We start from the raw sequence: 72089 nt of genomic DNA on the forward strand, positions 1-72089 counted from the left end.
CTCTCCAACTCTGCAACCATGACACCTTGCAACTTACTCCTGGTTCAAGTCTCCTTCATTCATATGCTTGGACTCACATGCCTTGTTATGCCACTCGTAAAACACAACCTCATTTGCATTGCTAAAGTAGAATTTAGCTACATTTAGTGCCCTTAAACTAGGGCCTCTACCCTATGTGTCCTCTCTTGTCATCATAATCCAAGTTAGACAACAAACATCACCTCTAAAAAAACCTCTTAAACACAATTAGCACAAAATGCTTAATGCTCGTGTTTCTTAGGACACAATGTAGAAGCCATTTTACACAATGGTCAAAAAGAGTCATCAAACAAAAGGGCATTCAAGTATACACACAACAGGATGATAGTCACCACATGAGGGTAGCAACTATGGTACTTGTACGAAAATGTGAGATGTGGCAGCTAGCTTGACTAATGAATTAAATAAAAGGAATGTGTTTGGACCTAATGGAAAGGTCTTTGGAAGTATTGCCTCTCCAACTCTGCAACCATGACACCTTGCAACTTACTCCTGGTTCAAGTCTCCTTCATTCATATGCTTGGACTCACATGCCTTGTTATGCAACTCGTAAAACGCAACCTCATTTGTATTGCTAAAGTAGAATTTAGCTACATTTAGTGCCCTTAAACTAGGGCCTCTACCCTATGTGTCCTCTCTTGTCATCATAAGCCAAGTTAGACAACAAACATCACCTCTAAAAAAACCTCTTAAACACAATTAGCACAAAATGCTTAATGCTCGTGTTTCTAAGGACACAATGTAGAAGCCATTATACACAATGGTCGAAAAGAGTCATCAAACAAAAGGGAATTCAAGTATACACACAACAGGATGATAGTCACCACATGAGGGTAGCAGCTATGGTACTTGTACGAAAATTTCTTTCAACCATTAGGCTGAAAGTACTTAAAAGCTTGTAGATACTTTGAACCTACGATCATTCAATTCGATCAATGCTTCTAACAAATCGCCTTGAAGCAAACATAGAGATGGATTAACGACTTGTTGGTTAGGACTTAATTTCATACCTAACATGGACCTAGCATAACATTGATGTTGACCATAATACCTTTGAAGAATGACAATGGACTTGTGATGTCCTTGTACCATATATTTAATGTTTACAACTTTCCTTCTGAGCTTTGCTATGAGGCACCACTCCACTCTGCCACCACACACACCAGGGCACTCAAAGGGATGGTGTGATCGTACTCCATGCATACTTGGCAGCAAGATTCAAATAGTTGGGGACAACACACAGAAACGGAGCTTGTACCCTTGGTCCAAGACAGATGGTTATAACCACAATGCATGTCTCCACCAGACCAGTATCCATACAATCACCGATGAAACCACCACCACCTGCAAATGCTTTGAACTGACGATCATTGTCACAAACAAAACAAGACTATAAAATTATGCTGTTCCCTTGGAAGGTTTAAGATTGATACGTGAGCATTTCCTTACAAGCAGACTTGCGCATACAATTTGTAATATCTACAGGAACATTTCCTTCTTCGAAACAGATTCAGACACTCACTTAACCTTCAAAAAGGCATGTCAATAAATAAGCTAACTCAAAAACTGAACAATCCCAATCAGGAGAGCATAATAATGCTTATGCAAATGTGATTACCTCTTTTGACAAACCTCAATTCATCAACTTATCGACATCTCATCAAAGTGTTTTTAATCAGTACAGCAGTGAGCTATGATATCCCAAAGATGTCATACCAACCCCCCTCCCCAAATCAGTGTCTGTTCGACGTTGTTAGAGAAAGAAAGAGGGTATCATAAGACCTTACCATCACTCTTATGTATGTAGCTCTTCAATGGCACAAGCCCCCCTTAGCATTTGTTTCCTGTTGCGATTTTGCCTTCAAATGAAGCCAAACATGACGGACTCCCACACAAATGGACCTTGCACAAAGTTAACACTAGGAGGGCCCTTCATCAATAACCCTACACACACACACACTGCTGCAATGGTAAGCATTGACAACACGAAGGGACGGAATGTAGATCCTGCATTTAAACCACGAACTCTGAGAGGAAGGTTTTGGGTTAGTAGCATTTCTCTGCCCTTGCAAGTACAGTGCTGTATTTGCTTGGCCAAGGGCACCTTTCTTGGTGAAGATGGGAAGTTTGACTTGATGTCCTCACCACCAATACTGAGGGCCAAATGTGGGGCCTTTGCATCACTTCCCTTTCTCTCCGCAGCACCCCTGATATCAAGCTTTTGCAGCTTGCTTTGCACCAGTTTCACAGACGCATGATTGCCAGCAGCCAACGCGTACATCAAAGGAGTTTGACCAACCGAATCCTTTGCACTCGTCCATGTCATCGCCCATAACTGCATAACCCCAGAGACAAATCAGCATTAATAGGACCAACAGAAAGGTGGAAACCTGCAGACGCTGGTTAATACGCACCTCTTCTGGAGCATTTGTCAATGCATCCACGACACCATCAGCAGCACGCATGCTAGCAGCAACATGAAGAGGTGTAAGCCCATCATAACTGGGTGTATCAGGCCTGAATATACATCCCTGCTTCAGGTCCGACGAAGCAGCAGCAACAGGAGTAGTATACCCCAGCAAGGACTCCACCATAGCCCTCGAGTTACTTCTAACAGCAACATGTAATAGGTTGGCTTCTGATAAAATCTCAAGAGCCCTTGAATATACATGCTCTGTAGAGTTACCACCTGTACTGAACAGCAGGTCCAAAACCCTCCTTACTACAGCACAACAGCTATGCTCTACGGAGAACCGCAGCAACCATCTGTATCTTGCAGGTGAGAATTCTTGTATCCCTGAATCTATGTAATGTACCTTCCACTGAATTCTTTGTAGAAGCCAACCCAGCTCATATAAAAAATGGGTGATGTCTGCTTCTATTTTGCTCGGCCTCGTTGTTTCCAAGGGTCTGTTATTCACACGACTTCTTACGAATTCCTTCTCTAACAAGCTTACTTCTTCACAAATAGGCCTGTCTGCTATGACAATGGGAAAAGTATTTCCCTTAAGCCGGTGTCCCTCCACCTATTTATTTGAAAAAAAAAAACAGGTAAATCTCTTAAAACAGCTAAAATTAAGCAAGAAACAGTTACATTGTTAATGAATGAATGCACGCACACACATGCACGCACACAATTTACATATATGCATACATACATTTCAATAACATGCACAAATATGCACACATGCACGTGCACGTGTGCGTGGATGTGTGTATGTGTACATGCATATTTATAACATGTGTGCATGCATGCACAACAATCAAATCCACTTGCCTCGATAAAACTATGCCCCATATTATTGAAAGGTCCCACACAAAAGGTGGCAGCTTGTTCTTGCTGTGTATCAAGCCCTGCAAGAGGCATCCCTCTTTCCTCGTCTCTATCCCTTTTTCTCTCCCGAAAACTGGTGGACAATGCTAATTCCTTGTCTATACACTTCCCTTCATATGCACATACGACTCTGAAAAATCCAAGCACAATAAAAAGAGATATAAGAAGTGTTCATAGAACACAAGAAACAGCACAATTGAAGAAACTTGAAGCCACCTTCCTTACTTTGTGCCAGGAACCTTCAGGTTGTGACCTTTTAGGATAAGATCTGCGTTTTCTCCCACCACTATGGCAAATGGTTGAACTAAAACCAAATTTGGTGTCTGCAGTGGTTTGGGATTCACGTTCGGGTACACCTTTCCTGGTTTGACATGCAAAACATTTCACTTAAACACCCAGAAAGTACACTGCACTCATAAGAAGACTAACCTACCTTCAATAATGAAAGCACTGGCCTCCCCTAAATGCACAAGCATCCGCCCTTTACGCCAAAAACCTCCATCTGGGCTCTGCACCAGCTTGTACAAGCTCCCCTCAATATTTCTACATAACTGCAAACTGGTATCAAGTTAAGATGACATTGATTCACATATTAGAGACTACGGTACACTCAACATGGAAGTGATCCAATTTGGGTACATAAGAAACATTAACTTGTGAAGCATCGGCAACAATGGATCATGTACCTTCTCCCAGGCATGGACTGGCATCCGTAGAAAAACTGAAAGTATGATACAGCCGGGTCTGATGTAGCCCTCCATTTCAGAAGGCAGATGGTCCAACCATTCGAGCATCTGGAGAACAAGAAAAAACAACCGTGTTCAAAGGACAGAAGTGCATCTCATGCCCCTTCGGGGCAATGGCCACTTGAGCAAGGGCACCTGTCAACTCTAAAAGTGCCATCTGAACTTCAATCCTTTTGAAGCATCAAAAGAATTACCTGTTTTCGCAGTGAAGAAGGCAAATCTGAAGGGCCCCTGTCAAAGATCTTAAACCAGAGCTGAAATGTATGTTCCTGTATATCAAAGACATCCATCAAATATCAATAGGAACACAAAAATCCAGCACAAAAATGCTCTTGAATTAAAGAATAGGATACCTGTTTGTCAAGGTCAGAATCTGAAGAGTGATCTGACCCCAAGACTGTTGTCTTGAGTTGTTCCGGGGATGGACTTTGGTTATCTGGACGGACACACATAGCACCTTTAGCCTGTATTTCTCCAGCTGTTTGAAATTTTCTGCCAGACACCATCAATGATGCGCTGTGATAGTTTTTGTTTTGATCATTCAAGTGCCTTTTATCGAGCTGGATATGGCTCTCATTCATACCTCCTCTTTGAGCATAATCAATGTGAATCCGTTCATCCATGGACTCTCCATTAGAGTCATTTGATTTATCACTGCACATAGGGGACATGATGGGCTCTCTAGCCAGCCTCGGGTGCTCAGTTGCGCTTGCAACGGCAAGAGAACCCAGTTGCTCCCCAGTAGAGTGCCTGGAGTAAGCATCCTGTTTTGCACCAGCAGGTGTGCCTAATGAATTCATGAAAGACTCTGGTTGCTTTCCCATTTCTTGTATAGAAACAGGCCCACCATGGCCCATATTCCCGTTATTTTTCTGCTGTAATTGTGACAGAGATGATAGCAGTGCATTGGACAAAGCTGAAATTGGAGTGTCGGCAGGCAATCCTACGACTGGTAAGTTACAAGCAAGTGCGGGGTTAGAAAGCAGTAAATTGCTCAGAAGTTGTGACTTGGCGATCACATTCACGAGATCATTGGGTGGTGCACCTCCCACTACCCTAGATTTGCTTTCTGCATCTCCGACAGCTGCTCTTGCATTCAAAAGGGTCTGTAGGAGAGCATCTCCCCCGTTCAGCACCCGAAGCAGCCTTTCCAGCTCATCCTTTCCTGCCAAAAAAAAGATCATGTTGAAAGCCCGTTTGATCAAGGGACAAAGGCTCAAGTGACTGAAATTTAGAGATGCACTACGGCAACTTGTGATGGTGCCAACAGGCAATGACCTACAAGAATGACAGGCTTGGAAGAACACCAGCAATGCATAAAATGGAGATGGACTGCCAGATGGCAGATTCTGGCATGGGGAGAACGTGTGCAGTTTTGGGGCCTGTTTGGAGGGCTTTGGACAGCCCTAGAGCAGCCTCAGCCAGGTGCCCAGAGGCCAGGCCATGGACCGGGTATGTTGTCACATGAATGCTAACAGCACAAGACTTAATAAGATTTATATTAATGCTAAACTAATGATGATTGATGCTAATCAAACAAATCTTGCACTTTGCAAGCACAAAGTAGACAAGACATGTGAACCTCATCTACTGTATATTCCAAAGATGAATATGTATCGCCTCTCTTTACAATCCAACAGCTCTACATACTTTTGCTCATAGAGCACCATATCTGCCCGCACATCTACAAACTGCTGATGGCTGCTTCCGTACTATGTCGTCTCTGTCTGTACGGGCCTGAACTTATTACTTGTACCTGCACGTAGCTGCTCCAAACAGCTGTTCAACCATGTCCTATTGTGCTAATGTTGTACCTGCCATACTGCCTTTGCCTACGAGTACTTGGCTATGCTACTCTGTACCTTCTGTACTGCACCTGCAAGTCTGTGGACCTGCTGAACTTATTTGGGATCATTCGTGTGCTACGGTACCAATATATGTACCAGCTGACCCTTCTATTAATTGCATATGGTCTTTGGAATGTTGTACGTGGAAGGCAGTATTTTTGGATTAAAGGCTTGATTCTTAGGGAAGAGCAATACCCATGTCAGGTAGATGTTTTTATATGGTTTTATGGGGCATTGGATTATACCCAATTGTATTTGATTCATGTTATTGGCATATATACTTAGATAATCCAGTTTGTCCGAATCCCGGAAACCTCCAAAGCTTGCAATGAAAATAAAGATACCTTTCGACGGGGGTTGGCCCATCCCGACCCTAGTGTGGTGTCCATTGTGCAAGTTTATATTTTCAACTTCATATGGATATGGCCAATGGCTATGTTATTTATGAGCATGATGCAACTGACATGGTGTAACCACCTGTATTTTAAAATGTAATATTTAATTACATTAATACTCCAGCCTTTTAAAACCCCCGTCGGAGTTACATTGGTATCGAAGCCTATCTTCCATCCAAATGGTTTAGAAGACCAACCAGTTTGGGGTAAAAGTTGGCTATTAGTGTAGTTAAGCTGCATTAAGGCCAACCATCAAAGTTTTGGATCAGTTATGCTTCAAGAGTAAGAGACTATCTTGGTATGGACAAACCATGTACAAGGAAGTTGTCAAAAGTTGATATATCACACATTGGAGCAATGTCTTGTTTGCTTTTGCCTAGGAGACATGTTCACCACACGGAAGGCAACTCTGACTCTATTTCAGAAGCTAAGTATTGCAATCAGATTTTATTATAAATTTTGCAAAGTTCATCTACTTGCTTCATTTTATCGGAAATTGTGTCTTTGAACATCTAACCCCTGTATGCTGTTTGACTTGAGATTGTTTCATGGAAACACTGCTAAAGGCTGAGAAGCTTGATATATATGATACCAAGGATTATGGACAATGATTATGGAGCAAATTTTGCCCAAGGATCTATATATATGACAATTATCATTGGAATTCTCAAGCTCTATGGCTTTATGGATATATAACTTGTCGGATTTCTCATCAAGAAGTTTCCATGGACATTATGTCGGATATTACTTGCGAACCCAAGCATGGAGTTACATATCTCAGCTTATTTGAAAGATGTATGTTTGGGAATATGGATTTATGGCTCCCTTTACTAGGATAAGTATGTTTATGGCTCCCTTTATTGGGAAATGCATTGGATTTATGGAATACATGATATCTCATGGATTGAGGATTTTCTACGGACGGTTTTACACATCTTCCCATATGGAGTAACAGTTGCGCATGCAGCACCCACTTGAAAGATAGTGGATAACATTGTAGAGTCAACACCCACTTGAAAGATGGGATAGTGTCATAGACTCGGCACCCACTTGAGAGATAGAGGGAAGTAGTGTTGTGTCACTAGCCTGAACATTTTTCAATATGAAAGGGGTCTAATGGACTCCATGACGTCTAAATATTTGGAAAGTACAAGCTGGGAATGGGGAATTATCCTAGAATACAAAGGATCATACTCCTAAAATCTAGGAGGGTTACTATTTTTGGCCTGACTTTGATGGAAATTCCGTTCACGTCCTTACGTCTAGAATTGAGCAAATGGGGAGACATGCCTAAGCACATTTCATAGAAGATCTACCAATTAGGATATTTTTAAAGGTAAAGATTATGGGAGAACCCATTTCTTAGATTGGGACATGTGGCAAGAAAGTGGATCAAGGTGAGACAAGTGGCCTCACACTTGTCAGAACGTGGATCAAAGTAGGACAAGTGGCCTCACACTTGTCACAAGTCTTTTGTGGAACCATGGGCCCTCCGGAAGTTACATATCGAGGGAATGCATTCGGCACCCACTTGAAAGACAGTAGTACGTACCCACTTGAAAGAAATTCGGGTAGTGTTGAGGTCTTTGATTCTACATTGGTCAAATCTGGCCTTTGTCATTCTGATATATGGAATATACATATATATGGTTGTTAACCGGTTCTGGACAACTCTTTTCAAAAGATAGGGGAGATGTCACCAGTCTCGTGCCATAGGCCCTTTGCAATTTGCATACAAGCTTTGGGAATGGAGGATAGTCAAATACAAGTTGTGATGGGCACTTGCAGTGTCCATGGGACAAGACTATGGACAAGTGAAAAGCTTTGTCTGCGTGGAAACACACCCCCGTGGGCCCCTGTGGACATTCGAGGCATTAAGCATGTGAACAAAGGCTTATGGACAGGTGTATTTGTTGGGCATTCACACTTTCATAATATGGGTAGTCAGTTTTAAAAAGAGGATTACTTGGGTGCCATGTAAATAAAGCATTTCACACATATTGGGCTGGTTTTTAACAAAAGGGAGGCCAAGACATGTTTATTGGTAAGAAATGGTCGTGAGATTATAGGACGATATATTTTGAGCATCTTTTTGGTATATGCCCACGTGTGGGTGCTGGCTCTTCAGTGCATCCACGTAACCCTTCTACGTGGGGGTTTATCAAGAGATTCTCTAAGGTTGGAACACCTTTGTAAAGATGGCCAACTACTTTGACACTCTCTCTTTCTCTCTCGTTTGTACACCCAATCGTCTCTCTTTACAGTCCGACACCTCTCCGTACTTTTTCTCGAGCCTTGCACAGCACCATATCTGCCCATACATCTACAAACTGCTCCATACTATGATGCCATATCTCTCTGTACAGGCCTCTGCACATACCTGCTCCAAACAGCTGTACAGCCATGTACTATTTGTCTTCAATTGTGCTGCAGTTGTACCCACCATACTGCCTTTGCCCATGAGTACTTGGTTACAGCATCTGCAAGTGTGTGGACGTACCTGCTGAATCTATTTGCGATTGTTCATGTGCAGCTGTACAAATATATGTACCTACCGACCCTTCTATTAATTGCATGGTCTTTGAAATGTTGTACATGGAAGGCAGTGTTTTTGGATTAAAGGCTTGATTCTTGGGGAAGATCAACACCCATGTCAGGTAGATGTTTTTATATGGTTTTATGGGGCATTGGATTATTACCCATTTGTATGTACCTCAATAATCCGGTTTGCCCAAACCTAGGATACCCCCAAAGCTTGAAATGGAAATAAAGATTTATGTTAGTTTTGAGCATGGTCTAATTAAAATGGTGTACACACCTGTGCTTTAAAATGTATTGTTTAATTACATTAATAGTCATAGCGTATAGTGTCCTTTCACATTTGATATCCAAGGGGAAAAACCACATGGGAAAAGTGCCCTTGGTTAAGCCCTGTTCACACATAGCACTACCATAAATGAGCATATGCCTACAAATCCCCCCTGTAGTGGAAGTGTGAACCTGTACAAGGTAGCAGATCACTCGTTGTATGAGAGTAAGCCCAAAGCTTTGTGGAAAGCTTCAAACTTTTCTCGAAGTAAAGCCTTTGTGAATAGATCTGCAACATTATCCTGTGTAGGGTAGTAAGATAAACTGATCTCCCCTGCATGTAGCCTCTCTCTCTGACATAGTGATAATGAATCTCAATGTACTTGGTACGTGCATGAAATACTGGATTTCATGCCACGGCCATAGCACTCTGGCTATCAGTGAGAATGGTGGTGGGTGTCTGCTGACACTCACGAAGATCAACCAATAGTCTCCTCAACCATACACAATCTACTGTAGCTGTGAAGACTGCCCTGTACTCAAGCTCACAAGTAGATGTGGCAACAGTGGGTTGCTTTTTACTCAACCAAGATATGCATGAACTGCCAAGAAAAAAACAATTCCCACTGGTGGATTGCCTGGTGTCATAATCACCAGCCCAATCTGAATCACTGTATACATAAAGCTGCAAGCTGTCCCCCCGGGATAGAACAAACCAAGATCCAGGGTACCCTTAAGATAACGAAAAATGCGTTTGACTACTTGCCAATGCTTTGTGCCTGGGCTGTGCATGAATTTGCTCAACAAAGACACCCCAAAAGATATGTCTGGCCTCGTGTTACACAAGTAAATGAGGCATCCCACTGCCTGGCTGTAAATGCCGGCCTCAAAAGGCTCTCCAATATCATGCATAGTAAGCCGTACACCTGGTTCTACCGGAGTAGAAATGGGCTTACATTCAACCATGTGAAACCTTTTTAGCAAACTTTTTATGTACTTAGTTTGTTGCTTAACAATGCCATCATCTGTATGCATAAACTGTATTCCGAGATAGTAGTGTAAAGTCCCCAAATCTCACATATCATATTCAGCTTTCAAATCAGTTTTGAAATCTGAAATTTGTGCTTTGCTAGTACCTGTAATGAGCATGTCATCTACATACAAGATGACTATGAGAATATCGGCATCGGTTTTCTTCACATACAATGTGCATTCAGCTGGACTATTCACATAACCTTGGCTGGTTAGATGAGCATGTATCTTATCATACCAAGCTCTTGGAGCTTGCTTTAACCCATACAATGCTTTGTGTAACCTGCATACTTTATGTTCCTCACCAAGAACTACAAAACCAATGGGCTGATTTACATATACTTCCTCCTGTAAATCCCCATTTAAGAATGCAGTTTTGATATCCAATTGATGCACTATCCATCCTTTATGTGCAGCCAATGCAATCACTGATCTTATTGTGGTCATTCTCGAAGTAGGAGCAAAAGTTTCTTCATAATCTATTCCCTTTTTCTGGGAGTAGCCTTTAGCCACAAGTCTGGCTTTGTACCTGTCAATAGTACCATCAGACTTTCTTTTGACTTTGTACACCCACTTTGTTCCAATGACATGCTTGCCTTTAGGTAATTCCACAAGATCCCATGTATTGTTCTTCATGATAGAGAAATTTCAGCTTGCATAGCTTGCAACCAATGCTCATTCTCATGTGCTTCTTCATAAGAAGAAGACTCTTCTGAATCAAAGAGGCCACCCATTGCTAATGCAGACTCCCCACAATGTATATTCAAGGCATGGCTGGAACTAGCCCTTGTTCTACCTGTGAGTGGAGCTGCAAGTTTGCTTTCTTGCAAAGTTTTCAGCAACCATCTTGGCACTGACTTGGCTGTGTCTATGGCTGTTCGCTCTTCCCTGACAAGATCTTCCACTTCTTCCATAGAAGGGGGCTGAATGGCTGGCTGTTCCACATGTTCTACATGAGGATTTTCTTGTGTAGGGGCTGGCTGATCTGAATCCCCCCTAATTGCAATGGGTAAAAGTCCTTTAAACATGTCCTGTATGCATGTATCATTGCTTTTATACAAGCTGTACATGGGCTGTTCTGAATTTTCAGCAAATACCACATCTCTACTTACAAACATCCTTCGTGTAGTTGGATTATAAAGACGGTAACCTTTGCTCTCATTGCTGTAGCCCACAAAAATGCATTTCATTGCTTTGTCATCTAGCTTTGTTCGGAGTTGTTCTGGCACATGTGCATATGCCAAACACCCAAATGTACGCATATAGTCCACTGTTGGCTTTCGGCTATACCAAGCCTCAAATGGTGTTATGGTTTTTAACGCTTTTGTTGGACACCTGTTCAACACATGAGTTGCACACATTATAGCTTCCATCCAAAATTTGTGAGGCAACTTTTGTGCTTTCACCATGCATCTTGCCATCTCCATGAGAGATCTATTTTTCCTTTCAACTACACCATTCTACTGCGGTGTATAAGGCACAGTACATTGGTGTTTGATGCCCTTTTGAAGCATATAATCCTTGAATGCATTTGAGATGTATTCTCCACCTCTATCGGAGCGGAGTGTTTGGACTTTACATCCACACATATTTTCAACCATTGCTACAAAGTGTCGAAAGCATGTAAACACATCTACTTTCGCTTTCAAGGGGTAAGCCCAAGCAAACCTGGAGTAGTCATCGATGAATGTGACGAAGTAAAGATGCCCCCCTATGGATGGTGTGTCCGCATTGGACCACATACATCACTATGTATGAGCTGTAATTTACTTTCAGCTCTAACAGAGCTATCTTTGGGGAATGGTTTTCGTTGCATCTTTCCCAAAATACACCCCTCACATACATGTCTTGGTGGAGACTCAAGAGGCGGCATATTATCAACCATATGATGCTTCTGCAAAAGCATCAAACTCTGAAAATTTACATGCCCAAAACGAGCATGCCATAGCTCTGCATCATGCATAGCAGGAGTGTGGGCAGCCACTGTATTTGCATCATAAGTACGCTTGTCATAGCTGTCCAACTTATACAAGCCTTTGTATCGTGTTCCAGAAGTGACTATTTCATAACCCTTTGATGGGTCTTTTACCAAGCACTTCCCATCTTCAAATTCAACCTTTAAACCTTGGTCGTTTATGGCTGAGACGGAGAGCAGATTTTTCTTTATCTCTCGAACATACAATACATTTTTCATACAAATATTGGCACCATTGGCTGCAATAAGTATGACATTACTGGATATGTGGTATGATCTGCACATGATACAGTGCGGCCATTTGAAGCATAAACCAAGTGCTGAAATACATCTTTGCATGAAGTGATGTGGCTCGAAGCACCACTATCAAAATACCATGATGCATTCTATCTGTCAGATGCAATGCAAGACATATCAGTGAGACTGAAGTACTTGGTGTGTCACTAGTGCATGTGACCAAAAAAGTGTACTCTTCTTAGATTACATTAGCTGATTGCTGTGCTTTGTCATCAGAAGAGTCTGCTATTGCATTGCCTGCTTCTTTCCTTTTCTCTTTTGCAATCCGCTTCCTACATTCACTGATGTAGTGTCCAGGCTTATGGCAGTAGTGACATTTGCCCTTCTTTTTGGGCTTGTTTGCATCCCCTTTGTCAGACTTTTCACTACCAGAAGAGGGCTGTCCATGACCAGCCTTGCTAGACTGTTGTCCCCCATGCTTAAAGCTCTTTGCTTTACCCTTATCCTTGGCTGTAAATGCCTTGTCTCCACCACGGTTGCTCGATAAGTTTGCTCTTGTTTGCAAGAGTAAACCCACCAGCTCTTCAAAAGTGACGGGATCACCACCTCCTCTCATCAAGAGGTTGAGAGAGGTGTGAAAGCCCAAGTAGGAAGGTGGTAAAGAATGAAGAGTGTTGGTGACCATCTGTCTATCTGGGATAACCTCATCAATGTTGAGCAATTGTTCCTGCAAATCTTTCACTTTGGTGAGATGATCTGCCATGGAGTCACCCTCATCCATAGAAAGAAGATCCAATTGTCTCTTCAAGTAGGCAACTCTTGCCTCGTTGCATACCTGATACATTGCTTCCAATGTGTCCCATGCAAGCGTCGATGTCTTGCAAGAACGAATGTGCGGAATAATAGTCCTTTTCACTGAAAGGACTATCAATGACATGGCCTGTGCATCTCTAGAGTCCCATCTCTTCTGCTCTTGTGTGGGAGCAAGTTCTACATCAGGAGCTCTTTGAGCACCTCCCCTTTGAGGCGTGGCTGGCTGTATGGTAAGTGGGCGTGTGTCATCACCACACACGATGCCCCAAAGCCCTTTGGCTACCAGCAAATTACGGATCATGAAACTTCAGAGGGAGTAGTTAGATCCATCCAACTTGTCCTCCTGGGTGAGCACACCAAATATATATGTAGCATTCTGTGCCATGTCAACAAAATATACCTGCAAGCAAACCAAGCACCAATGTGCACTGCCAGGCAACCAAATGTCCTGTGCAAATGTATGCCTGCAAACCAAAGCAAGTGTAAACCTGCACCAAATTATCCAATTACACACAATGTGTATACATACGCGACAAATCACAGCTGTAATGCCCAATAACATGCTCCAATCAGAAAAGCCCCAATTTTTATGCACTCCAATTGCTCCAATGTGCATTTAATTGGCCAATTTTCACAAAAGCCCCAATTTTTTACAACTGAAATAGGCTCAATTTGCTGATTTTGACCTCAATGTTGAAAACCCCCAAATTCCAAACCAAACAAAGTGAATGGCACCACCTGCAATTTTTCTGGCAGAGGGCATGAATTTTGTTTGAATCTGACCTGCCTTGAAATGGCTGCAAAATTTGTATTTGTATTTGAATAACAATGTGTACAAAGAATACCTTTGGGCATGAGGACGCAGGCGTGCAAAGGCGCAAGTGTTAGGCGGGGAGCACACAAGCGCATATGTTGACGGGCCAACAGCGAGGCGCACGCGTTAGGCGGGGAGCACACATGCGCATATGTTGACGGGCCAATAGGGAGGTGCAGCCGTTGGAGGGAGCCGCCGGAGCTGTAGAGTCAACGAGGAGGAGCACACGGGGTCCTCGTACGTGGTAGAGCAGACGGTCCAGGCGGAGGCGGTAGGCGCAGGGCGAGCACGGAGGTCGCAGGCAAGCCGCCGGGAGGCTGGAACGGGCTTGAGTCGTCGGCCTGGGCACGGCGCGGCTATTGCCGGCCGGAACGGGCTTGAGTCGTCGACCTGGGCACGTGCGGAGCTCAGAGCAACGACGGAGACGGACTTGAGTCGTCGGCCTGGGCACGGCACGGCTATTGCCGGCCGGAACGGAGCAGCGACGGAGGCGGAGGCGCTCTTGGGCGGCGGCGGTTCTGGGCGCACTAGCGCCACCGCGACTGGAGAGGGAGGTGCCGCCCACGGGCTGAGCGGCGACGGTGGGCTCCCCACTAGTGCCGCCGGCTTCTGGTGGCCGGAAGGAGCAGCGACGGAACCGTCAGACGAAAGCGCCGACGACAGAATTTCGCAGGGAACTCTACAAGCGGTGGTGCAGGTTTTCTTCCAGGGGCAGAATTCCAGGGCCAGCTCCCTGCTCTGATACCAATTGTTGGTGTTGGACTCACACACAAACCTGCACATTAGGGTTAGGTACAGGGTAGAGAAGCTCACACACAGAAATAAGAGAGAGAGAGAGAGAGAGAGAGAGAGAGAGAGAGAGAGAGAGCCAAAAGTGTGGTATCCACAAAATGCAAGTCAACCCTTACATGTGTGCCACATCCATATAATATAGAAGTATAAAATATTATATGTAGAGTGTCCTTTCACATTTGATATCCAAGGGAAAAAACCACATGGGAAAAAGTGCCCTTGGTTAAGCCCTGTTCACACATAGCAGTACCATAAGTGAGCATATGCCTACAATCCCATACTTAACTTCCGCAATATGGGAAGACTATTGCCCTTGCTGCCTTTATCAAGGTGTTGCATCAAGGAAAAGCACTCAATGACTGGACATCCACACATAGCTAGACACTAACAATTTTCTACGCATAGAAAAGATAAAAGATCTTTTGGAGCATTCTTTCCAGAATAGATGTTGGGTTGTAGCATACATGCCATCCAGAACACCAAAGAAAGGAATATAAGAGCATACACATATTAAAAAGCCTATGCCATATTGACTATAAAAGTATACCAACAACTCCCAAAGCATGTTTCAAAGAAACATGAACCATCCCAATGTGGCACTGCTGCTCTTGGAACATCATCAAATATCTCAATAGCCTATGCTATACCGACTAAAAAAGTGCAACAACAGCTTCCAAAGCACATTCTGAATAGGAAATCCAAGCCACTATCATCACTTGAGCTCCTTGCAGCATAGTAACACGAAATGGCCATTTCCAGCCAAAAATGCAAGAACACCATTTCTCGAGTCGGCGTTTTTCTGTTTATTATATCCCAATCCTATCAAAATTTCCCCGGCAAGTTTTTCCTTCCAAGTCTTGATTTTTTCCAATTTTCCTCGCCATCTCCTCCAGATTTTGATCCATCCCGTGTTTCTCCTCTATTCTCTGGACTTTTTCCCTCATTTCTATTTAATTTTACAAAGTTTACCATTCAAAGATAATATATAAAGTTAAAGACTTGCCATTTCCTAGTTTTAGGCCAAATCTGTTGGATAGACATCAACCGATTTCCATTTCATGCAACTATGCCTTGCAAGCAAAGCCAACTCCCCTTGAGAGGGGTGAGCCCTTTAATGAATGTTTAGGCAGTGGGTTGCCCATCCCCATGGCATGATCGCTCTTGGCACAACGACATGGAAAATCCACCAAGGACAATCTAAGAATACTGCATGAGCCCTTCATATTGTGGCCATGCAATTGAAAGAATTGTCATGCCAAGGACCATGAAAGAGGCAGACACTTGTAATTAGGTGAAGCATGTCCAGTTCGTTAGGTCAAAAGAAGAAAAAAAAAGTGCAACAGAGAGAATACACCAAGAATAGGTATTGCAAACCCACCTTGGAGTTGTTCTAATGGATTGATGATCCTTGACAGAGAATTTTGATCTGCCAAGAGACATGCTAAAGCTGCAGCTGCATCTGGCTGAGTTTTCCTTCTACGCCGGTTATGACCTGCCAACCGTCTTCGACAGCTTCTTCGATCATCATCAAATTCTTGTAACAAGTGAAATCTGCAAAAGGTAGTTGATTTAAAAACAAAATGTCTTTTTTGAGTCTCTGTGTGCGTGCGTGCGTGCGTGCGTGCGTGATTTGAAGCATGTGAAAGAACTTATAACTGTTCGCCTTATTGTTGCCTCAAATGCTACCTGCTACACTGCTGACAAAACCGTTGCATTATCCGGGACACTGGAGCTTTTGAAGCTTTTGCATGGAACTCACAAACTTTATGCCGTCTGTGATAATCTTTCGCGTTCTGCAAGTCTGCTGTGCAGTTGTCAACCTGACACCGTGGCTGCTGAGTTTCTGGTGGAGAATGCCGGCTTCTTTTCACATTCTGGGAAAGTTCATCCATCCCCCACGAGTGACCATTCCCACCAAGCTTTAAAGCCAAGAGACCATCATCATCGTCTGTTGCCGATCTGTTATTATTGAGCCCAAGTTCGAGCAAAGTAGGTTCATCGAGTGCCCGGTTCACTTCAGATTTGTCCAAAGGAGATGAAGATTTATACTTGGAGCCTTGTGCCTGTTGTGGGCAACCTCCTCCATGTGGATTGTTTCCATTCGCTGTCTGTTGTGCTGTAAACAAGAAGCTGTCCCACTCCCACGAATCCTTCCAATTCCTCGAGCCAGAAGCATCCACATTTCCCACATCTAGTTGTGAGAGATTTTCCCGTGTCAACGGCAATTGATGAGGAATTGTTGACTCATCTGCTAAAGGAAAACTTGGCCTGCCAGCTAGATGTGACTGGGGCGTGCCTGGGGGCAAATTGCTGAGACTTTGACCTGGGAAAAACTCATGTTGAATGGGCCAAAACTGCATGATTGGACCATCCTCACTTCTATACTGTAGCCCTTGTACTTTCTCCATTGGATCTCCTCAGCATCTGCTAATGTGACTGCAGAACACAGCATATAAAATCATTTATAACACAACTTGAGGGAGCGTCCCAACAGGCAGCAGCTGCTGCAACAGGCTGTAAATTGTTTAACACTCCTGAACGCTTAAGAATACCTTTAAAAGTTGCAAGCGCTATGGCCTAAATACTGTATGGCAATCTCAGGTAACTGCCAGTCTCTTATGCGATGAACTGATCTGGAACCCTGGAAAGAAGTAACCCCCTAATCAGTGCTGCGGCTGTGCACTCTGCAAAAACAGGAATCTGAGAGTTACAATACAACGAGCCATGGACATAATGCCTACATAGTTGCGTATGTCATTAGAGGTAGTAGGAACAAATAAAAGAGCCCAAAATAAAACCGCCCCCCCCCCCCCCCAAAAAAAAACACTAATAATTAGTGGGCATCCAAATGTTATGGTCCATAAAGTGAGATGTAAGATGAACTCACCCTGCAAAATGGGGGCCATGAAGAGACCTCCGGGGGAGACCCAGCTATGGCTGATGGTAGAGAAAGGTCATGCAGGAGGTTAAGGGAGGCATTAGGAAAGGCAAAGAGGGTGAAGTTGCACACGTGAGGGTGGATCAGAGAAAAGGTAAATTTAGCGGGCTGAGGTGGGTGGGATGGAGGTGAAAGGGGGCTTCTGATAATCTGGAAAAACGGGGGATTTGGGCCGGGAAGGGGGGGGGGGGGGGGGTAAAGCTTTGTGGGTAGTTCTGGAATTGGGCACTTATGAGGAAAAACACAGAGGCACCAACAAGCAAGGGAGGGAGAGGGAAGCGGGGAAGAGAGAGAGAGAAAGAGAAAGAGAGAGAGAGAGAGAGAGAGAGAGAGAGAGGACAAAAGGATTCTCCTCGTAGTGCAGGACCCAGGTGAAAAAAAAAGGGCGTGGGGGAGGGGGGGGGGGGGGGAGGGAGATTATTAGATGCAGCTTTCAGGCAGAGAGAGAGAGAGAGCGAGAGAGAGAGAGAGAGAGAGAGAGGGTACTCTATTGTTGTAAATGGGCCAGACAAATTGTACGACAAAGAGAGAGAGCACGTGGACCCTATGGGCAGGTAGGGTGTCCATCTCTGTGCAGAAAGAAAGCAAGAGAGAGACTCGGTCTGTGTGTGTGTGTGTGTGTGTGTGTGTGAGAGAGAGAGAGAGAGAGAGAGAGAGAAGCACTACTACCTCTGCGATCATGATGGAAAATGCGCCTGCTTGCACGCCATAGCCGATGCCACCCAGATCTTCTGTCCTGTCTCTCCCCACCGCGTACATCGATATTTGATTCTTGCTTTTCTATAGCTCGTTGCAGTACTCCTTCTCAATTGCTGCTGCATCTTTTTTCACCTTTACCATGGGGCAGTACGTACCACTACCAGATGCTTCAATACCTGTGCCCTACAAGGGACTGCAGCTGCACCAACGACAATTCAAAGCAAGCTCACGACCTCTTGCTGTGGGTGAAAAACCGTGCGAAGAAAGATCAAAGAAGGGTTGGAGTTGCCGTCCAGCTTTTGCCCACCTGTGTGCATCAATCAGTCATGCAAGCTGGACACTGCCTGCGTGAATCAATCAAGCATAAAAGGCAACAATTTTGCCCTACGCCTTGAGTGCATCTAGTCAAACTCTACAGTATCATCCTCCAATGAAAGCTTGACATGTCATGTCCATGTCCATGTGTGTATATGTGTATGTCTACATATGTGTGTGTGTGAGATTTGAATCTGCAGCAATTGGATGACTCCCCATGATGCCCCATTTTGGTTTGCACATCCACACATAGCCCCAAGCCCTTAGCACACTTTTTGACCTATCCCTCCACACAACGTCATGCCCTACCTACCTCTCCACAACACAACGTTATGCCTCATAAATCCTTCCTTTTTTCTCATTCTTTACAAACCCCCTCTTTGTAGTGTCCACTATATCCTCCCTTCAATGTTCACACATGCCAATAGCGCACTCCTCGTCGTGCACATCGCATACTCTATATCCCCCCTTCAATGTTCACACATGCCAATAGCACACTCCTCGTGCACATCGCATACTCCTCACGCTTGGGGAGTTGGATGATCAAGATTGTCAGCTATGATGTAATGGGGACCAACGAAGAGCTAGATGGCCTAGATTGCATGGCTATGAATGAAACCCTCATTGATATTTGACCTTCAGTTTATTTTAGAAGAATGAGTTTTATTCTAGAAGGATAAGTTTTTCGTGTACAATAGTTTCAATCCCAATCTATGGTATTAATAGCTTTTCGGTGGTAAAAACTAGTTAACTTCATGGATTGTTTGAGCATTTAGCAAAATTATTAGTTATAAGGCCCTTTACTGACTACTAACAGTGTATAATTTCGTGGCCACCCAAAGCTCATGGTGGATAGGTATTGACCAATGGTTTGTCAAATGGATTCATAAAACCTAAGCTATATACATCATGAAATTCTAAAGCAAACATGTCATTATAAGTACATGGGCCAAATCCATCCTCACTACTTAAAACTTAGTCTTAAGCCACATGTCAAACCTCTTGTTCGTGAAAAATCAAGATTCAATGTTAGGTTAGTAGCAAATTTTGAGAATTAACATTTAAAAATAAAAGACAGGGTTTACAAAATTACACAATTTAGGGGTATAAATGTTTTTGACCACCAACGAAAAAAAAATATCTTTCTCATCTAAAGTTAAACGGGTGTAAAATGTTTTTAACTTGTATATATTATATTTGCATGTTTTTTCAATTTTACGTTCTAAGACTTAAGTATCAATGCAAGAGAGGAAGGCCCGTGGGTGGTTATTGGGCCATGTCTATAAAATTAATGGCATGGCCGCTTGGTCAGTGATGAGGATATTTCTTCTCTCTCTCTCTCTCTCTCTCTCTCTCTCTCTCTCTCTCTCTCTCTCTCTCTCTCTCTCTCTCTCTTGAATGTTTCAATTTGCAGAAGGTTTTTGAAGACATAATTTTGTAGTTGAAGGGTTTACTTCTTCTAATATGGAAATAAATTTTAATTTTTTCATTTATGCAAAAGGTTGAAATATATTTGTTGTGTGGTCAAACCCAAACTCTTAAAGTCAAGTTCACTTTCTAGCGTCTAAAGTCTATCGAATCAAGGGTTACACCTTTCTCCCATGGATGGACTAGGTCGAAAATTGACACCCAAAACTTGAGTTGATTGCCTTATGTGTTCAATTTGCAACTCTGTGGCTCAAATATATAGATCAAAAGCCACTCCTTTTATTGAGGTGATGCCATTTCAAAATTGGGTGTCATTTTCACATCTAACAAAGCTCTCAAAGTCGATGGGGTCCTTCCTCGCTATAAACCATTAAAAGTAACATTTTTCTAAGATGTTCATAGTGATTCTCCAATAGCATGTAGGGGCCATTCCTCTTGGGTGTCTATCTCACAATAACTCTTAAGGACCTGAGGTTGCTTATTTCCCACATGCCCTTGAAATGCATGTATGTGGTAGGTGAGTTGGCATTCAAAATAACCAGGTTCATGGATCCCTTTTTTTGTTCACTATCATATAATTAACAAGGTTCATGAACTCTATTGAGCAAATTGTCTAAAGCCCCAAAGATAATCATTATATAAATCAATTTCTTGTTTCAATAACGGTGGAGTATTACTCTTTTGCCCTGTGGATGCAAGTTCAAGTCAACTTAACCCCCCCATTCACACATAAGGTGTGGGATTAAAATAATGAAACAAACCCTTCTTGTTTTTTTTATTTAAAAAAATCTTGTTTCGATAAGTATTTAAATTAATTACACACTTTGATATTGTTCTTTTCACTCATGTCATGTGGAACACATGACCGAAGCAGATCCCTTCAAATGGATGATAGCGAAAATAGCCTAATGATAGCGAAAATAGCCTAATGATAAAGCATTACTCCTCTACCTTGTGGACACGAGTTCAAGCCAACTCCTCCCCCCACCTCTCACACCTTAAAGCATCAGATTAAAGTGTTGAAACAAACCCCTCTCACAAAATTTCTTTTTAAAAAAATATTGTTTCAATAAGCATTTAATTGCACAATTTGGTATTAACTCCCCTTTTTCGTCATTCCATGTGGCAAAAGTAGATCCCTTAAAATGGATGACTAACCACCCCACTAGGATTGATTTATTACAAGTGTTTTACCCAGTTTGATATATTTTACATGTAAAATTCCAAAAAATATGTTAAATGGTGTTCCAAATGTTTAAATCTAAATTTTGAGAGACCCCCCCCCCCCCCCCCCCCGCAACCTCCACCCCATTTCATTGCAAACTTTAGTTGCTCTCCACTTTTGTTAGCATAAATGCACAATTCCTTAGCAAAAAATAACTATCCCTTCTTTCCCAAATTTGCTTATGCTAGATGGCTAGCTCTTAGTAGAGGGAGTAGAGGGCACCTAGCAAGGTAGGGGTGACAGAAAGTTGGAGGCAACACCAACACGACAAAAGGCTAGTAACTTTAATAGCCACCATGCTAGAGGAAGTGGTGATGGAAATTATGGGCCATGAGATAGAGGTAAGTAGTGGAAGCATAGGCATAAGAGGGAAAGAAGAGGGAAAGGCAATGGTTATAGTACATGTGGTGAGAGCAAAGAGGGAGGAGACAAGGGTGGCAACACAAGCAATGGGACACAAAGGCCGACACACACCGTCCCCCCACCCTCAGCATGCACAAAGCCTATTAAGTTGGAGGTCAATCTTGATAAAGACAATTAATCTTTTGTTGTCGACTTTGATTATTGTTGTTATATTGTACTAGTGTTGGTTTCAAACCCAAGACCCATAAGAGCTACTACTTACTAAGTGTACATGATTACTGTTGTTATACTGTACTAGTGTTGGTTTCAAACCCAAGACCCATAAGAGCTACTACTTACTAAGTGTACATGAGCTATTAGTGTTTGGTTAGTGGGTAGTCTTAGTTCATTGTTGTAGTAGTTACTTAGTCATAGTCTTCATTCATAATAGTTAAGTTTTTAAGTTACTTAGTCATAGTCTTTGTTCATAGTAGTTAAGTTTTTTAAGTTACTTAGTCATAGTCTTTGTTCATATTAGTTAAGTTTTAAGTTTTTAAGTTTTTACATATGGCATTCACATATGAAGTAGGTGCAAAGGTTTCTTCATAGTCAATCCCTTGCTTTTGGGAATACCCCTTTGTGAGTAGCGTTGCCTTGTAGCAATTAATGCTACCATTTAATTTACATTTAAGCTTGTAAACCCACTTAGGGCCTATGGCACACTTGCTTAACGGGCAAGTCACATAACTCCCAAGTGCCATTTTTATGAATAGAATTTATTTTCAATTACACGGCATCCATCCAATTCTTATTTTTTGAAGAAACAAGCTCCTCATTGCATGCTGCACCTTTGTGAGTAATCAATAAAATAGCCCTGTGCATAGTGAGTAGTTGATCTTATTCTACCAAAAAGAGGAGCAGGGATGACTTCAAACCTTTCTCTCAAAAGAGCTTTTGTAAGTAAATCTGCTACATTATCCTATGTAGACATATACACCATGTCGATCTCTCGAGTATAAAGCCTTTCTCTCATGTGATGATAATGCATCTCAATGTCCTTGGTACGAGCACGTGAAAAATTGGATTCCTATCATGTAGCCTGTAATGGCATGTGAGAGCTCGATCGGATGCGGAGCCCAAATGCCGGGATGCAGACGATGAGTGCATTTGAGATCTAGGGGTGACGGTACCTCAATCAGAGCACTGGCTAGCTATAGAGCTAGGCAACCGAGTGACTGGAGAATTGGATGGCCACGCTAATGTGGACGGTAAGCCACATATTAGTGGGAGGTGTGTGTAACCACACCAATCTTATCCTCTAATGTTGACTGGTGACTAGAGCTCCATGCCCTTCTCGGCTATGGCAATGTCACATTAGTATTAAAGCTGGCATTGTTCTCTCTTTCGCTCCTGTATACCCGTGGTGCTCTCTCTGTTGTTCTTTCTTTGCGTGTGAAACGGCCCCCGAAAAGATAAAGTTTCTAACCTTTGATTTCGAATGGTTCTCCCTCTCTCATTTTTCTATGTAGAAATAATTTATGTGTGTTTTGAGAAGACTAGTGGCATCACTTGTCTCCGACGAGCAAGAGTATTCTTGCATGCATAAAAACACAGACTCGTCCTCATGGGAAGAGGAGAGAAAGACCTTATATTTGAAGCCCATTTGGGCCTCATGGTCCTCGACTTAACAACCTATATATATGTGAACACACCATGCTTGGCATATATATCCACGTATGAGCTCCTCAAGCACTTACTTTTCTTTGAATAAAGCACCAAACTTGGCATACATATACATCTAACATTCTAACCCAGTGTAGCGGTGACAATCTTAACACACGTGAGCAAACCATTAAAACAATCTTCAAGCAACTGGATTATCTCTCCTTGGAAGCCTATGCTCCTCGCCTCCATATGTTCAAAAAATATATATAAGATAATAACATTAGCTATTGCAAGATATAATTTTTAAAGCTGAAACCTTACAAAACTCATTCCGTGGATCAATATCTGAGATGAATAGTGTTTGAACAAGCTTGTATACAGCAAATCAAAAAATTATGTAATATCCCATGCTCATGCACAGAAAATCTAACTTATTAGGCTTTTCATAATACGATACTACACTTCACCAATCATTTACGCAAGATTTTGAGCTCTCTCTCTCTCTCTCTCTCTCTCTCTCTCTCTCTCTCTCTCTCTCTCTCTCTCTCTCTCTCTCTGGACGTTAAGTATTTCAAACCTAGCAAGAAAAATTAATAATGCTGCTATAAATGAAAGCAAGTCAAAAGCAAAACATTTGCTTATCCATGTGTTATAAAAATAAAGATGAACTCACCGTGCCCCTACAGCTATCTCAAGGATTTGAACCACCCCCCTTGAGCAATAGATGGGACACTCCATACTTGTGGATCTGCATGCTGGCTTTACCTCAATGTCAACCATTTATTCCACACAATGTAACTATATTTATTCCACACAATGTAACTATATTTATATATATCAATTCAATATTACAGCTAATGGTAGCACCAGTGTGGGAGATAAATTGAGGAATTTTGCCATCTAACTCCTATTTAACTTCATGTCTTTGCATCATAATAAAATAATTATCATTCTAAAAAAAGAAACATCAATCAACTTCAAAGCATGCACACTTACTGAAAGACAACATAGATTTCACACGTCACAACTTTGTAAACATTCTAAAAGAAACATCAATCAACTTAAAAGTATGCACACTTACTAAAAGACAACATAGATTGCACATGTCACAACTTTACAAACATTCTCCTTCTAAAGGCTTACTTGATTAATACAAAGATGTCTATGAATGTAGTCTCTGGCATTTCTAGGCTGTTGTATCAAGAAACATCAATCAACTTAAAAGCATGCACACTTACTTAAAAATAACATAGACTGCACATGTCATAACTTTGCAAACATTCTCTTTCCAAATGCTTACTTGATTGATACAAAGATGCCTATGAATGTAGTCTTTGGCATTTCTCGGCTGCTGTATCAATAGCTCATTCTCTACCTTCTGGGCATAGATTAGATTTACATTCTTCTGGATGCCATTTGCAATACCTCTTTGTAGACAACATTGGCTGTGTAGAACAAAATCTTTTACACACACTTTCACTGCATCTGATGATCTAACACGTGACATAGCAACATACAATTGTCCATGTGTGAATACTTGTGTGGCCAAATAAAGTCCCAACACACTCAATGTTTATCCTTAGGACTTATTTATTGACATACCAAAAGCTAGTCTCATAGAAAATTGTCTCTTGTGTCAAAAGACAATTGAAGCATAGATAGTATGAATGTTATCCTAGAAATAAAGACCATGTCTCCAATTTTTATACTCGTAATAATTTATCCTTCTATCACCTTTGAGTAAAATTTCTTACATATCAGTCCGATACCATTACAAAGTCCCCGTGCCAAGGGTCCAAATTGCGGAGTAGCATGATAGGAGCATTCATCTTTAGAAGCAAGTGATGAGAGGAGGGTAACCACTACCTAAGTTCAAACTATTCAAGTACTCAACTTCATACAATATTTTGTCATTCTTAGAAGAAATAATCAAATCTACACTATGTATTCTCTTTCAAGACCAGGTAATGCACTCAAGGCTAGTTCATTGATCTCATGGACCTCTTGATTTCGTGGTACAAGAATAGTGTAGCTTTGAAGAAACATGCATAATTCTCCACTCTTTGAAGATCTTTGTACACCCATTCTACCAAACTCAGCAAAGTTTCCATGGATCAACATTGGTGGTAGAATTACCACTCCACCTTGATTGTCTCGATGTTCTATAGAGTCATCCCCAATTTGTAAAGTCCATTTGACAAATTCTAGTTATGTGAAATCATAACCACTCTGAATAACCCACATGTTTTAGGTAAGCTTTAAAACATTCACATATCTCAAATATATGACCGGCACAACGTTGCATCAATAATACCCTCACGTGATCCCTTTGCCAAAACAGTTAATATTTACCTAAAGCCACCACCAGAGAGCATGATTTTCCCACCAAACACTATATCACTTTGCATGATTTCTTTTAATGTCTTATTCAATGTTTTATATGCATACCTATACATTATTGGAGTTTCATCCCAAATGACCAATCTTACAAGCTTCAACACCTCGGCCAATGGGCTATTACCTTTAATACTACATATGCTAAAAGCATTCAGAACCAATGGGATTTTGAAACATGAGTGTGCAGTGCATCCATTTGAAAGTAACAATGTAGCTATTCTAAAAGATGCACATGCCAAAGCAACTTGATTCTCTCCACATAATCGAGATAGGAAGGCATTATAAAGATATATTTTGCCTGATCCACCTGGCCCATCAAGGAAAAAAACACCACCATTGTTCAAATTAACGGCCTCAAGGATGGTATCAAATGCTCTTGATTGAGAACTATTAAGACTCATTTCCATGAAAAGAGCCAAATCAGCCTGTTGAACAGAATAAAACATTATATCTTCCATCAACAAACCATTGTTTACAGCAACACTTGATCTATCAAGAAGAGTCAACACTTCAAAATCATGTAGACATTTTCCATATTGTTGTAAGAGGTCTTGCATGTGTAATAGAGCTTAATTCTTAGCTATAGAATGACAAACACCAACGTCACTACACCTTCTCTACAAGCCATGAAAAAAAAATCATATGAAAGTTTGATAGAGAATTTGTTCCAAAGCTATTCGGGAGATATAGGCTCACAAAATACCAGAATAATGACAAAAAGTTAATGCAAATAGAATCCTATTTTCTGAAACAGAGCTTCTTGAAGACACATATACCACTCCTCATCACTCTCTAAAATTCCTCTAGCTTCACATGTAGCCTTAAAATAGGAATACAAATGTCCGTTCACTGTTCGGACTTCCTCAAGAGATTTACAGCCTTTACACACTATGAGTAACATGCGTAGATAGTATTGCTCACCTATACTCGGGCTAACAATATACATATGTCCAATCGTATTTGCCTTTTTTCTTTTAGTTCATGATCAAAGAGTTGTATTCCACACCCACTTGCAAGGGAAATCAACATATAGCAAGCTATTTGCATTGGCATGCAATTGATTAGCTCTGAACCATTCAGTGAGAGTAGTTCTTTGGTTTCTGTCACAACTAATTACATCACGCAAATCATCATGATCATTGAATATAACATGGTTTTGCATCGGAAGATGAACATGCAACCTTTGTATATCTGGCTTTTCATCATGCAAATCATATTGGTATAAGTGCCAACTTGCCTCTAACGCAAACACGTATTGTGCATCCAGATATTGACTTGCCTCTAACGCAAACACGTACTATGCATCCAGATATTGACTAGCCTCATCAATAACTCATGTGTATCTTGCAACTCTATAGTAGCTCTATCATGTCCTTTAATGCATACTTATACAAATATTTTTTTGTTGTAATGGTAGAGCATACTTCTATATTAATATGGGCTTTGTATCTCATAGAGAGAAAAGGGTTATATGAAACAACCCATTAACTACTATCCACCCTATGATCCTTTACTTGGATGAAACTACCATTGTCTCACCGCATGTATGTTGGTGGGGATACCCATTGTCATCAACAATAGTAGTCTCATAAAACTTTTAAGGATAACGATGTTTGCAACTCCCATTAACCATGTAAGGAGAGTGCAACTCCCATTAACGATGTTTGCAACTCCCATTAACCATGTAAGGAGAGTACATATTTAGTTCCCTGCATGGTCCATGGACATTACAATGACTAATTATGTTGTGCAGCTCAAGAAACATCACCTTATCTGGAAGTTCAGCACATACCAACTTATCATAGTGAGCAATCTCAGTAGGTTTACATCCACTTTTCAATATCAATAATATATGTGCATGTGACAAACCTCTTTTTTTGAAATTCAATAAACAGAAACAAATCCCACTACACTTCCTGTTAGATCTCCGTAGCGCCGCTCTACGGGTGCTACTACAGGAGGGGACCGCCTCTGGCTCACCACCCAGCCCGCAGAGAAAGAATGAGGATTGCCCCTCATCCCCTAGGCTATATAGTGTGTGGCCTGCCGTCCACACTAGCCTGGCCGCCCATGACTCCGCATGGGCGTCCTCTCGCATTGAACCCCAGATGGCCACGTCCTCGGTGCTCCGACCGAGGTGTTGATGCTAAAGCCCGTCTGGCCATCCGGTCTGCTGTCGTCGGTCACACAGGCGTTACAGCCTACGTGACATTACTCCCCCCTTAAGAAGAGTTCGTCCTCGAAAACAAACTAGGGAAACCTCTTGGAAATTGCACTATAGTGTTTCCAAGTAGCTGCCTCCTCATCCCTGTCTGTCCATTTAACAAGTACCTCCTGGTACACTTTATGTCGGGTTTGTCTGTCATGATACCCTAGAATCTTTTCAAGTTCATGTGGTATCTTTGGTGGCTATATCAAGTCCACCAAAATCTCTGAAAAAACTGCGTTCTCTAACCCGTGAACTGATTTCTTCAGTTTACTGACATGGAAGACAGGATGGACTTGAGAAATCTCCAATAACTCAAGTTTATATGCTACGTCCCCGATCTTCTTAAGGATTTTAAAAGGACCACAATATCTCGGAGAAAGTTTATCACACTTTCCTGTTTTCATGGTTTCTGATTGCGCAGGAACCTTGAGGAATACAAAGTCACCTTCTGCAAAGGTCACCTTTCTACGTCCTTTATCCGCATAAGTTTTAGCGCGATCCTGAGCGCTACGAATGCTCTCACATGCGGCTATGAGCATATCATTCATATCTTCAAGGAAATCCTTGACAAATTGAATCTTCTCCTTTTCTAGGCCTACAGCCATCGGAGATCTCAGCTGGAATCCATACATTAACATGAATGGTGTAAATCTAGTCGCTGAGTGTTTGGAGCTATTATAGGCAAACTCCAATAAGGGCAAGTACTCTTCCCAATTAGATTGCTTCTTACTAACATAAGAACGCAACGTATCCTCTAGAATTTGGTTAACTCTTTCAGTTTGACCATCAGACTCTGGATGATCTGCCGTACTCATACTCAGAGTAGTATCCAACTTTTTGAAGACTTCCCTCCAAAAATGATTGTTGAACTTTCTATCTCTATCTGACACTATATCTGTGGGCAGGCCATATAGCTTGTAGAGATGTTCAATAAAGAGTTTTGCCAACTCTGGTGTTTTAACAGTTTTCTTCGTGGCGATAAACTTTGCCATTTTAGTTAACCTGTCCACTACCACCCACACCGAGTCATTCCCTCGACTCGTCTTGGGTAAACCGGTAATGAAATCCATGGAAATGCTTTCCCATTTCCCCTGAGGAATCTCCAGCGGATGGAGTAGTCCTCCAACCTTAAGACGTTCGTGTTTATTGACCTGGCACTTATTGCATTTCAGCACATAAGTATGGACGTCCTTAAACAAACTAGGCCAATAAAACTGTCTTTTTACTAGTGCATAGGTCTTCTGAATCCCAGGATGACCCGCACTTGGACTATCATGACTTTCTTTAAGAATTTGGGCGCCCGAAAGTCACCAATAGTTGGTACACATACTCTACCCTTGTAGAGTAAGTACTCGTCGTCGTCAATGGAGTAATTAGTATATTTCTCTCCCCGACAAAGTTTATCACTCCCCTTTGAAGCCGTGGCAGTCAAAGGTGATGAAGGGCCTACGTCATAGCACTCCAGCTCCAAACTATACCTAGAAGACACGGCTAGTCTCTCCGGACTAACTCTCGCTTCCCTTCCCGTTGCACCTTCGGCCAGTCTCTCTGTACTAGCAATCCGTGCCAAACAACGAGGGAGGTGGTCACGTCTATGAAGAAGTGCGTACGCGTATAGCGCACCAGACCTCTCTAAAAGATGAATTGACAAGCTCCAAAGCAAAAAACATAGAAATTGCTTACCTGCAATGGAGAGCTTAGGTGTGTGCAAGGGAGAGAAAAAGGAGAATAGAGAGAAAATAGAGGAAACCCTTCCTTCCAGCTATGGCCAACTTCTTCTGTACACGACTTCTTGCTGTGTAGAAGATGATGAAGACCTTTGGGACAAGGTTATCCCCCCAATTTTGATTGAGAGCCAATCATTAAACAGTTGGGTCCGCTTCGCACGCCACTCGTCGCTCGCGATCCCGACACCAAGCTCTGATACCAATGTTAGATCTCCGTAGCGCAGCTATACAGGTGCTACTACAGGAGGGGACGGCCTCTGGCTCACCACCCAGCCGCCGCAGAGGAAGAATGAGGATTTCCCCTCATCCCCTAGGCTATATAGTGTGTGGCGTGCCGTCCACACTAGACTCCGCATGGGCGTCCTCTTCCACTGAACCCCGGATGGCCACGTCCTCGGCGCTCCGGTCGAGGCATTGACGCTAAAGCCTCGTCTGGCCATCCGGTCTGCCGCCGTCGGTCACAGACGTTACAGTCTACATGACACTTCCAAATAATGCTTTTTTCACCAATAAGTGCATCATATCCTTATGCTTCTCATAGAAGACCTGTGCCGTCATGTCAAGTTGATCTTGGGAAACCTAACTCGACAGTAAAGCATTGCTTATTTCATCCCACTTAGGATCACAAAAGTAAAGGTAATAAAGAGGTCAGGTTTACCTATCTTCCTAACAATTTCCATTAAATCATGATACAAGGCCTCCCAATATATGTAGATGGTAGAACTATCATGCATCCAACAATGCCCCCCTAGACTTTATTGACCCCATCGCTTATATTAACCATATCTGTAAGCCTTTGGTATACTTCAGCATGCAATGCTTTCTGGTTATTACATATCCATACTAACCTTGATTCTTCCATGCTGCAATATGCATCAATAATATACTGTTGCAAAAGCGTAGAAGGCAAGCATTTGTATCTTCTCTTATTTGTAATCTATATGCATAATATTGCAATTGAGTTACATTCTTTGTCTCCTCATTTGAACCTTGTCTATTCCTACAATGGAGTGGAATTCCAACATGCTAACCATCCTCTCCTCAAGGAAATAGAAGAGCATATAATAGAGGCATATATGAACGATGCAAGTTAAATATTCTTTTTATAGCACTTGTGCAAGACATTATTTGAATATCTCTATGACCTATATGAAAATCATCCCCTTGACCCAGCATGATAGCAGCTACCTCACTACCCATAGGAACCAAGTATTACCTTGAGGTTGATCGAGCTTCACTGATGACTATTCTCAAATCTACATGTAGGCTCGTTTGTAACGTTTCTCTCATTGTACGAAATGCATCGGCATATGGATTGTGTTCATACATCATTGTTTGTAACCTTTCAAGCACGTTGTGATTTAAAGAAGGCATCCCATGAAGTCTATTTTCCAATTCATGCTCTATATCATACATATATAATTGGGAAAATTGAGGAGCCACATCTCGTGTTTCATTAGGTATTATAGAACCAACACGATGATATGTAGTACCATGGATTTAAAAATTAAATACACCTCCCCCCTACTATGAACTAATTATCCAAGTGAGCATCCAGTGAAATGAATGCTAAGGCATTGTTATAAGATCATATATTCTTCCGGTATCCCTTACTTGCATTATCATTACCAAGTAAGAGATCGACTGATGTAGGAGGAGGATTTTCCAAAGGTAGTAAAGATATATTCCCACTTGCACAACAGTGTTTGCCCACATATTGTTAGAGCTTTCTTGACACCTTACATTTCCAAATTAGTGCACCACAAAAATGGCACTTATAAGCACAGGGTCCCTAAAGAGTGAAGAGTACAATCTTCGAAATATAACACCATGGTTGCTAGGTGCTTAACATTCTGAGGAGATGAAAACACACGCCTTATAGAATGAGATTCGGATTTAATACCTTTCACATCGCCAACGTAATAGAAAATAGGTTGAAAATTATCAACACCACCAATCTCAACTATAAGTAGCTTATTTAAATCAAAAGAAACAAGGCCTTCTGCCATATCTCTATGTGCCTAAATATTTTGATGTTCATTGATAGGTTCTTAAAGGACCATAGCAATAGAAGTTGATCTATTACCCAAATCTAAGTAAATTTTAGCATAGAATTCTCTATGTTCCTCCTCATCTTCAACTCTTCCAAATGTTTCAATTTCATTTACATTAAAAGTACTCCATTAAATTAGCATCAATTTGTTTTCGAATGCAAGCCCTTGTTTGCGAACAATTACCACAAGATGCACATGTTGCATCTAAAATTTAAAGCCGACAAACTTGGTTCAAACTTAGGTATATACAACTCCTAACCATCTTCAACCTCCTTCAAAAAAAAACAAAAAACCAAATACCTATTTTCTTTTTACAAAAATTCTTAACTTCAAATGGACAACAAAATATTATCTTATTACATTTATTCTACTTTAAGTGCCATTATGCTCACGTATAATCTTAGCCGCGTTATCACACATATGACCCTACTCTCATGTATATGCATGTATGTGTTTTCATGCATGTATGTGTGTATGATCATATGTGTGTGTGTGTGTGCGCGTTTGTGACCTGTAAAAGGGAGGGCAAGGGGGACATGAGTGGGGTAAAGTTTCCCCCCTCTCATGCCCCCCTTGCCCTCCCTTGCACACTGCTCTATGGCCTGCCGGCAAGGGAGGGCAAGGGGGGCATGAGTGGGGCAAAGTTCCCCCCCTCATACCCCCCTTGCCGACGTCTGGCAAAGGGGGAAAAGCTTCCCTCCTTGCCCCCCCTTACGGGCCAAGCCACAGAGCTGAGCACATGCTGGTCTGCGCGGCCAGCTCGTCGCAAGGGAGGGCAAGGGGGGCATAAGTTATGCCCCCCATTGCCCTCCCTTGTTGGCTAGCGTGTACAAAAGCATGAATGGGCTAAATCTTATAGCTGAGTAAACAACTCATGACTCTTTATTGTAGATGGTGTGAGAATGAACTTAACCATCTTGGTTAGTCTATCCACTACTACCCCCAAATAGAATCATGTCCTTGATTTGTTCTGGGTAGTCCCATAATAAAATCCATGGAAATACTTTGTGACTTGGATTTTGGTATCTCAAGTGGATGAAGTAAGCCACCTTGCCTAAGGTGTTCAGCCTTATTCACTTAACATTGGCTACACTTTTAACATTATCTTCAATATAGGCCCTCATTTATGGCCAATTAAAGTTTTCCTTAACTAATGCAAAGGTTTTTTAAGTTCTTGGGTGCCTTGCAATGGGAATATCATAACATTCGAAAAGTATCCTCTTCCTAATTTCATCAATGTCCGGCACACAAACTTTGTTACTTCTTATTAGGACCCCATTCTGAATGGAATACTATTGGACTATCTTCTCTTTACTCCTCTGGGATTCCGGACTTCCTAGATCTCTTGAGCTACCGCCAGTCTAAACTAGTTGCTAGATCCTTCCAAAGAAGTGATCTCCTTGGCAAAGCTCTTGAAGAGAGATAGAGATCGATTGAGAGCATCAACTTCAGGTATCCTACTAAGTGCATCTGCAACCCGGTTTCTAGAGCCCTTTTAGTATCGATGGCTGTGAACTTTAAATGATGATGGCTAGAGAATAACTTTTAAAACAAGTGTTCTCCTCATCTTTAATAACGAGAATTAAACTAGTTCTTAATAAAAAGATTCTTTTTTGTTTATATGCTTTCATCAAAGGCTTTCATCAAAGTATAATCTAAATAAACAACATATATAAATGTAGTTCTCATTTAAACTCATTAAGTTAAATTAAATTTAGGTACATTAAATTTAGGCTTTTATAAATTTATGTGTGAAAGCTAAAAAGATAATAATACTACAATTGCTATATCATCAATGAAGTGAAAAAACGTGTTTTTTTGCTTAAAAACTGGAAGCTAGTGCATATTGCTTGTTGCTCATGGAGTAGAAGGGAGTATTGTTTGTAGAATGGCACACAAAGCTTCTATCTCATGGACTGTAGGAGTTGACACCATATCTCGTTTTGTGCATCTACAGGATGGAAATTTGTTGTTGAGTGTATATTTCTTGCACAGCCTTTTACCATATAACTATAAGCTTATTACTTTGCATGCTATACTGCAGTATGGTGAAGTGAAATCTAAGGTAGAAATACCAATCACATAGAGATGTTGATGGTCATTTGCACTTCTTGGTCGATTCATCTTTGTCAATGGAGTATCGTATTGCCCATTGTCAAGAAGCTTATTATGTAGCAAATAGTGAGGATAAAAGTGTTAAAAAAAATAGTAATAGAAATTGCTCTAAAGGTAAGGGTAGTGATTCTATTGAGTTTATAGACTTGGAGAGTACTCTATTAGGTGCAAAAGATGAAGAACCTTTGGGCAAAATTTTGGACAAGATTGAAATCTCAAAAAATGAATCAATAGGCATGGACAACACCATTCAGAATGATGTTGATAATGAAGAGGACAATGCTACTGGCTCTGTTAATCATATAGTTCCTTGGCTGCTTTAGAATGCTAGGGGTAATCAAATTAAAAAACTCTTAGCAAAATCATCAAGACTAGTGGTGGCTATAACAGAGATACCATGGGCATATGACGATAATGTTGTTTTTGAGCTTCCACCAACATTTAGAAAGGGATCTAGTATGGATGGGATGCAACAGACATATGATGGTCATATGTGGTCAAGGCCAAGGAAATCTAATAAGTCATCACCGTGTGATGTTAAGCTTAGTAATTGTCTTGGTTCTCTCCAATGTCAAAGATACTCTTGCATCTATTATAAGAATAATCAACGATTTAACGAGATAGGTTCTTCCATGGTTTTTTGGAGAACAGAGTACCCAAAGGACTATTAGCTGAAGAAGAAAGGGCACAAATCACATGTCAATATTGCAAAAACATTGTTCGTTGTGTGTATACATGTCTCTGTTCAGTCTATTACATCATTCTTAAAGATAACTGTATGACACAACTAAGGTGATACACCAAGGTGAGCACAGTCATGATACACCAAGGTGAGCACAGTCATCCATTTGAGCTAGTATTACAAGACCTTTTCTCTAAGTACAAGATTTTAACAAATTTTATAAATTACTTTAAATAAGTTAACTACAAGTTAATACATCAACCTTAGAAAAAGAATTAAACGAAAAAATATTTATGAACACAAGACAAAAGCATTGGGTCCAATCTACCCCCCCATATGTAAGACCCGCGGTCTCACATATGAGTATTTCAATGATTTATTAAGGTATGAAGTAATTTGATACAATCATACATCTTCTTATCAGAGGAGAAAAGAGAACATAGAAAGAAAAGAGAGCTTCATCCAAGGAACCCGCAATTCTTACAAACCATGTTTAATCTCTCTCTCTCTCTCTCTCTCTCTCTCTCTCTCACACACACACACACACACACACTCATGAAATAATTAAACCATATAAGGAAAACAATAAGAGAATTAATACTCCTTATAAATGTTTGCCTGTCTCAGCCTATCTTGACTCCTTGTATAAAAGTATAGGCCTGCAACTTGCAGCCACTATCTCTCTGGTTTCATCAGAATATAGTTGAGTTGGTACTTAAAATTACAGAAATAGGCCTGGTCTACAACTCTACGCAAACCGTTTTGCTAAATTCAACCGTATGCAAAAACCAACCTACTTTTTGGGGACCTTTATCATAAATATGCTATTTTTATCATAAATTTATTTTCTTTATATTTCTCTAATTGTTTAGAGATATTCATGTACTCTCATCTCTAACTATAATTTTTATTGAATAAATATAATTAAATTCTCAAGAAAGTTCACTCACATAACAGCTAGGAACCTCAAGGGCTACTATTGAGAGACTAAGGAGGCTCATGGATACATTTTTGAACTACAGTAGTGGGCCTAGAAAAATACAGATACTTGTGGCTCAACAACTGCTTATGGACTCTTTAACATTTAATCATAACAAAACAGTGGGGGAATCAGAGCTTAATAACTTTTTAGAAGAGTTGATACCTCTTGTTCAAAATCAAACGTTTGCTTTTTATAGTCCATTGTCTAGAGTAAATTATATAATCCATAATAAAATTTAACACTTTAATTTTCTATGTAGGTTTAGGAGCATTGTTGCCTATGAGAAGAAGAAGAACACTTTGGTCATTGGGGATGGTTTTGATAACATTTTGTAATCAAGAAAAGATGTATGTTTCCTTTTTTCCATGGTAGTCGATTCCCAGGTCAAGGAAAAGCCTCCAACAATATCCACCAAAGGAAGAGGTTCAGGGGTTGATAAATAGGCTAAAGTGTCCTTCCTACATAGAGAGCAGGTCCCCAGGAGAAGTTGCACCCTATTTTTGGTCAGCAACAAGGAGTACAATGGAAAACAAATATTTCAATGGATGTGGTTTTGCAATCGTGATGTTTAGCACACATGGGGTGTGGATAAGCAAGTGAAGATTGTACCTCAATTACCTAGGATATGGCCAATTTCCAAGGGGACAACATGTTAGCTGTGCTGAAGTGAAATTACTTCAAGAGGCTGGTTTTACTTTGTGTATGGCTTGTCAATTGCCATTGTTTCAAAGATTTGATCCAAATCGTGGAGTTTTGGGCATGGATGGAATTACCCCTCCATCTAGTAAGTGGAGCAAAAAGTGGTGACATGGAACATCAAAAGAGGCAGAGAAAAAGATAGTCAGAGAAAAAGATAGTCAGAGCCCTTGAATTGAATGCGGTACTAATAGAAGAGACATGTGTTACGCCAAATGAGAATGTCAAATTTCATCTTCTCACTGAAGGGTACTATGAAGTTCATATCAAAGCAAAGCCTTACTACACTTGCCTTGATTTCCAAAAGAGAGAAGAGAAATAAGAAACCTTTTCTGGCGTGTAAACATATGTATTTCATCTATTTGCATGTTCTTGGACTACATCAACACCAACACATGAGTATGCATCAGCCAACACTACAAGGACGGGATATTCATTTTTTTTTTGGACAACATCATCTAATGAAGCCAGCTGAATCATAGGATGCAGACAACCTCAACATTTTGAGTAGCTTTTTAATAACTGAAGGATATTCAATATTTTGATTCTCGTTTGTAATTTGATGATATGTATCTCTTTTTATTCTAGTTGTTACTTTTTAATGTAGAGCCTTCATAGGAGATGATATCAATGTTTTTTTGCTATAAAGGGAATTCAATGTAGGCCTGCATTGGGATTTGATGAAACGTATCTCTCTTTGGTTCAATTGCTACTTCTAAATGTAGAGAATGGCATTTTAGCACAGCTTTCATTTATTCAAGGGTGTTCTGTCATGTCTGGTTACTAATTTTTAATGTAGAGAGGGTGAATATTTTTGTGAATAAAAGTTATTTTTAAGTTTAATATTCTGCTTAGTCTCTGAGAATATTTATGAGACAATTTTTCTCTCTCCACTAATATGCTTGTTATTTTGTTCTCTCTCTACTTTTATTCTCCTAGGTACACATCCTCTCTCTCTATATGTCTTTCTAGTTATCTCTCTACTTGGTACACATCCCCTTTCTATATGTTTATCACTACCACTAATGAAAGGAGGGAGCTTTGTTTGCAATAACATCATGTGTGCAAAAGCTCTATTTTTTGGTGTGTTTGTTCAAAAAGCTCTAAATAAAAAGGTCCTTATATTATAATCCTCACCAAACATATTAACATAAATAAATCTCTTTATCTATTAACTACAAACAAACACATATATAGAGAGAGAAAGGGCGACAATAAAACCAACCTCAAGTTGAAGACATAATGATATTCAAAACCACCAACTTTCCTGGCTATATCGACCTTCTGCCTTGCCTTTACATAATCACACACATAAACCAAAACAACAAAAAACTTATGGTCTCTCTCTTTCTCTTTCTCTTTCTCTTTCTCTCCCTCTCTCTCTATTTCTCTCTCACGCTGTCCCAACTACTTTTCACACCAAACACGCACAAAAGGCAAGAGTAACTATTTGTGTATTCCATGTGTGCATGTGTGTGTGTGTGTGTGTGTGTGTGTGTGTGTGTGTGTGTGTGAGAGAGAGAGAGAGAGAGAGAGAGAGAGAGAGAGAGAGAGAGTAAGAAAAACATTAGAATTACAAACTATTCAAATACTTAAAAGAAATCTTCTAGAAATGGTCACAAAAGAAAGTCACACCCATATTTAATTCATAATGAATTTATGATTCGGAATACAATTAATAACTTTATCAAATACTAGTCGTACTTCATCTTTGTCACTAAAGACCCTATAGTCTATTTCATAAAACTCTATCAAGCCTAGAATTTCTTTAATATACATGAGAGCTGTATTTTCATCTAATTTTTATGGATATAAACGTATAATAATTCTAAAAATATCATCCCATCCAGCAGCTTCAACCCACCATGGCTCAACCCATCCCCCCACCAAAAAAATGATGCTCGAACTCTGTAGCTAAATTCACCATTTCCTCAAAGGAAAGAGTGCTCCTCATGTGCTAAAAAAATGCGAGTCACATCTTCCATTTGTCAATCATACATACATACATATATAGTAAGATGTATGACACAAGTATGTAGATGTATAACATATATAGTAAGATGTATGACATAGGTATGTAGATGTATAACATATATGTGGGTGTGATATGTAAATAAGCACATGTAGTTACAAAAAAAACATGAAAATTATTAAGCAATGTATACATAAAGAACATGTATATTTAAAAGAAGATCCTTCTCTATAGTAAAATTTTAAATTTTTTCTTGCTAATTAACCACATAGATATAAGTATATGAATGAAAAATGTTGTATACATTTTTCATCTCTCTGTCTCTCTCACCCTCTCTTTGTCACACACACACACAAATACATCTTTGTCTTCTCTCTCTCTCTCTCTCTCTCTCTCTCTCTCTCTCTCTCTCTATATATATATATATATATATATATATATATATATGTATATTGGTATGTGGGTATATTTACATATACCTATATGTGTGTGTGTGTGTGTGTGTGTGTAAGTCTAATAATTACGTATCATTTGAAATAGAAATTCACATATCTAATAAGTACGTATCATTTGAAATATTCACATACCTAATAAGTACGTATCATTTGAAATAGAAATTCACATATCTAATAAGTACGTATCATTTGAAATATTCATTCAAAATAAGACATGTATCACAAAACAATTGGCTATACTCATCAAGTAACTTTTTTGGCCTCACACGCACATGCATAGAAGCAATCAAGTATACCTAATTCACATATCTAATAAGTATGTATCATTTAAAATAAGACATGTATAGACATGCATCACAAAACAATTGGCTATACTGATTAGGTAACTTTTTTGGGCTCACACACAGATGCATAGAAGCAATCAAGTATACATACATGTATATGCATATTTAACTTATCCTTATGTAAATGTAAATGTGTATATAAGCGGGTAAAGAGTCTATATAAGTGGGTAAAGAGTCTATATTTGCACATATATGAGTACATGGTACTCACATAGACTACCTCTACATATAAACATCTATCTTTCAATCTATCTATCTCTAGACATATATAAGTAGAAACATAGCATACCTATACCTATACACACACACTTACCTATTTACACACTCGCACACAAAGATACACACATTGGCACACCACATAGATATAAGTATATGAATGAATGTTGTAACCATTTTTTATCTCTCTGTCTCTCTCACCCTCTCTTTGTCTCACACACGCACACACAAGTACATCCAAGTCTTCTCTCTCTCTATGTATATATATATATGTATATTGGTATGTATGTATATTTACATATACACATATATGTGTGTGTGCATATATGTGTTTTTGCCACACACACACACACACACACACATAAATACATCCAAGTCTTCTCTCTCTCTCTCTCTATGTATATATGTGTATATTGGTATATATGTATATTTACATAGACACATATATATATGTGTGTTTTTGATTGCCTTGCGTGCGTGCACACACACACACACACACATATGTATGTATGTGAGTACACGCATGCACACACACATGTATGTATACACACATACATACATATAATCTTATAGATACATATAAAAAATACTCATATAGAATTACTAAGAAATTCAAAGTTAGACCATATACATGTATATCTATATGTTTGTGTGTATATGGATGCCTATGCTTATGTATGTGTATGTTTGTATATATTTGTGTGATCATGCATGTGTATGTATATATGTACGTGAACATGTGATCCATGACCCCGTATAATTTAGTTTACACTCTCTCTCTCTCTCTCTCTCTCTCTCTCTCTCTCTCTCTCTCTCTCTCTCACACACACACACACACACACACACACGCACTCTCTCTCTCTCTCTCTCTCTCTCTCTCTCTCTCTCTCTCACACACACACACACACACACACACACTGTTACATATCCGTAACGCCGCTACGGGCATTACCACAAGAGGGGACGGCCTCTGGCTCACCACCCAGCCATAGAGGAAGAATGAGGATTGCCCCTCATCCCCCAGGCTATATAGTGTGTGGCCTGCCGTCCACACTAGCCTGGCCGCCCATGACTCTGCATGGGCATCCTCTCCCACTGAACCCCGGATATGGCCATCCGGTCTGCCGTCGGTCACACAGGCGTTACAGCCTACGTGACATTACCCCCCCCTTAAGAAGAGTTTTCGTCCTCGAAAACAAATTGGGGAAACCTTTTGGAAATTGCACTACGGCATTCCCAGGTAGCTACCTCCTCATCCCTATCTATCCATTTAACAAGTACCTCCTAGTACACTTTATGTTGGGTTTGTCTGTCTCGATACCCAAGAATCCTTTCCGATTCATGTGGTATCTTTGGTGGAGTGATCAATTCTACCAAAATATCTAGAGAAACTGCGTTCTCTAACCCGTGAACTGATTTCTTCAGTTTACTGACATGGAAGACAGGATGGACTTGAGAACTCTCCGGTAACTCAAGTTTATATGCTACGTCCCCAATCTTCTTAAGGATTTTAAAAGGACCGCAATATCTAGGAGAAAGTTTATCACACTTTCCCGTTTGAATGGTTGCTGACTGCGCAGGAACCTTTAAAAATACAAAGTCACCTTCTGCAAAGGTCACTTGCTGCGTCCTTTATCGGCAAATGTGTTAGCGCGATCCTGTGCGCTACGTATGCTGTCGCGTGCAGCTTTGAGCATATCATTCATATCATTCTCCTTTTCCAGGCCTACAGCCATCGGAGATCTCGGCTGGAATCCATACATTAACATGAATGGTGTAAATCCAGTCGCTGAGTGTTTGGAGCTGTTATAGGCAAACTCCAATAAGGGCAAGTATTCTTCCCAATTAAATTGCTTCTTACTAATATAAGAACGCAACATATCCTCTAGAATTTGGTTAACTCTTTCAGTTTGACCATCAGACTCCGGATGATCTGCTGACTCATACTCAGAGTAGTATCCAACTTTTTAAAGACTTCCCTCCAAAAATAATTGTTGAACTTTCTTTCTCTATCCGACACTATATCTGCGGGCAGGCCATATAGCTTGTAGAGATGTTGAATAAAGAGTTTTGCCAACTTTGGCATTTTTACAGTTTTCTTCGTGGTAATAAACTTTGCCAGTTTAGTTGTCCACTACTACCCACACCGAGTCATTCCCTCGACTCGTCTTGGGTAAACCGGTAATGAAATCCATGGAAATGCTTTCCCATTTCCCTTGAGGAATCTCCAGTGGATGGAGTAGTCCTCCAACTTAAGACGTTCATGTTTATTGCTCGGCACTTACTGCATTTCAGCACGTAAGTCTGGATGTCCTTAAACAAACTAGGCCAATAAATTTCTTTTTACTAGTGCATAGGTCTTCTGAATCCCAGGATGACCCACACTTGGACTATCAAAACTATACCCCGGCGAGGAAGGTGGGCGCGGCTGTGACAAAGTGCGTACGCGTACAGCACGCCAGACCTTTGTAAAGACAGGATCATGCTCACACAAGCCGATTTGGTATTTCAACCAAAAACTTAAGGCAAATTTCATGCCTTGATTTTGCATCATGTCATTAGCACAGAAGCTAATGTACTGGAGAGCACTCTAGTAGCGCAAGTTCTTAGACCATGCTACTAGATATTTGTAGACTACGCTACCATGTTGCATCATCAACTTGTTAAAACTTCTCCTTGGAAAGCTCTACGGCCATAGGAGAAATAAACTAGAGCCAATCTAATCATGCATCACAAGGATTAGTTCCACAGTTGAGAGATACTTCCTCTCAGAGTAACATCTTTGCACAAGCATATGCTCTAGAATCTTGTTGAGTTTCTAACTACCATCAATCTACGGATGGTTAAACTCCACTCCAACTCAGAGTAAATGTAAGTTTTGAAAATTTCCATTCAAATATAACAATCAAACTTCTTATCTCTTATGCCATACTATATCTGCTGCGGGCAGACCATATAGTATGTGGAGATGTTTGATAAAGATTTTGCACCACTACGGGTGTCTGGAATTACATCCATTCACTTACAACTCTTTGTTGCTATTACCAGGCATATCCCTTCAAGTATTGTCTGGACTCACACAACTATTCGAGTTTATGTGATATTATAGGATATCCCTCCTTTTCCTCAAGAAAGGTTTTTGTCCTCAAAAACTCTACTTTCAAGCGGACTACGCGCTAGTGTCATAGGTCCAAGAACAAATCTAGACCGTGTTTAATATCATATGTTATATTCTTGAGTCCTTCCAAGAAACTTTTAAACATCTTGCAACGAAGATGTGGTATAGTGTCTACGCACATATGGTGGTACTATTGATAAACTGCTTTGCAACATATCAGTGGTTTCACACTTGTAACAAAGTGCTTCATTGTTGCATATTATCACCCTTCATAAGCGGTTACACACTTATGAATCATTTGGGTGGGTTGTACCATCTATCAAGAAAAATTCCAAACTACTAATAACCACATTATCAATCCACAGATAATGACTGAGCTTGCTGCGAAGCCATAGGTTGCTAGATAATTGATGGTAATTACACAAGCCCAATGTCTCATTACATCATACATTCAATATAAATGCAAACATCACAGTACTTCGTGATGATGAACTTAGGAATTTCATCCTATCCCTGTTTGGTGTTGGTATGAAGTATAACTATGAGAACATTATTTGCTGCCACCTCATTATAGCGGCAAAGCTACCTACCCATCACAGGTGGCAATCTCTACCAAGCTATAACCAATGACTAGCAAATAAACGAGTACTCTTGTAAGAACTTCATAACCATATCTCACACCCAACTCATAATCACTACGGATTAAATGCCAGGGCTTGCAAAATTGAATGTTATCTGATAGGTAGAGGGGATCATCAAACTACGGATGACCTCGACAACTCACTAGGGCTAGTGATGTGTAACTTTTAAGTTACTCCATTCTCCTTGATATTCCATACCATCGAACAAATCGGTCCCTCGATTTGAGCAACGTCAACATATTTATGAGTACCTCGATACTCATGGATTGTGGTTCGGTAATTTAAATTGTTGATCTAGAGTATCTTTCACTCGAGGATCTTAATTTTATTAGCAGTTATGTATTAGTAGTGAGTAACTACGTACCCACTATCATCACACTAGTAGCTCCATACTAGTCTGTGAGTAACTCCGTACCCAATGGCGTACCTCCCCCGAGTGGGAGTACCATATACAACCATCTATAACAAGATGATTAAGTCACTTGCTGCTAAAAAGTGACTACACAAATTGACCCCTCCATTGCACATTGCAGTACAATCTCTGGTATTACAACACGAATTTTTGGACGTCCTTAATAGAGGTCAACTTAAAACTAGTGCATAGGTCTTGTGGAGTCTCGGCTGACCTAACCACACCACTGGTGACTTCCTACAAAAAATGTGGCGCCGAAGTCACCACCTATGTACTTTAACTCCGTAAAGTACATGGTCTTCATCTATCATCTATGGGAAGTTGTAAAACATTCATACGAGATGGATTTTTATCACCCTAAAATCATTGTGCACTATTTTAGTGTGAAGAGCTTTTTTCCTGGGTACCATGGTTCACCCCAAGCTCATCTTTTGCTAAATTCTCCGATTTAACAAAAGATATGTCTGCCTCCGAACACTCCGGTTCAGCCCCAGACTTTGAGTTTACCTCTTAACACTCCGGTTAAGTCAAAACTCACCAGATACAGTAGGATTTACCACTAAGCTCTCCGGCTTAGCCTTCTATCCTAACTCAGCCCGAGTTATGTACACTTCATATGTCGGATCCGATACTAACAACAACCAGGCTCATCTGGAGTGAGATACTACTCACTATTGCCATGTAAAATCTTATTAAATCCATGGAATGCTCCACTCATTCCCAAGGGTCATATGACTTATAGGGTTTACACGCACATGAACTTTGTAAGCAAAATAGCCTGTCATGCAATATTACAATTGCTTATGTAGGAAAGTAATATATTTTCCAAATTCATATGGTAGCAACTAAAATGTGCTCACAATCGCACACTTATGTTGAACATAGGCAAGACTACGCTTGCAAAATGCTATAGGGCGTCCCCCATGCATGAAACTGTCCAACCAAACTAGTCTTACTGCTAACCTCTAGATTTAGATCACTCCGGAACTAAATCACTCTATTAGCACTAGTACACCATCATGGTCTTGCTACCTAGAGCTTCTCCGAACTCTCTAACTGGGTTTTATCCCAACTCATGGCTATATTTGTAATTGTCAAAGTTCAAATTTTATCTTGCACACTTTATCACTACAGACAAGTGTACATACAACCTGCCAAAGAGTCAAGTTACATGCACAAGCCTTGGCATCCCATTCCACCAAGACTACAATCGATTCCGTGCGAATTTGATGTCCCATACCATCAAATTACCGCCAAACCAATTGATGTGACATATAAAAAGGCTCTTTCCCCCCTCGAAAGATCACCATAAACTGTCGAGCAGTGGGATGTCGACGCATGGCCATAAAAAAGAAGAGAAAACCATGCTAGTGAGTTTAAGAATAGTTCTCTTCGATCAAATTTTATAAGGGCATTGAGCATTACATCTCAAGACTATACCCTTTCAGATTTATCTTTGATTTCTACAAATCAATCCTAAATTTGCTATTATTATCTAGGCGTATGCTAATCCTTCAGATTAGTACTTTTACTAGGCAATCACGTGACTAAATCAAACTAGTCACCAATCTCTAGGCCCAAGTAGTGACACTATTTTGTTACTACCAACAAGGGCCAGCTTGCCTCTACGGGCCAAGGCTCGCTTGTGGCTACAAACAGTAAGCAACTTGTTTGGACACAAGGCATAACCATATCAAGACTACGCTTGTACATGGATTCATTTTCCAAAGTTTATCACAATCTTCTAGCACCTGTTAAAAGATTGTGAAGGGTTATGAGCACTACGGCTCAATTAGGCTTACCTCAGATACTCAATCTAGAGTAGGTCTAAAGACTAGCCACCATAAGGTAGCTTTTAGAGTAAGACCTCTCAGGGATACTCCCATCCTATCAAACGAAAGGAGTAATGACATACTCCAAAGGTGGGCAAAGTAGCTCCGTACTCTATTATAAGCCATGTTGAACAATTAGACCGTTAACATCATGAACATCCAGGTTTCGATGAACTCCGAATTGAAAGATCACTACGGACCTCACTCTAAGATTACTACAAATCTTAGAATAATAGACCTCTAGGACCATGCACAAGTGCTTGCATCTCTACGGATCTAGCATAATACACTTTGGTTGTTAAGCACAACACAACACTGCGGTTGTTTAGTACGTCCTGATCCAAGAGATCATCTCATGATTCTAGGACCATACAAGTAGTGTCAGACTATATCACTAAGCCTCAAAACGGGCTACGCTACAACATAATTGCTACTGCGTGTGGCTACGCACCCGCGATCCAAAGATAACTCGATGTCGATGTTGTGTTGTGTAGCCACACACACACACGGTATCTATGGCAATAACGGTGTTGCGGGTGGCTATGCACTCACGACATGTATGTCAATGACCCTATCAACTGCCCTCCTTCGTGTGTGTAGCTCCGCACACATGAATAATCACCTATGGACTCGCTTGTATCCTTTTGGATGTCCACGGGCACGCCTACGGGCACACGAATGTACAATGTGGAGAGTGCAACCCTCACGCTGTTGCTGTGTTGCAAACCGCATTCTCTTTGTGGGATCCTTGGCTTTGGTTGGCTGAAAAATGAACTCGCAGCCACAGAGAAGGCTTCCCGCAACCCCCTGTTTCCCAAGCTGCTCAACACACACATTTAAAGCATGCGAGGAGGTTTCTTTCCGTGGGAACTTCCCCAATATTTTAAAAAAAAAATAAAATAAAATTTATTAAGGTTCAAAACCTTATCATCATCCCGGTGCGCTGCTGGCGCTTTTTTTTTTTCTGCTGCTATCGCTGGTGGTCGTTGATGGCCGCCTGCAGTGCTGGTGGCTGGCCGCCGCCGCCGTCGCCGCCGCCTGGTTGGCTGGCCGCCGCCGCCGTCGCCGCCTGCTTGGCTGGCTGGCCGGCCTGGCTGGCTACGCAGCACAGGCGGCTTCTATACAGCCAGTACATTCAACAGCAACAGCTTCGCCTTGGAAAGGCAAGCCCATGTTGCTCCCGAGTGGCATCCTCCTCCTGCGACGGCCCTTTCTACACGACTGACGTGGGCTGAATGCTGCTCTTCGCCCCACGTCAAAGCAGGCTCAGCAGTCTTCGCGCCTTCAAGGCTCTTTCCCCACTCAGCCTCTTCAAGGCAGTCAGCGCAAGCATCCATGGGCTCTGCGCCCCTACGCAAGCGTCAACTAAGCTTTGCAGACATTCAAGCCTTTCGCAGCCATTCACAGCAGGTTCGTGGGTAAAAACGTGGGGCTGTGGGGCTGCTCTTCGCCCCCCCCACTCAACGCACAGTGGCGACCTTATCGACAGACAATTCAATTTCGAAAGGAAAAAAAAACCAAACGAAATAGCTTGAGAGAGTTCTTCCCATCCATTCTTCCATGGCTGCCTCCCTCCACACCTCCCATTCGAGATAAGGATAAGGAGACGAATGGTCGAAAACCATCGAGTGGGCTCCGGTCCCCCGGTCACGCGCGGGCTCTGACAATCCCATCGAACCACGCTCCGATACCAGTGTTACATATCCGTAACGCCGCTACGGGCATTACCACAAGAGGGGACGGCCTCTGGCTCACCACCCAGCCATAGAGGAAGAATGAGGATTGCCCCTCATCCCCCAGGCTATATAGTGTGTGGCCTGCCGTCCACACTAGCCTGGCCGCCCATGACTCCGCATGGGCATCCTCTCCCACTGAACCCCGGATATGGCCATCCGGTCTGCCGTCGGTCACAGGCGTTACAGCCTACGTGACAGCCCCTCATCCCCCAGGCTATATAGTGTGTGGCCTGCCGTCCACACTAGCCTGGCCGCCCATGACTCCGCATGGGCATCCTCTCCCACTGAACCCCGGATATGGCCATCCGGTCTGCCGTCGGTCACAGGCGTTACAGCCTACGTGACACACACACAAACCAAAAATGTGAAAGGGAAGATTAGAAAATATGAGAAGCAAGATTAAAAAAAGTGAAACATAGTACCTCTTTTCAAAGATACACACATTGGCATACTTAAACTCCTCCTACTTGTGGGCTTATCCTTTCGTCTCACCCAAGGCTTCAAGTCTGAATGAAAAACTTTTTATTTCTAAGGTGCAAATAATGCTAATTCAAATGTCAAATGCAACCATGCATATCCAAATCATAGGACCAAAATATTAAGGTATCACTTGATAATCAATATTTATGAAGGGCATGTAGTAAGGCATTATGATTTTTGAATGTTCTTAGAGTGAATGATTTGTAGTGGATAATACTCTCATCAATATTGTATCTAAAAATTCACACCACATAGATTTGGTTTCCAAACATACAACGCTTTTTATTTTAAAAAAATGCACACCCCCCCCACACACCCCCACAATATTATATCTAGAAATTCACCACACATAAATTTGGTTTCCAAACATACAATTGTTTATTTAAAAGATGTAAGATTTGTAGCCTACGTTGATAATACTCTCATCAATATTGCAACATTGCTGGTCTCTCTCTCTCTCTCTCACACAACACACACACATGCACAATATCTCTCTCTCTCTCTCTCTCTCTCTCTCTCTCTCTCACAAACACATACACGCAAGCTTGTATGGTGCTTATCTGGCTCATACACGCACACGCAAAGCTGCTCCTCTCTCTCTCTCTCTCTCTCTTTCTCTCTCTTGGGATGACATGTACCCACCTGGGTTCAAGTCTCTCTGTCGATTGGTCTCTCTAGATCAATAAGTCGACATTAAGCAGCTCTCGTCTCGTCGTCTCTCTCAAACACACACGTATACGCACACCATAGCAATATATAAATGTTTCAGATAAATAAATAAAAAAACAGAGCACAGAATGTGGCGCGCACGCGCGCACACACACATAAAGTCGAAGATGGGGAGGCCACGTATGCCCACCTCTGTCCGTTTAGACAGATTGTTTAGCCTACTCCTTGCTTCTTTAACCGCCCAACCCTACGAAACTCCTCTCCCTCCCTATGTTTATGATGAGAGTTGCATGGCGAGCTGTCGACCCCTCTCACAACTTACCTCTATGTTTATGATGAGAGTTGCATGGTGAGCTGTTGACCCCTCTCATAACTTACCTCCATCATCTTACATTCCACAACTATGATCATGCTGCTGCAGCGCTGCACCCTTCAGCTCTGATTCGTTGGTGCCTCTTCTTCTTGCTCTGTGGCCATTTGCTGGTGTTGCTTGGGCTATAGTAGGTGTGGCGGCCTCACTCACTCACTGACACACACTGACTCACTCACTCTTACCAGAGATCACCGCAAAATGAAGTGAAGCACTCTAGGACGGCTCTCAGGCAAGGCGATGCTCGAATGAGGAGGAGACCAGCACTCCGGTTGGTGAAGTGGACGATGAGGAGCGCCTGCGCAAACACATACAACATGAAGAACACACACACACACACACACACACACACACACACACAGAGAGAGAGAGAGAGAGAGAGAGAGAGAGGAATGGCTCAGTTAGCAGGTCAACTAGCGTCCAGCAAGAGGAGGAGGAGGAGGACGATGCGTAGCTTCGACTGAGGAGGAGGAGGATACCCATGCTCGAATGAGGAGCAGGATGATATGATGCCACGCGCCTGCATGAATTTAAAAAAAAATGCACGCCCGCATTGACAAAGGGTGGCTACGTGCAGATCTTTGGCTGTGGAACCTGTGAGAAAGGAGGCGGCTTTGAAACATGTCAGCACACGGCTCTGCAACCTACGACGGCGGCTACACGTGGAAGGTGGCAATGGTGGCCTTGGCACTTCAAACGCTTACGACACGTGGCAGTTGAGTGCAAGCCCATTTATTTTTTTTATATAGAAAGAAATCACCAACTAATTTGTTAAGGCATAGTTTGAACCAACTGAAAAAACTACTTGGCATTGGATTTAATTCTCATCATAGTGCACCCATGATCAAAGTTATCCCTCTCTTCTTATCACTAAATGATAAGAAACAACCTTTGGGTTTTTTAACAACTGGAGTATTGTTTTATTTAATAGCCAAAGTGTTGCTTGCTTGGTTTGTGAGACGCAAGCTCTCGTGCGAGTCCATAGAGACAAAGGCCCTTGTGCGTGGGTTCTAGCATGCCAATGTGAGAGAAATCTTTCGTTGCAAAGATGGCTGGGGTAGCTTTAAAGATTTATACTAACCCCAAGCTTGGAATCAACAAATTTTGAGTATGTAAAACCTAAAAATTAAGGATATTAATTATTTATTCTTCTCAATTTATTTATGTTTGAGTATGTAGTTACTATATTTTATGTGGAATAGGGATATGTTCCATTTTTATGATAAATTGGATGTGTTCTTGGAAAATATCAGTTTGTGAATTTCCTAGTTTTCGTGTTGAAACTCCATAAAAATTTACAATCCAAGTGGTTGGGGTTACACGTATCCCAAGATTTATTGGATTAATTCTACAAGTATAAATTCTACAAGTATGCTCCGGAGTGGCTATTGTAGAATTTGGACATTAGATTTTGAATCTTCTAAATGGTGACACATGGTTAAAATAAATTGCGCCTTATACAAATGGTGATATTCAGCATTACTCTTAGGTTTTGGGGATATGGAATCATCCAACCAAAAGAAATAAGTTTCACTTTTTATGTCATAGTTTTTGTAATCATTTGATGGTATGGGACATTAAATGTTCTACTAGGCTCTTGTGACCTTGGTGGTATGGGACACCAAGGAAAACACATAAAAGTTCACTTTCTTGATTTTTGTTTTCGTGGTGCATAGTCACTACGTAGATTATGTGCATATGATTTACATTATTAATAGACTTTGCTAATCGTCGGTGGTTGCAGCCATCGTCTACTGTGTCTAGAGAGGGTGCTGATTCAGAGTGATTAGGGAGGTCTCTTGACATGGATATTGAGTTTAGAGCTAAACAAGGTAGTTCATAACTAAATTCAAAATTGGGAGCTGATTCGGAGAGATCTAAGGAAAACCATAGGAAATTTAATGTTGGTTTGAAATGATTACACTTAAATCCTGATCTTGATGTGTTGGTACGGAGTACCCAAGAGTTAACTTAATCGTTCGATTGTCAGGCATGCCCTATTGTACGTGCATGCACTATCTAGCAATCATCGCCTTCCTCGTCCGAAAGGAGTGCTAATCCAAAGTGATTAGCTGAGGTTTCTACAAGAAGAAGAGTGAGTGCTGATCCGGATTGATCAAACAAATCTCTTGGGTTATGTATTGAGATGGAGTACTCAAGGGTAGACCCTTCATGTCCACTTGACCTTGTGTCAAATGGGGGTGAAAATTTTATCAAAGCAAAAAGTGATAGTTTATCCTAACTGATATCGGGTGTTGGCGTGCAAACGAGCTTAAATTTTATGGAAATTCACAAACCTTAAGTGCTTGATATTTTAGATAAATCCCTGAACTTGTCAATTTGATGTGGCTAAATTGCCAAGAGTGTTCAGTGTGTAGTTGGGTAGGTGTGAAAGTGTTTTCACACTATTTTCAAGCATGGTAGGTAGCCATGAGATGGATCCACAAAGTATTTGGACAAGCTATTGAAGGACTTTGCTAATTATATCCACACTGAAGCTTGAGATTAAGGCTACTATCATGGCCTAACAGGACTCATAGTTAAATGTTGAACCATAGAGTTCATAGATTGACATAGCTGTTGATCCAATGGCATTGGATTAACAAGGATTTAGTGCTAAAATGCCCTAACTTTGTGCCGTATCACCAAGGGTTTAAAGTCAATCTAGGATTTCATAGTAAGTGGCTTGAGGATCTTGTAAGAGATGGCTCCTTCAGATATTTCAACTTGTAAAGAGTATATCCATGAGTACGGTGTTACTCAACCAAATCGAGGATTTGGAGTTTTACATAGACAAGGTAAAAAGGACACAGTTCAACTTTACCAAGCAAATATCACAAAAAAGTGCCAATTTGTACTAATTTCTATTTTCAAAATATTTTATGAAGTTTAAACTAGAACCAGTATTCCTTGTTTGTCATTAATCATCAACTATAGTTGGGTAGTATGTTGCCACCTACGGGTGGGTAATACATTACCACTATAATGAGGAGGCAACAAAGAAATGTTATACGCCAGACTTCATATTGGTGCTAAACACAATTGGATGAGTATGTTCATGTCAAAGTAATCTCGATGTATAGAGATTGAGTTTGCTTGTCTATCTGTGTAAGGTGTGTTGTGAAGGCATACCAAAAACACATACCGTAGCATATGTATATATAAACCGATTAAATAAGAAAGGAATTCTCAATTCTTGCTTTGTAGTAAACCATTGTTCATGGTTGAAAATGCTTTACGGATTGTTGTCTATAGTAAAAAATGATTTACCATTGGTTTGTCTAATGTTTGATTAGTAGAGGTGTTCAACGAGCTCACACTTGTAGAGGTGTGTCTGAACGGTGCTACTAACGTTTAGATGTCAGCACGGTAACCCAAAGACATTTCCGTAGAGACATAGGTAGCTATTGAGTCACATGGTTGTAGCGCCTAGAGTGGTTGACAGAGTAAATATGTAGATATGTATGTATTTACATGTAGATAGATGGGCTTGGGGGTTTGTACAACTCTCATTGCTTGCCCATTACTCTTGATTTCTAGTAGTGCATATGCGTAGACACTATAGATCACATAGATGCTATCTATGTGGACATCATGTTCATTGTAAGATTTGTGAATTTTTATAAGAAGAACAAAGGACTAAAAACTATTCTTGAAGAATGCAATAACTTTTTGAGAGGGAAAAGTGTAGCTATCCCTACACCATGTGTAATGTCAAATGAAATTTACCACATTATAGAACACTTTGCTAAAGACTTGTAATAGTTGCACAAACTTGTTTCATTTAACTCCATGTGGTTTCTAACCACAATAGAGAAATATCTTTGATGCCGTAGAATGTGCAAAGAACAATTATTTGAGTTTCATTTACATCTTTCATAGTTGCAAGTGGCAATTATGGTTTAGTATTTTTTAATGAAACACTAGCACCACATATTTCCTTGGTCGTAGTACCTAAGGAAAATGCATGACGTGTGTTTCGTTTTCCTTGTCGTAGTACTTAGGAAAGTTACAAGCATAGATGATCTTATGTTCTGCACACATACACTTGTTTATAGTTTCTTGACCGTTTTTGCGAACAAAAACTCTTCTTGAAGGGAAAAATGAATAGGTTAACTAAGATGGCCAAATTTATTCAAACTTAAAAGGATGTGAAAACATTCAAGTTTGCTAGGTTCTTTATCAAGAATCTCTACTAAAAACTATATGGCCTGCCCACCACAGATATAGTGTTTGATAGAGGTAGGAAGCTCGATAGTCCTTTTGAAGGGAAATCTCTAAAAAATTGGGAACTACTCTACGTATGAGTATGGCCAACCATCCATAGCTTGATGGACAGGCAGAGAGAGTCAACAAAGTGCTAGAGGATATGCTTCATGCATATGTTAGCAAACAAGCAACCTAATTGGAAGGAGTTCGTACCATATTTGGAAATTTTTTGAAGTAATTTGAAATAGTCAGTGACTGGATTTACTCCATTTATTTTGATATATGGATTTTAGCCTAGATCTTGATCCATCAAGACAATGTAGTTCGTCCTAATTTTTGGTTAAGTTCTTGGAGTCACAGTCCCTTCCACATGAACCAGGGATGATTCTTAGGTTCAAAGATTAAAACACGAGGTATATTGTATATCGATGGGCATTTTTTAAGTGGATGTGTAGGCTGGAAGCCTCAACATGGAAACAACTAAGAATGTTTACCAAATCTTTTCCCCAATTTGTTTTCATGGACGAAAACTATTCTTAAGGGAGGGATAATGTATATAGCCTGTAATGGCCAGAGTGCAGACAGCGAGTGCATCTGGGATCTAGGGGTGAGGATACTTCAATTGGAGCACTAGCTAGCTGTAGAGGTAGATGGTTGGGTGACCGAATGACTAGATGGCTGGGCTAATATGGACAGTAGGCCACATATTAGCTGGAGGTGTATCTTATCCTCTAGGTTAGGTGTTGACTAGAGCTCCATGCCCTTGTCGGCTATGGCGGAGGCTATGGTGACATGACAATTCCTCGTAACTACCATTGCACTAATTGCCATTTACTCTCTAAGTCTCTCTCTCTCTCTCTCTCTCTGACCGTCTCCATTCTCTCACTCTCTTGGAGGATTGTTATCCTACATGTAGAGCAGCCAATAGAAATTTGAACCATACACATCGAAATGTAGCTATAAATGATGCCTTGTACTCAGCCTCACAACTAGAAGTGGCCACAGTAGGTTGCTTCTTGTTGAGCCATGATATGCATGATCCACCACAAGGATGAAGCAATTACCACTAGTGGACACTCTTATGTCGTAGCAACTAGCTCAATCGTTTCCTGCAAATGCATGCAAGGAAGATGAGAAGCCTTTGCCATATAAGAGTCTCTCTCTCTCTCTCTCTCTCTCTCTCTCTCTCTCTCTCTCTGAGGATACTCAATGGACTTGGCACCCACCCATCCATCCCCTTAGGACGAAGATGGTCTTTTATAGGGACCATTTTCTTCACCGGACACGGGACTGCTTTATCACATGCCCGCACTACATGGATACACATCTGTCATTTGGGGTGCGATGTGTGATTGGACAGATCTGCACCTCATCCCATCAGTTGAGAGTGGAGACAGCCAAATATGGGCTAAGGGTAGTTGCACTAGCGGACAGGATAGGTTAGATTTGTCACACAAAGGTTGAGATAGAGGCCCACTATGTATGCATACTATGAGATTAGGGGAAGGTTCCACCGCCTCTTACGGGATGGATTTGGACCACTTTCCAAGGTTGAGATAGAGGCCCACTATGTATGCATACTATGAGATTAGGGGAAGGTTCCACCGCCTCTTCCGGGATGGATCTGGACCACTTTCCAAGATTATGGATTTCCCAAACTAGAGATGCTTGAGAATCTTCCTCCTGGAGCTTTGCAGACACAGGGAGTCCCTTTTGCGGCACCAACAGCACCCGTCTCAGAGGACCAGTACCGAGAGCTCTCACTGACTTCTTCCAAACTAGAGTGACGAGAGCAGATTCACCCACTAAACCCGACCTTCATGCTGATGCAAGAGCTTGGCTAAGAGGAGTGACACTACGTAGAGCCATTGCGCTATGCATAGCCTGACGCCCTCGACCTCGTGGTCCTCACCCCATGCCCGCGTCACTACAGGAGGATCAGAGCCATCATCTGCTACCACCACCACATGACTTTCTCCCATTGTCCTAGCTTTACTACATTGGGTGCCATGTTACAACGTCCTATGCGAGTTATTTTAGGGTGATATGAGAGCTGCACACTTTTTGTTTTGGGATCAGATCTAACATTTCCCCTATCCGAGAGCTGGTTTCGCATGTTTTTTTTGGCGATTTTTGTGAATTTTTAGACTCAATGGGATATGATTAATGATCCTAATCTTAATTAAGGGTTGTGATGCAAGTAGTTATATATTTTTTTGGGTTTTTTTAAAATGGTTTAGCATGCTTCTACGCTATCGATTTCAACAATGAATAAAAAAACTATGAAGTGCATGAACAAAAATTGACAGTCCCACTTTAGTTCCCACTTTAGTTCACCCTAATGAAGCTCAATGCTCATGTTTTCGGAGTGGATCCACTTCTAATCACAGCTGCTAAGATAATCTTTAGATCAAAGCAATGAAATCTAAGCCTCTTGGGCTTCAATTTCACATAAATCACCAAAGAGCCAGGGTTTTGTCCTACTAATAGATGAAGCTAGAATGCCCTAATGCCAACAAACTTCAAAGAAGAATCAAAAGCAACAAATAAACACATCCAATGGCTCCAAAACCATAACATCCTAATGAACACAGGGTAATATTGGGTAATCTCAATAGCTTAGAATGGACCAATAAATGAAGTAGTGATGTGGTTGACAAAAACCTATTGAGTGACCCAAACCCTCCTTGCGCTGCTATATCGCCCTTCTATATCTTGCATTAGGCAGGACCAAAAGAACAAGAATTAGACCTGCCTATAAGAGTGAAACAAAAGAGAGAATAAACAAAGTCTTTAGTGCAACTATTTCCTAGTTGATGAGAGGACTCCTCTCAGGGCCCTGCATGCCCTTTTACAAACACCACATCCCACACACCTGCAGCGGCGGGCAGACAACATTACAAGATAACATCATTCGGGGTAGCTAGCAGGGTTTAAACCTATAACCTTGGGCATATCGACCAAACACCTTAACAACTGAGCTAAGAATAAACAAAGTCAAACTTGTGCCTCTTTTTAGAGCATGTAGCTTGGTGGTTCGATTTGCCTAGCATGGATTTGGGTTTAAAATCCGGCTAGCCTATACCTATAGCTAAATAGATAATGTAATTTTATATACATTCTTTTTTAAAATAAAAAAAGGGTGCAAAAGAATTTAAAGTAAATTTTCAAAGCAATTTCTAAGCAAGTATATATATTATTGACAAATGGCCGAGCTTCAACTTGGCACCATTCAAACTGTGCGGGGACTGGTGCAGCAGCGGTTTCGTTAACTATTTTTTCCTTTGTTTGTAAAACCCTAATTTCTAATCAAATCTCAAATTTTGGGTCTTTGGGACGGTAAGAACACAGTCTACCGTTTGATGCGTTTCATACAGAGTATGTTTCCAAACACACCCTTCTAGAGCAGACCTTGATCAAGCTCTCAAACTGGGATTGTTTCTCCCAACACACAGAAGAGAAGATCGAGGCCGGCGGGCTTACAACTACCCAAGGGAAGGGGGAGGGCGGGTCGACCCAAGGGCTTGGGGAAAGATCTCCACCCGCTGGTCCACCAGGCGTGACCCGGAGCGGTAGGGTTTAGTCAGAGGTTTCCAAAATCCTCCCAGCAAGAGTGTCTGCTGCTCATGGTCTGGCCTGGTGGTGCCATACAGGATTTTTCACTGTCCCTCGACCTTTGGTGGCTCCCTTCTGTGCCCTTTGTGTGAGTGCCTTGCCTGCCAGTCCTTTTTTTTGTCGCCTTAGCCAGTTCACAACGCCCAACCTTAGGCTTGCTTCAGTTCTCTGCCTTCTCCCTCTCTGCTACCCTGGAAATTTAGTTGACAAATCTTAGGGATTAAGGGAAGGGAAGCTGTGGAGGTGGGTCGCCTGGTGATGTGGCAGGCCTGGACAAGCGAAGGCTTTGTGGGTACCAAGCAATTTTTACAAATAAAATCAACCCAAAAAATGTAGCTGACAAATCTTAGGGACTGGAGTAAGTCCAAGTGTATGGCTACCCATTGCCTCTGATGCTGTGCCGGTCCCCATATTTTAGTATTGCCAATCAAAAGGTTAATCACAATCGCTCCTCACAAGCAGCATGTCTAATAAAAATATTAGATTAGTATTAAGTTCAAAATCCTTTGAGTGGGTCCATTGAGTTTACTAGCAATTTAGGTATATAGTAAGATAAGGTTCTGTAACCTGTCCCTTATTACAATGGAGAGTTGTATATATTTCTTTGCTTGAAGTAACCATATTTCTAGTTTTAAGAGTAAGAACTTATTGTTGTCATGAAGGGTTCGGTTGGAGGGAAACGAGTGAAGGTACTCTTCGATACGGGCTCTAGTTATAATGTGGTTAGTTCTCAACTTGTCAAGAAGTTAAAGTTGAAAACTCAACCATCGGTACATCAATATATTGTTGAGCTAGCAGATGGTAAAGGAACTGAAGTTTGGGATCAATAGGTTGGAGGCCTTGGTCTCACCATTCAATCCTACTTTGAGGAGCTCATCAACTTTGATATTACTCGACTAGTACGCTTTGATGTTGTGCTAGGGAAAGAATGGCATGCAAGAAAGAAGTCTCACATCGACTTCGCAACGCATGTGTATCAATTTATGCATGAGGGGGGGATGCATCACATAAAAGATGAGTCAGATCTACCTAAGAATGCATTAATTACTGCCACACAAATGCTAAGTATATCTTATAAGTCTCTCTTTTTAGGTTGGGTTCAAAAAGTTACGAGTGTTATAGACATGCATGAAAGTGGAACTCCACCTTGTAATGCCACAAAATCTTTGCAAGAGAAAATTCTAATGGAATTTTTTGATGTTTTTAAATCTCGCCTGTCCTCTTCTTTGTCTCGTTGAGCATCGAATAGAGCTTGTGTCCGGTGCAACTACGGTCTATAGACCTTTGTACCGGATGAGTTTGGTCGAGGAGAATGAGGTGTCGAAGGTGATTGAGGAGTATCTAATGAAAAGGCTCATTTGTCCCAGTTTCTTAGTGTTCGCTTCTCTAGTTCTTCTAGTTAAGAAGAAAGATGGTTCTTATCAAATGTGTATCGATTACAGAGTCTTAAATAAACTTATTGTAAAACATCAATATTCAATGCCAAGGATCGATGATTTGATAGACGCTCTAGATAGAGCTTGTCCAAAAGGTGTCCCAACCATAGACATGTATATTCTCATTGGTAGATTTAGATTGGATTTTGCAGCCCTACAGGCTCTCAGAAGTACCCAAGACATAGTCCAATGAGCATCGGGATTAACGGATGCACATGACATCCCCTCTTGCTAAGCTTGGAGCACTGGTATAATCCATACACCTTTGCTCCAATCCCCTCTTGCTAAGCTTGGAGCACTGGGGTAATCCATACACCTTTGCAGCCCTACAGGCTCTCAGAAGTACCCAAGACATAGTCCAATGAGCATCGGGATTAACGGATGCACATGACATCCCCTCTTGCTAAGCTTGGAGCACTGGGGTAATCCATACACCTTTGCTCCAATTCCGTTCCGGTCCAACTGAAGATTGCACTTCATATCCACCAGCTCAATCCCTAAGCTCTTTGACTTGGTCTTGAAGTTCTCTGGATCTTTTGAAAACTCCTCTGAAATTGTCAAGACAACCTCATCTTCCTCCAAATAGGATTTGGAAAGATCCACCTGCTCAATCTACGGTTCTTTCTGGTTCTGGTTTGCCTTCTGGCTCTAGCTTTGGCTATGGTTCTGGTTTCGGTTCAGGCACGTGCATCTTGGCTAATGGCACCTCCTCGGAAACACACCTTTCTGTGATCACGTCTCAGAGGAGGTGAGTGCATTGAAAGTGGAATTGGTAGCCCTCAAGAACACCGAGAAGGAAGAAGGGGAGATCAATGAGAACACTCTCACGGCCATCAAAGAAGAGATCTCCAAGGAGATCACAAAGGACATGGAGGGAAAACTCGAAGCTAAGCAGTCAGGATGGGTTGAGGTGGTGAAGAAGAACATCCGCAAAGAAGTGAGGGAGGAGACTGAAAGGGAAGAACATCAAATCATTCACACCACCATTGAGGAGGAGAAGATGAGGCATGCCTGCCGCCTCAACATTCGAGTCACAGGTATAGTCGAGACACCCAACTCCACTCCCGAGATGGACAGCTTCTTTGCATGAAGCTAGGCTACAGGGAAGAGGACCCTCTTCCCTTCACCAAAGCATGGAGAGCCGGGAAAGACTCAACATGCAAACGAGCCCTCATCCTACAGTTTGCAGGAGAGACGGAGAGGGTCACCTTCATGAGGAAGAGGGTCATACTACGAGGCTTAGAGGGAGCTCCTATTTTCTTGGATGATGATCTCACGAGGATGCAGCTAGAGCATAGGAGAGCTTGCATGCCACAAGTCTTACACGCGAGGAGAGAAGGCAAGAAGGCCTTCTATCGAGATGGTCGGGTCATCATTGATGGCCGGCCCATGGATTAGTGGTTTGGGGCCTATGGGACATAGACGAGGCCACTGACAGAGATACACATGGTGGCAGTATGGAACTGTAATGGTTCACTATGGGTGCAGCCTGGACGACTGGAGCATGTTATGGTGGGGAGAGATATCATACTTCTGACAGAGACACATCAAAGCCCAGAGAGAGGGCTACCTCGAGTAGAGGGATTCCAGTGGGAGTCATCATACAGGAGGACCACACGCCAGGGTATCTCGAGAGGGTCGAGGGGAGTAGCAGTTCTATTCAGACGGGAGCTACAGGGGAGACTGAGAGTGGTAGCACAGGATCCAAAGGCCAGATACATGTGGATCAGCTTATAGCTCTCACAGGACAGGGTTATATACATAGCCCTATGTTACTTTCCTCCATCAAGATCCTCCTATGTCATTACAGAGGACATGCCACAGGAGGAGGAGACAGGAGCCTCGCCATACACTTGTCTATCAGAGGAGATTATGCATTATTCTACACTAGGGGAAGTATTTCTTACGGGTGACTTCAATTCCCACACACAGAGCAGACAGTGTGAGGTGTATGACTATGATGACACGGAGATCCTCCACCCTGTGGATCCAGAGGAGATAGGGGCTAGTCGGGCATCAGAGGACACTGGACCAGACAGAGGACATTATGGGGACCACTTACTAGAGTTGGGAGCCAGGCATCGTCTCGTTATTTATAACGGGATGCTACAGTGGCCGGGATCAGGAGGGCTGACATGCTTCTCACATGGGGGTCATACACGGATCGGAGGCACGATGGTGGACTACATTATGGGGACTTTGGAGGCATCACAGCTTGTCACCTCATTCTCCATCCCACCTCGTCCTATTGGGGCAGATCATACATACTTGGCATTTTCACTAGCCAGATCACTAGTATCACCAGCCCCCCACATACCGACGCCACACACTACCATCTACTTCACACATGACATGGCAGACATATACACTGGCAGAGTAGAGGATGGGCTCCTACTCATGGATCCCCTGGCAGCACCCCTATGGATACCATTACAGCCCAGCTGGCATCACTCCTACACACGGCTGTATTACAGAGCTTCCCACATCGTGTCCACTCAGGAGAGCCTGCGAGATCTGGGACTATGCCCCAGAACAGATGGTATGATGACGAGTGCAGAGCCCTATTCTCACGGCTCCGCATACAGAGAGCCTTGGGAGCCATCACAGAGCAGGAGTCGAGGAGAGAGATGAGGAGACTTACTCGCCGAAAAAGGCGGGCCTTCGCAGAGATACAGGAACTAGAGATCTTCCATTTCTTCATGAGTAGAGATAGCCCTATCTCTTCAGAGAGCCCCGGACACCGACACCCATTGCAGACCCACAAACATGGCACACATATGCAGAGGGCCTATACCACGCCCCACAGCAGCCACCTATACCTCAGCCCCACAGGAGCCTCAACCTACCACAGCTAGCTTCTTTACCCACTCGATGGTAAAAGAAGCTATCCGTCGCCTACAGCAGCATGGACAGGCCACCGACCATATGGGCCTACAGGGTGAGCATCTCATATATGCAGTAGATTCTTTGGCTCCTTTCCTTGCACACCTGTTTAACAGGGCACTAGCAGAGGGTTTGCCTGCGGAGTGGACGATGCACACCATTGTGCCGATCCACAAAATAGGGGATATGCTCGATCCGAGCAACTACAGGATGGTTATGGTTGGCCACGTGTTGGCCAAACTCTATGGTGCAGTGTTGGAGCAAGAGCTTAGCTTATATGCTGAGCGAGCAGGTTTACGCTCATCAAGGCAGGCAGGCATTAGGAGAGCTTTCTCTACCACTGACCATGTATTCACTTTGAGACGTATGATTAATCAGGAGGCCAGAGTGAGGAAGAGAAAGCTCTATTGCTGCTTTGTGAATTTCCGCAAGGCATTTGACAGATCTCCCGAGAGGAGAGGGTATGCAGATTGTGCAGAGAGGAGGTGGAGAGTGAGGAGCATTATGTATGCAGATGCAGAGCATATACAGCCATCAGAGAGAGATATCCCATTTTATTTAGAGAGCCACATTCCCTACACCAGATCTTTGAGGCAGCAGACCAGCGCATACTAGGGAGATTCATTCTAGACATACAGCGTCACAGAGAGACATCATTACAGGCTCAGACAGCTCCAGAGGGGGGACGACTGACACAGATTACTACATTTTTTCAAAGATCCACCCCACTCCCAGCCCCTACACAGCAGGGAATTACTCTCCAGAGAGCAGAGACACTCAGAGCCCGCGGGAGACAGAGGACACTTGGCTTTCGGACACCACGCCTATACCAGAGAGAGATGACAGAGATCAGAGCTCAGTTTCACAGAGAGGGTGCGGAGCGACTGGCGTGCTTCAGAGCAAACCCAGGCATGTTCTTCAGAGAGCTGTGGACACCCCCTTCATTGATGTATACCATTCTATACCCCCAGTATGGTACAGGATGGAGCTAGCTAGTTTGCATATCATGATTGTATACTCCATGCATGTAGCTTTGCATTCTCCTAGTAGTAGAGCTCCATCACCTCCCCCACTCATTGTACTTATTGCACACCCGATTTAGCTTTTTAGTTTAGTACTTTTTCATTTTGTTGGGATGACAGAGGATACCCCACATAGGTACACTGATTTGTCTCATAGGCCGAGTTCAGTCTTTTGGAAGACGTTAAAATCTTTCTTTCTTTATTTCTCTCTCTCTCTCTCTCTCTCTCTCTCTCTCTCTCTCTCTCTCTCTCTCTCTCTCTCTCTCTCTCTCTCTCTCTCTCTCTCTCTCTAACACACACCCCTCTCAAGAGGTCAAGAAGATAACGTCACAAGATGTTACATGCGGAAGCTCTGGGAGCTTTCTTTCAACACATCCCAGAACATGCTCATGCAAAAACACACGCAAAAGAGAGAGAAGAGGGAGAGATAGCTGAGAATTCACTATATCATATAGTACAAAAAGGAGGTACAAATCCCATAGCCATAGGCTGCCTGGAAAAGGTAGTAAATTACCTAAACTACTCCTAGTTCTAGGACCCAGCCCCAAGCTAGGACTGAATACCTAAAACGATGAGCAAGGCTGCCTTTTATAGGCAGGACATGACCATATAAACTGGCCGACTGCTAGTCAGCCAACTTCTTGGACAAAGCTTAATCATCATGCTGCAGCCAATTGGGTATAACCTGTAAAATGTTGGCCGACAGCCCCTCATATTCATGCACAATCAAATCCCTGCACAAACCAGCAACTCAAGCTCCAAACTTCTAGTTCTGATCTGTCTTTATCTTGTTGCCTCTTCAAGACTAGCTTTGAGGTATGCCTGTGCATGTCTTGCGCATGACATCTCCCTCTACTAAACTTGATGACGGGATTCGAATTTGTTTCTTGGATGACTTTCATCATCTCATTCTATTCCCCCTGGAGTCCCCTCTGTCATCCTTCCTTCTCAACAACCTTTTCAGTGAACACCCGGCCCGGTCTCCAAATCCACTCTAACTCTAACAAAGATCTATGCATCTGTTTCATCCAGTCCCCATTCCGTTCCTACCTTGTCCCTGAACACTGTCTTTTCTCTTCTGTCCTGAGAAATGAGTCTGGCACTCTCACTCCACCCCTTGGAGGATCAATCTCCCTTGGAACCTTTGCCTGAAAGCCTTTCTTGGGTGCCCTAAGTGGCACCCAACTCATAGGACTGCCATCCCCTTGGGCTTTGTGGAACACCACCAACCAACCTCCTGGGAGTTCTTCCCTGTCTTGTGTTCCTCGCCTTGGGCCTCGTACTCATGCACTTTCCTGTACCTTGGACTTGTACACCTTCATCTGGGACTAAATCAGTGTTTAGCCTTGCTAAGCTTGATGCTCTGATACCAATGTTACATGCGGGAGCTCTGGGAGTCTTCTTTCAGCCTTAAACACATCTTGGAACATGCTGATGGGAGTCTTCTTTCAGCCTTAAACACATCCTGGAACATGCTGATGCAAAAACTCAAGCAGAAGAGAGAGAGAGAGAGAGAGAGAGAGAGCTGAGAATTCAATATATCATATAGTACAATTTACAAAAAGGAGGTATAAATCCCACAGCCATAGGCTGCCTTGAAAAGGAAGTAAATTACCTAAACTACTCCTAGTTCTAGGACCTAGTCCCAAGCTAGGGATGAATACCTAAAACGATGAGCAAGTTTGCCTTTTATAGGCAGGACATGACCATATAAACTGGTCTGGTCGGCCAGCTTCTTGGACAAAGCTTAATCATCATAATGCAACCGACTGGGTATAACATGTAAAATACTGGCCGACAGCCCCTCATATTCATCCACAGTCAAATCCTTGCACAGACTAGCAACTCAAGCTCCAAACTTCTGGTTTTGATCTGTCTTTATCTTGTTGTCTCTTTAGGACTAGCTTTGAGGTATGCCTGTGCATGTCTTGCACATGACACAAGACAATGTGAGCTCACATGTGCTTCAACAGTCTCGTTGATTGAAGATGATCACTAAGAGGGCCTCAAAGAGTTGTTGTGGTAAGGGGATTCATCAATCGAATAAATCCATAATGATATATGTATATATATCAGTATCATTTTCACTTATTCTTAGAAGGCCTAGTTGTGGATGAAGTACCACATGCATTTCTAAATTGGGTATGCTCACCTGGTTGGGATTCCATGGTTGCTCAACCATGTGGTGAAGTAAAAAAGGAAGGATTCACTACCACATTTGAAACCAATCCAGGGAATTCGCGATAATAGACAAACACTTTAGTACCAGACACAAACTTTGAAACACAGAGGAAGAACCACAAACAATACCAAAACACATCACTGATCCGGAACAGCTAGTCCCCCATAGAAACTTATTTATTCAGAGTAGAAGCTTTTACAACAAACCAAGGAGAGGGTTCAAACTTGCACCAGATTTTCCACAAAGCTTCAACAAAACTCTTGCTCAAGATCAAGATACAAACAACACCAAAAAGCTTTACAAAGGCTATCCCAAATAGTCTCAAAATCGGTCCAAACACTGCCTACTGCACATCCCGGACTGTACAGATACTGAATAGTACGGCCAGGGCAAGGAAAAGGGCACCACCAGACAGCTGTACGGCTAGCGCAAGGAAAAGAGCACCACTAGACAGCTATACGACCAACGCTCGGGGATACTTGCAGTCAGCGCGCAGCACTAGAGAGAGAGAGAGAGAGAGAGAGAGAGAGAGAGAGAGAGAGAGAGAGAGAGAGAGAGAGAGAGAGAGAGAGAGAGAGAGAGAGAGAGAGAGAGAGAGAGAGAGAGAGAGAGAGAGAGAGAGAGAGAGAGAGAGAGAGAGAATGAAATGATATATTAACATCTTCAAAAGGCCAAAATGACCTATGAGACCAAAAAGGTTACAACAATTGGTGGATCTGATACAATGTCTGTGTAAGAAAAGCTAAAACAACTAAACAACTAACTGAAACTGAAACAACAACTATGAGGAAAAGTAAGGTACTAGGAGCTCCTAATGGATAACATCTGGGGGGAAGGAAAACTCCAGCAAAACAAAGGTAAGCATCATATACATCACTATCCAAAGATGTCTCTCATCAGTCGATGGCGGATATCCTCAATGTCCTCCATGGTGAGTACTCTGACTAGACATCTCCCATGCCGTGCTAGTATGGTCCTGATCCTCTGTTGTAGTCTCCGCACCGGTGTCAAGATGGGCCTCTCCATGGTGAGTACTCTGACTAGACGTCTCCCATGCCGTGCTGATCCTCTACTGTAGTCTCCGCACCGGTGTTAAGATGGGCCTCTCATCTTGGGGCGCCTGGACCGCCCCAGCTCTATAGCCCGATCAATCAGTGTACCTCTGGTACGGCTATACTCTGGGGCTAGCTGCAATGCCTGCTGGCCTGACTACTCAATCTCTGGTCGAAAGAAGTCTGTAATCTGCCTCTATAGGTGTCTCTCCCTCTCTGATCCCCTCCCTCTCAAGAGACCCTCTCTATGTCTACGCAGCTCCAGCAAGTATAATCCGAGGCATCTCTGATCCTAGTATCTCATGACTCTGGAAAGTGGTCCGAAACCCTCTCTGAACAGGCAGTGAAATCTCAATGATAGTCTCTTAATTCAAAGCTAAATTCTAAGCTCGATAAGCTAGAGAGTAAGAAAATGATATTTTCATGATTTTGTGCTATTAAAATAATGGTAAATTCTTTTAGATTGTTTATAAGTAGTTGAAAACTACTCTAATTCATTCTAAATGAGAAATGGATTATCTAACAATTTAGAAAAAGAGGATTGTTGAAATTAGGTTAATCTAGTAGGATAATCATAGTTATATTTAATTTTATGGCATCCCTTTTCAAAGGATTTAGTCATAAAGATGGCTATTCTTTTAGAGAGAGATTTACTTAAAGAAAGCATTACAAATAAACATAAAGATTAACTTTCTCTTAATTAAACATTAAGACTTTAAGGGAAAGCTTGATTTGAATTAAAATAATCATTTAGAAAGCTTCTCAAGCTTGAGACGGACTGAGAAGAAGAAAGTTATTGAGAAAATTGAAAAAAAAACCATAAAATTTTGATTTTACCTCCAAGTTTGGCTTGATTCTCTAATTGTAGTAAAGCCCCCGACCAATCAATTGGTCCATCAAGAGAGAAGAAGAGCAACTCCAAGAGTTGTTGTAGAGAGAGAGAACTCCCAAAACACCCAACCATTTGAAAATACAATCGATCGTGAGTTATAGTTTTTAAGAGACCAAAAAAATCCTTTAAAAACAATCCAAATCTAGCACCAAAAGAATCTTTGACGTGCCAATAAAGTAGAACTTTAAAAAGAGACTTTTTTGCTTAACTTAAAACATACTTGCAAGTGATTCATTCGCTAAATTAAAAATTTACCAAATTTTTCACTATTTGATGTCTAAGTACAAGCCTATCAACTACAAAATCTTAGAATATTTCAAACAAAAAAACATGACACAAAAGTTGCATTAGAGACTCACAACAAAGAGCTTCACTTTGAATACAAAGTTATTGCTATCGTTACTAGAAAGCAAAATATAACTACTTTTATCGCACAACTTCAATGTCATGATTAAATTAACTTCATTGATTAAAAAAACAAGTCTTATTATGAGACAATTCCTATAAATGCTTCAATAGTGACAACATTTGACCAATTTTTTGAACCAATTTCAAAACGCAAGCTCCTCAAAAAGATTTGTGATGCTAGTTTTGAATACAAACAAACGTTGTTCAAAACACTCCCAAAACCTAGAAATCCTTGAACACCCCCAATGAGGATTTAAATACCAAAAATTGTTTGAAACTACAAGTGTCTAAATCTATTCTAGCACAGGAAATTCCTCCTCTTTATGACTAACTTCTTCTCAGTTTGCTCGCATCCTACAATGAGTGGTGTTGACTCCGTAAGAGAAATATCAATATCCACAGTATGTGGATCTTCATAAGGCTCAAGATCTGCAAACTGCATTTCCTCATCAAGTCCAAAGGGAGGCTGAGGTTCTCTAGACGCATCCACCACTCTCGGGTTTGCTGCCATGTTTTTCATTCCAACCTCTTGAAACTCGTCCGGAAATTCTTTCATTGCAGTGACTCGTTGTTGAATAAAACGAACTTGAACTGGATCTAGCTCAACAGCAACAACATTCCTTCCTTTTTTAAGAGCACTAATAGTGGTTGTTCCTAAGAAATAAAGAATCAACATGGTAAAGATCACTTAAATGAGCAATATAAAATATGTAATAAGTTAAGGTTGCATGATTACCTGTCCTCGCAAAAAGATCCATGATCCACTCTCCTTTTAAAGATAGAAGCTCAATTAAATCCATCATCAAAAGTTGTGGTTTTTGATAAGGATTCATAATCTCATTTGAATCACCAAAAAGATCCCTAAGCTTTCAACACATGCCTAGTCTATCAAAAATATTTGTTCGGTTAGGTTTCGAAGCAAAATTAAAATTTTCTTTATTGTTCAGTCCTGCAGGAGACCAAAAACCAATGGTAGCAAACTCGGCAGCAAAAGAAAGTCTGTCAAGCTTATAGCCTTTGATGTTAGGCTTTGTCCTACAAAAGAAAAAGTTAGCCTTTGATGTTAGGCTTTGTCCTACAAAAGAAAAAGTTAGGCTTTAACTTAAGCTTTTATAACTTGCAAAAGAATCCTAGCATAGCTAATGGACCATTTGATTTTGTCAACGAATGCTTTCTCTGCATCAACAGAGATTTGATCAATCATGAGCATGAAAAATTACCAGTGCCCATGATTTAGCCGTCATGACCTTCTTGAAAGCGTCGATGACTCTTTTATATGCACTTACACCATACTTTACTTCATCGTGTATTGAGTGTGGTGCCTTAAATCCATGCGGAGCATCAGCAATGGCTAAAGTAAAATGTTGTGCAGTCACAAACGATTCCATGTTCTCTACTTTGCCTTCATGAACAAAATATTGAACTGGTTCTGCAGACACATCATCAGAAATGAAAATATTTGTAAAAAAATCATTATCTCATTGCTAAGATAAACAAATAGAGACAAAATCATATTTCTCATGAAAAAATATGATTTGTTAAATGAAACAACATTTAAGATTGGCAAACGTGTATGTAGGGCAAACAAACGAGAAAGACAAAAAGTGAAAGAGAACAAATAGACATAGAGAGAAAGAGAGAGAGAGTGTGTGTTAACCTCCATGCAAGAACGGACCTAGATGTGTAAGCAAACATGAGATAGGAATGTAAGAGAGAGAGCTCCTCAGCACACTAGAGATAAAGAGGGAGAGAGAGATGTATTCTAGAATACAACAGGTTATTTTCCTCCAAAGATGTGTTTTGTAATTGAATTTCAACAAATGACTTTCTAGAGCTGTGTATTCCAGAATACAACTCACAAGAAGCTTCAAAACACAATACAAAAATATAAAAGAGAGGAGAAAGCACTAAGAGATGAATAGATCAAACCCAAAACAATTAGGACCCTTTTTATCACCAAAGTACTTACAGAATCTCTTTCTTGAACACAATTTGAGAAAAATTTACCCCCAAAATCTATCTTCTGCTATGTTGCTCTAATGGAGATTTTGACCGCTCTGTTAGCTTCAAAAGGGGGGTAAAACCCAAGGATACCTGACTACAGTTTGCTATTTTTTTTATCGTGCGCGCGCGACGCGAACTTGAGAGCTTTTGCTTTACCCCAAAATCTATCTTCTGCTACGTTACTCTGATGGAGATTTTGACCGCTCCATTGGCTTCAAAAGGGGGGTAAAACTTTAGGACACCTGGTTGAAATACTCCCGAGCCGCTCCTCCTTCGTTTTTTATGTTAAAACTACAATTTGCTGTTTTTTAGTCACGCGCGCGCGACGCGAACTCGAGAGCTTTTGCTTTCTTTGCATGTCTTCTAAAATTAGATAAAAAGCAAATCTTTTTTGCATGAAGGTCTATTCTAATGGTTTACATTGAGTTTGGGTTATTGTAGAACATAGCTTACCGAAGCCGTGTATTCTGGAATACAACTCAAGTGTAGAGAGAAGTTGTATTCCAGAATACAACTTGATGAAGCTGTGTATTCTGGAATACAACTCAAGTGTGTAGAAAGAAGTTGTATTCCAGAATATAGCTTATTGAAGCTCTGTATTCTAGAATACAACTCAAGTGTAGAGAGAAGTTGTATTCCAGTATACAGCTTGCTGAAGCTGTGTATTCTGGAATACAACTCAAGTGTAGAGAGAAGTTGTATTCTAGAATATAGCTTGTTGAAACTGTGTATTCTGGAATACAATCTCAAGTATAGAGAAAAAATGTATTTTTGAATATAGCTTAAAAGCTTCATATTGTGGAATACAACTCAAGTGTTGAGAGAAGTTGTATTCCAAAATACAACTTATACAAGCAATGGATTCTGGAATACAACCTCAAAGTGCATAAGTGTTAAATTTTTAAAAATGTGACTTCAAGCTTTGTATTCTAGAATACAAACTACTTAATACACGAGAAACATGGCAACTTATCGATTTTTGTGTTGTATTCCAAAATACAACAAAAGAATTAGCTTTTTAAAAAATGAAGTCATTATAATTTTTAAAAATTAAATCTGTATTTTATAAAATATTATTTTTTAAATATCTTTTTTCTTAATTTACGTATGAAATCTTCTTTTTGGTATTTTTGTGTATTTAAAAGATAAACAATTCTTTCAAAAAAATATCTTTTAAAAAATGTCTATTTTTAAAATCACTTACCTCCTTAGATAATGTTTTTGTTTTTCTTCCTAGCCATAATTTCCTCGTAGCAAACTTTGAACCAAATGACAATGAAAGAAAAATTCAAAATTGTAACAAATAACAAAGTAATCAAGAAAATGCATACCTTACAGAATTAAACTCAAGAAAAATGCTCTAAATTCAAAAAAAACACTCTTCTGGCTCTCTTAGCGCGGCAGACCCTTGGAATGTGTGTCTAAAAAGGACTTCCTCTCATCTTTTAAGTCCCATTTTTTATAATAATTAATAATTTTTAATATTTAAATTAATATTATTATTTTTGAATCTAACTATTAAAAGTAAGTTATTTGGATTTGAGATTACACTCCACTTTGTAGCTTAGACCATTGTTTTTTAGAGAAACTTAGAGGTTTGAAGTTCCTAGTCATGACAGGGCAACAAAATTCTCTCTCAAGCTCGTTTTGCTCTTTTCAAGTGCCTGTATCCGTACTCACTCCTAAAAGTCTGAGCTAATCTATCAGTGATGATGATGTTACAAGCCCACTATTTGCTAATTTATCAAATTTTGATACCGATGTTCCAATTTCTCCATCATTAGTTCAGCCTATTCGTGTGGAGACAACCGCTCCCTTGAGAAGAAAAGACAAGTTTTTGCATCGCAATGCATTGAGAGAGGCATGTAGGGTGTATTGTTGTAAAAAAAAACTGCTTGAGGACAATGTTGGATTCAGAAAAATTAAGCAGGAACGTGAAAACTTCTTTGCTTTAAAACGTGCTCAACAGAATACAGCATTACATGGTTTTTTATTAAAGTCTAGAGAGAAGATAAAATATACAGTTTCCGGCACGATTGTGTGTCGAAAGTGTTTTCTTCAAGTGTTTTGTTTAAGCAATCAACGGTTGCAATAGGTGGAAGAAGATTCACAATACTCATTTAGTACCGTGACACTCCTCAGCTGTGTTTTCTCAAGAGCTAGATGGAACGATTTGTCACTTGTAATGGTGAGTGCATGCCAAATTCAAAATTCACCCATTTGCCTGATAATTTTACAAAGGGAGAAGTTTACAACCTCTACGTGGAAACATTGAAAGGAAGGAACATGTCATTTCTTTCATTAACTTCATTTCTTAGAGTTTGGAGACAATATTTTGCTGATGTGAAAATTCCCAAGAAAACTAGAATGGGGGTTTGGCAAATTTGTGCAGAGCTCAAAGCCAAAAGAGTTGTTACAAAGACATTTGAAGAAAAAGGTATGTTTGATTTGTGTTTTTTGTACGTTTTAATTTATGAATGAGAATTCCAAGTGGTATAATTTAAACTAGCTTTACATTGTTTTGAGTTTTCAGGTCCTATTCTACAAGCACTTAAAGCTCATCGAGAACAACAAAGTACAGAGCGTCAAAAGCTAGCAAAGCATCGAAAGAAGTGCCTTGAGCAGAAAGAAATGTATTTGGGATTAGTCATAGATGGAATGGATCAAAAGAAGACGTTGATACCCCATTTTATGCGTGCTCCAAGAATTTGAAGGAAGAGAATTTCATACAACTACACGTTGTTGGAGCCCTCATCTTTAACGGCATCATGACGTCAAAAGTTTTTATAAACTTTCCAAATTTATACAACGACCCTAACTTGACCATCACCATAATTCAGAAAATAGTAAGTGAATGGCAAGGAGAATTCCCTAGCACACTTTATGTGAATGGCAAGGAGAATTACCTAGCACACTTTATGTGCAGCTAGATAATACGGCAAGGGAAACAATCAAATAGTGCTTGCTTATTTGAGTATGTTGGTGCACCAGAAAGTTTTCAAAAAGGTCAAACTTGGATTTTTGTTGGTGGGTCACACTCATGATCAAATTGATCAGATGTTTAGTAGGTTTTCAATCAAACTTGCTAAGAAAAGTGCATTTCACCTTCTAGAGGTGTGCACAATTCTTAAAGAAGCTTATGATCATGCGCCAGAAATTCATGTTTTGAAAGGCATCTATGATTTTAGAGAGTTTGCAACAGGTGGAGATTTTGCAAGCCCTGCATTCGCTCAGCTTAATGACCATAGTTTCCAACATCAATTCAAAATAAAAGAAAAAGAAGCTGAAACACATTTGTGGTGTAAGAAGTACTCTAACTCAGAGGCATGGCATCCTCAGTGTCCCAGAACGACAAATTCTTTAGGCAGTAAAAATGCTTTTGGCATCAAGCATTGAAGCAACAAAAGCTCAAAAAGAAAAGCGAGCCATCAATTATCAGCAATTATCAGCAATGTTTGATAGAAAAGCGAGCCATCAATTATCAGCAATGTTTGATAGAAATTAAAGAGACCATACAATCAGCACATGTGTATTTTCTAGCTTGCTCACTTGGATGGTGGAATACATTTTTTCATGAGCAAGAAATCTTGATTGAGGAAGTTCAAAGCAATTCAAGATCACTGATAAATCTGGAGCCCTTTCTTTGGAGGGTACAAGAACTTGAAGACCGTGATGATAATATTCAAATGCCAAATCAACAAACAGAATTGCCTAAAGAATTGCAAACATTGGTGCATGGGGAGACTCGCGAAGCGTATGTTGGTGCTAGAAGGACTAGTCAACGACGGCTGTAAGAGAAGGAAATGTGGGAAGGAAATATTGAGGAGCTCACTGT

General features: G+C 41.2%; 1 protein-coding gene and 1 long non-coding RNA gene across 7 annotated transcripts; both read right to left on the minus strand.

The window, feature by feature from the left end:
• Window positions 1–1091: 1091 nt before the first annotated feature.
• On the minus strand, window positions 1092–1437 carry LOC147608909 (uncharacterized). Its single transcript, XR_015264409.1, has 2 exons — window positions 1298–1437; window positions 1092–1186 (listed from the first exon to the last, which is right to left on the minus strand). It is a non-coding gene; the product is annotated as an uncharacterized LOC147608909 (long non-coding RNA).
• A 124-nt stretch (window positions 1438–1561) lies between these two features.
• On the minus strand, window positions 1562–18856 carry LOC147608910 (squamosa promoter-binding-like protein 16). 6 transcript variants are annotated; one of them, XM_086788823.1, is made up of 13 exons: window positions 18777–18856; window positions 18440–18668; window positions 17385–17473; window positions 16519–17268; window positions 16211–16383; window positions 4473–5284; window positions 4314–4388; window positions 4060–4167; window positions 3807–3924; window positions 3599–3734; window positions 3317–3503; window positions 2454–3065; window positions 1562–2374 (listed from the first exon to the last, which is right to left on the minus strand). In XM_086788823.1, exons 4-13 carry the CDS (start codon window positions 17238–17240, stop codon window positions 1901–1903), a joined length of 3417 nt encoding a protein of 1138 aa, XP_086644949.1. In that variant the 5' UTR covers window positions 17241–17268; window positions 17385–17473; window positions 18440–18668; window positions 18777–18856; the 3' UTR covers window positions 1562–1900. The 6 variants fall into 6 exon arrangements, with proteins under 6 accessions (XP_086644949.1, XP_086644946.1, XP_086644947.1 ...); XM_086788820.1 differs by having other exon boundaries at window positions 17385–17516; XM_086788821.1 differs by lacking the exon at window positions 18777–18856 and having other exon boundaries at window positions 18440–18774.
• Window positions 18857–72089: the final 53233 nt, after the last annotated feature.

The sequence above is a fragment of the Cibotium barometz genome, chromosome 52, assembly GCF_041138505.1.
Source record: "Cibotium barometz isolate CiBa-2024 chromosome 52, ASM4113850v1, whole genome shotgun sequence".
In the NCBI taxonomy this organism is placed as follows: domain Eukaryota; kingdom Viridiplantae; phylum Streptophyta; class Polypodiopsida; order Cyatheales; family Cibotiaceae; genus Cibotium; species Cibotium barometz.

Coding starts and splice junctions, on each gene's coding strand:
- LOC147608910 (XM_086788823.1), bottom strand. CDS start 17,240: ATGGAGAAAGTACAAGGGCTACAGTATAGAAGTGAGGATGGTCCAATC. Junction 4,389..4,472: donor ATTCTGACCTTGACAAACAG/GTATCCTATTCT, acceptor TTTGATATACAG/GAACATACATTTCAGCTCTG. Junction 3,504..3,598: donor CTGAAGGTTCCTGGCACAAA/GTAAGGAAGGTG, acceptor TGGATTTTTCAG/AGTCGTATGTGCATATGAAG.